The following is a 70,020-nucleotide window of genomic DNA, read 5'->3' as shown; positions in this document are numbered from 1 at the left end:
CAACCATGTGAAAATCTTGAGGTACCCAGTAGGCCTTTTTACTCCAGTATGCAAGATACTCCCTACAGTACGGAGATGAAGGCCCGTACGAGACACAGGCCTGTTTGAAACGACTGAGAGAATCTATCCTTAACCTGCGACAAGATGGCTGCTGCTTCTTCTCTGCCTGGACGGGGCGATTGGGAGCATGTCCCGAGCGGCCTGGAGGCCACTTGGCTGAGTCACTCTTGGACTCAGAATCTGAGTAAGTGGCAGCAGACTCATAACCCGCATCACTTCCATCTAATGCACTGGAAGTAGAGCTATATTCACCAGCCTCAGAAGTATTTTTACTATGAAAACCCTTTGAGACTTAGGTGTGGGAGGAGCTGAGGCCGTATTTTTCCTAATATTCTCCGCATCAATTGCACTTTTCAAAAACAGGAGAATAGAATTAACAATCTCCCATGTAGTGCAGAATTCCCCGGGGATCTTAGTCCCTTTCCTAGACGCCTTATAGACATTTTTCCTAACTTGTTTCCAAATCTTACTTTCTAGAGATCCTTCATCCGGGAACCATGGGTTAACTGTATAAACTGCCTTAAAGCAGGACCGGGTTGGTCTCTGGAAATGTAGAGTTCCGGGTCTCCTGTTCTGCATGAGAGACACTGAATCAAATCCATAAATGGCTTGCCCTGTTCAGTCTGGCTCGAGAAAATATGAAAGATCTTGGGAAGGCCCAGAATCTGCCCCATTTTAGTGGGTGATTGCTGTGAGGATTATAATCCCCAGCACACTAAAAAATCCTGTTCTCCCACTCACTTTCTAGAGTGAGGGTGCACCGAACGCTATTCTTACCTTTAGTTGGTAGTTCGTGCCCGCTCCAGGGACGCCAGCTGTAAAAAACTAAGGGTCGCCTAGGGGCGGGCGCACTCGCGGGCTCTCTGGGCGGCTCTGTCTCACAGTCCGCATTCGGTGCCCCGGAACCGCTGTGTGTGTTGTCGGTCAAGGGCAGGCGAGGGAAGGAAGAAGGCCAAACTGGTTGCTGATTAGTTACCGTTTATTCAATCTTCCGTCTTTCTCATTTCCCGCACTCCCAGCTCCATCCTCTCTCTGGATCAACTGCAGCCTCTTTCTCCCTTCTCTCATCTCTCCCCCTACTTGTCTCTCCCACCTTGCCCTCTAGGCTACACCCAGCCATGTAGCAAAATCAACATAAGAAAGCCCTTCCTGACTCTTAAGTTTTTTTTTTCTTTTCCTTAGTCCAAAATACTTATTCAAATATGAATGCTAGTTATTTTTGTATGGACATAGCAAGGGATACATTGAGGCTTGCAAGGCAGCTCTCCTGGCAACATCTAGCCACAGGCTCAGACCACAGCACTCAGGCCAGATTAATGATTCCTCACCCTAGCAGGGTCCAAATCTAGTTATCACTGTTTGGATCATGACAGCATTTGTCCATGATCAAGCTCTTAACTTATATAGTTAAGCATTAGGCACTTTGGCCAGGCCCATCTCCATGTCAGGGTAGCACACAACTCACAGCTTGCCCTGGGTCCTTCTTGTCCCATATCCTCGGGACCATGCTTTGGGGATGCTAGGAAGTAAGGGCAGCTGAGGCTTAGGTCAAAGAACAGATGCGCTGGAGGAAAATATCATGTAGAGTCAAATGACTCCCAGGTTACAAAAGCATAACATTTGTTAAGTCTTCCTGTGTCCATACAAAAAGGACTTGCTATAAATAAACTATGCAAAGGACTCAAGGAGAAGAGAAAAACATTACTTACAAGTCAACAGAACACTAAGAAAGAAGCTACAAATAAACAAAGAGGAATAGGAGCACTGTAATGGGAGTAACCCAATAAACCTAAACTACCTGAAGCTATGTTATCCTACAATATCTCACCTACCAAATTAATGTTTTATTTTTTACCAAATAGGGATATTAAACATGTGATTTCAGAATCCTAATACATCTATAACTTTAAGTCCCAATATTCATATATCCCCATTTCTTGAAACAATGAGTTTTACTTCATAATTACTGCTCATAATTAATTGACACAATTGTTAAAAATCTCAGCCCTACATATTTGGATAAAGCTTATTATTCCCATATATGTCACTTAAACAACAGATTAAAGGCAGGCAAAAATATTAAAACCCAGCTAGCTTCTGATGAGACAGAGAAGACACCTTGAATACATACAGTGTAAAGGATTCATTTTTCCAAAACACCATTTATTTTCTGAATTAGTTTTGTCCTTTTTCCTTCCTATTTGGGGGTAGGGACTTCCAAACAGTGCTCAGAAGGCCTTGGAGCGAGCTCTGGGTTCTCCAGTGCCACACCTGTGGTGCTCAGAACCCAGCTGCCTGGACCTCTAAACCCCTGAAGCACTTTTTTTGAGGGGAGACTTTCTGCAAGCACCATGATTTACAAAGTTGTTTGTTATGCAGTTGCTTCAGGAAGTCCATGTTCCAAAGCCAATTCCACCACCAGTGTGACCGTCCCTTCACCAAAGTCCCCAGTTTCCTACCCAGCCCCTCAGCCTGCCCTGTAAGCAGGCACAAAGAAATTTAGTTCAATATATGCTTGTTACAACACATGCTAGAACATACAACTTATTCCAGCATTAAATAATTCCATTATAGTGCCATTTCCTGCTGGGATGAACAAGGTGGCACTTGAGTTCTAGCTCTCTGAGATCGAATAGGTGGACCGGCTCTCTGAGGTTGCACAGGTGACCTGCTCTGATGTGATGTGGCCTGGCTCCCTGAGATAGCACAGGTGGACTGGCTCTCTGAGGTCGCACACACGCTCTGGCTCTGAGGTTGCACATGTCAGCTGTGGTGTCAGCACACTTGGCTGTGCTGCTCATTATTTTGATCGCACGCTGGCATTTCCTCCACAGCCACAGGCCTTACCCCCTAGAGGGCACAAAATAATTTACTATATAATGCTTTTTACGGGAAAAAAGTATCGGGAAATAGATCAATAGGAATCAATCTGTGATCATTGTTCTATCTCACAATGCTGCGTGTCTGAGTGTTTACTGGATGTTTTGTGCCTCTGAGCCTTCTGCGTTACTATTTTTGCTCACTGAGCTATTACAGAAGGTAAGGTGCTTGCCTTGCATGTGGCCAACACGGGTTTGATCTATGGCACCACATATGGTCCCATGAACCTGCCAAGAGTGATCCCTGAGCACACATTACTCCTGAGCGCTGCCTGGTGTGGCCAAAAGCCAAAACCAAACAAACAAACAAACAAACAAACATCACCACCCTCAATAGAGGGTCTTTAACTCAGATTCCTCTCACGGCAAACACTGACAGGCATAACCTGAACGCACAGAAGCATCTCTGGGGTCCTCATGAACTTGTAAGATTGTAGCAAGATACTGACACGAAAACCATGGAAAATAGATGTCCTGGACATGGGACACAGTGCGACAAAGATCAGGTGAGGGAGCAGGTGAGAGGGCGAATTCCCAGGTCCCACGTGTGGCTCCCAGTGTCCCCAGGGTGGTGTTGGGGGCGGGAGATCAGACCTGGGGATTCCTGGTCTCCCCAGAGTTTCACTTCTCCCTCTGCAACCTGTGCTAGCGCCATCTGCCCGGATACTCGTGACGCTTCCGCAATCCTCACTCCCATTGGGCATCGCTGTCTAGAGCAGCCAATGAGCAGCAGTCAACACGGTTCCCGGTTATAAACTGAGGCACTCGCGAAGGAGTCAGAACCCGTTTCCTTTCTTCAGTATGTGGGTGCCACGACCCCTCCTGCTGCTGCTTTCGGGGGCCCTGGCCCTGACCCAGACCCGGGAGGGTGAGTGCGGGGTCGGGAGGGGAGTTCGTTGCGGGGGGAAGGGTGGGGACTGCCAGGCACTGATGTGCGGGACCCCGAGAAGGAGTTTCTCCGATTCCCTGCCCGGACGCCCCCAAATGTTCCTCCTTGTCACCCCCAACCTCCAACTCCCCCCGCGCCCCTAAGTCTCGCCCTTCTCGGTCCCTCCCCCCTTCCCGTCTCCCGAGCCCCCTCCCATTCCCTCACCCTGGCCTCGGGGCGCGCGGGGCGGCGGGTCGGGCCGGGTGTCACCCCTTCCCCTCCCCCAGGCCCCCACTCCCTGCGGTATTTCTACACCGCCCTGTCCCGGCCCGGCGGGGAGCCCCGCTACATCGTCGTCGGCTACGTGGACGACACGCAGTTCGTGCGCTTCGACAGCGACTCGGCGAGTCAGAGGATGGAGCCGCGGGCGCCGTGGGTGGAGCAGGAGGGACCCGAGTACTGGGAGGGGGAGACGCGGAACGTCAACGGCCACGCACAGATGTTCCGAGAGAACCTGAACACCGCGCTCCGCTACTACAACCAGAGCGAGGCAGGTGAGCGCGGCCGGGCAGGGACGAGCCGACACGGGGACGGGCCGGGTCGCCCCGAGGCGGGTCCGAGCGTCCCCGAGGCTGAGGGACCCGCTCCGGACCCTTGGCAGGGAGGCGCCGCGGGGACTGGGACCCGGTTTCGTTTTCGGTTCTGAGTTCATCTGTGCGGGCGGGTCAGACTCTCACACCCTCCAGTGGATGTCCGGCTGCGACGTGGGGTCCGACGGGCGCCTCCTGCGCGGGTACTGGCAATACTCCTACGACGGCGCCGACTACATCGCCCTGAACGAGGACCTGCGCTCCTGGACGGCGGCGGCGGGCACGCAGGCTTGGAGAACCCAGCGCAAGTGGGAGCAGGCAGGTGGGGCTGAGCAGAACAGGAACTACCTGGAGGGCAGGTGCGTGCAGTATCTGAAGAGATACCTGGAGAACGGAAACGACACGCTGCTGCGCGCAGGTACTGAGTCCCTGGTGTTGATGACCCCTGACCTTTCCTGGGAGGCGGGGGGACTCCCCACAGGGGGCACATAGTGCGGTTCAGTGTCCGAACAGCGCCCCTTCTTCAGTCAGGAGAGGGACGGACACGCCTGGTTTCCATGTTCTGTACCACAGAGACCCGCCCTCCCCTCAGGCCACCCCGTGTCCTCAGAACCCTGACTTTACTCGGTTTGTGTGTTTGGGGGGGTAGGGGGGGAGAGGGAGGGGCGACCTTCTCTGAAATAATGAATTTGGCTTCCCTGGGGCCGGGCAGCCATCTGTGAACTCTCTCAGATCTCAGCTCTGACTCCTGCTTCTCTCAGTCACTCACCCTCCACCCAGGGCAGGACAGAGTCAGTGTCTCCTGAGAGACCCGAACCTCCTTCCCTAACCCTGTTCTAGAACTTTCCAAGGAATTAGGATTTTATCCAGTTTCTCCAGTCAAGCTTGTGTCTGGATTTTTACCTCCTTTGCAAACCAATTATCCTGTTCAACCTCATTTTGGAAGTGACACAAAATGTGAATTTTTTTCAATTTTCTCCTCAGAAGCCCCCAGAAGCCACATCACCCACCACCCGTTCTCTGACCAGGAGGTCACCCTGAGGTGCTGGGCCCTGGGCTTCTACCCTGCCGAGATCACCCTGACCTGGCAGCGTGATGGGGAGGACCTGACCCAGGACACAGAGCTGGTGGAGACCAGGCCTTCAGGGGATGGAACCTTCCAGAAGTGGGCGGCTGTGCTGGTGCCTTCTGGAGAGGAGCAGAGATACACGTGCCGTGTGCAGCACCAGGGGCTGCCGGAGCCTGTCACCCTGAGATGGGGTGAGGAGGGGGACGGGACACAGAGCCTGTTCTCAGGGAATCAAGGTTGGCCCCCTGGGGAACTGTTGAGTGTCAGGCTGGGTCTGGGGTCACACCCTCTCCTTCCTCCCTTCCCAGAGCCCCCTTCTCAGCCCACCATCCTCACTGAGGGCATCATTGTGGTCCTGGCTCTTGGAGCTGGAGCTGTGGTGGCTGTGGTGGCAGCTGTGATCTGCAGGAGGAAGCGCTCAGGTAAGATGGGGGTAGTTTGGGGGGGATTCTGTCCAACATGGCAGGTCTTGAGTCTTGTCCCACTTTGGGGGTCTCCCCCCTGTATTAGTTTCCTGCCCAATTAGCGGAAGCACCACCCGCCCCCGTGCTGTTGCTCACACTCCCCTGTGTGTGCCGCTCTCAGGTTTGCTCAGGAAAGACACGTTCACCTCCATAAGCTGGGCATGAACCTGGTCCCCACGGTCCCAGGTCACAGGGACTGTCCCTGTGAGCACAGACCGCCAGGAGAGGCTGGTCAGTCCAGGAGTGTCTCCTTCCTGTGTGTTTCCTAGTCCTGCCCTCAGTCTTCAGAGTTCTGACGCTTCCCGGGGGTCCGGGCCTAGAGAGCTGCTCTGTGGGCTCAGGACCCAGTGCTCTCCCTGACATTCCCTGGATGTTTCCTTCCCACAGGTGGGAGAGGAGGACAGTACACTCAGGCTGCAAGTAAGTGTGGGCAGGGCTGGGGCCCTGGAATCCTGGGGACAGAGACCAGAGCCCTTGGATCCTCCTCTAGTCCCACCCCCTGGGCTCTGACCTTGGCCTGTTTGTTCCTCTCCAGACAGCGACAGTTCCCAGGGCTCCGATAAGTCTCTCTCGAACCCTAGAGGTGAGACTCTGGAGGCTGGAGTGGGTGGGATTGGGCAGAGGGGACAGCATTGGTTTGGGGGTTCTTTGAGCGGGATGCTGGGAGCTTGCTCAGGATGTCACCACTTCTGTCACTCACCTGAGTCTCTTCATTCTTTTCTCTCACAGTGTAAGACAGCTGCCCCGCTGGGTTGAAGATAAAGGTATCTTCAAAGATGACACGCAACTGGCCAACCAAGTGGAAACAGAGATCAACAAATGGGACTACATTAAGCTAAAAAGCTTCTGCACCGCAAAAGATACAGTGACCGGAATACAAAGACTATCTACAGAATGGGAAAGGATATTTACACAATACCCATCAGATAAGGGGTTGATATCAATGGTATATAAAGCACTGGTTGAACTCTACAAGAAGAAAACATCCAACCCCATCAAAAAATGGGGCAAAGAAATGAACAGAAACTTTCCCAAGGAAGAGATATATGAATGGCCAAAAGGCACATGAAAAAGTGCTCTACATCACTAATCATCAGGGAGATGCAGATCAAAACAACCATGAGATACCACCTCACACCACAGAGACTAGCACACATCCAAAAGAACAAAAGCAACCACTGTTGGAGAGGATGTTGGGAGAAAGGGACCCTTCTACACTGCTGGTGGGAATGCCTACTAGTTCAGCCCTTTTGAAAACAATATGGACTATTTTCAAAAAACCAGAGGTTGAACTCCCATTTGACCCAGCAATACCACTGCTGGGAATATATCCCAGTAGAAGCAAAAAAGTATAGTCGAAATGACATCTGCAGCATCATTGCAGCACTGTTTACAATAGCCAGAATCTGGAAAAAACCCGAGTGTCCTAGAACAGATGACTGGTTGAAGAAACTTTGATACATCTATACAATGGAATACTATGCAGCTGTTAGAAAAAAACGAGGTAATGAAGTTTGCATATAAGTGGATCAGCATGCAAAGTATCATGCTAAGTGAAATGAGTCAGAAAGAGAGAGACAGACATAGAAAGATTGCACTCATCTGTGGAATATAGAATAATAGACTTGGAGACTAACACTCAAGAATAGTAGAAATAAGTACCAGGAGGTTGACCATGGCTTGGAGGCTGGTCTCTCATTCTGGGCAACTCAGAGAAGGGAACACCAAGTAAAATGTGGTCAGAGGTCATGCGGGGGAAGGGTGATGCATGTCGAATATAGACTAGAGACTGAACACAATGGCCACTCAACACCTTTATTGCAAACCACAACACCTAATTAGAGAGAGAGTGCAAAAGGGAATACCCTGCCATAGTGGCAGTGTGGGGTGGCGGGGGGAGATGGGACTGTGGAGGGTGGGAGAGATGCTGGGTTTACTGGTGGTAGAGAATGGGCACTGGTGAAGGGATGGGTTCTCGAACTTTGTATGGGGGAACATAAGCACAATAATGTATAATTCATTTCAATTCTTAATGTAATTTTATTAGATCAATAAAGTCCAGATGACAAAATAAAAAAAAAAAAGAAAAAGAAAAACTTAAAATGAAAAAAAAAGAGACAACGACAGAAGACGGGATCCTAGGTCTGGATTCTGGGCCATCAGACATTATAGAGATAATGACTATGTGGCTCTTACATCGACCCTAACTCCTCTTTCTCTGGAGGATGTTAGTTTTATAGGGGTTTTCCTGGACTATGAGGCTGGAATAATCTCCTTTTACAATTTGGATACTGCCTCCCACATCTTCATTTTCCCAAAGGTCTCTTTCTCTGAGTCTATCAGACCTTATTTCTGTACTGGTGAAGATTCTTATTTGTACATTTATCATTCATATTTGTAAGATGTGTAAATAAAATATTTCTAAGTTAAAAAAAAGAACCCCAGTATTCCTCCCATCCCACCCTTTCCCGCCCGTGTGGCTGATGATTTTCACTTTACTTTCTCATTTCTTTGATTACATTCAATATTTCAACAGAAAACTCACAATTTTTATTTGGAATTTTCCTAAAAAACCATACCTGACAAAAAGGCAGCATTTGATAATTTGTTTTCCATTGCTGAGAATGATGAGTATATGAAGTTTTGGATTTCTGGTATTTTAGTAACTAAGTCCAGAGAAATTTCTGCCAGCAATTACATCATTGCAAGCTCGTACCTCTCTTTAGTGGACCTATTAAGATGGCGGTCACCATGCCGCCACCGGGGAAAGAAAAGGCTGAGAGAGGAAAACCTTTCCTCTCCGGGGCGGCATGGGGCTGTAGCTTAGTTCACAGTCTAGAGGCATTTCTGCAAGAAGCTGATGGTGCCGAAAGTAGTTAGTGGGCCTCCGGGATTATGGGCGTTCAGCAACGGAGGGGCTGCATGCGTGTGGCCGCTCGGGTCACATTTGGGTGGAGAGCGGCCCCCATCCAAGGATATTCTTATGCTATACCAAAAGCATAAGAATTAGCATTATTGTAACAATGTTACCTTAACTAGAGTGAAAACAGACAACAAAACAAAAGTTCAGTCAACTTTATGGGCTCACTGAGCAGCATTTTTGCCCAAAATAGGGTGAACCTAATGCCAGGGCCTCTCACAGCAGATTCATGTTCCTTTTCCTCTTCACTGTGAACTCTCAGTCCAAAGTGCTGGATCCTCAGTTTCTTCTAGAGGTCAGAGCAGTTCAACCACTAGGGACACCTGGGAGCTCTTTAAGCACCAGGAGAAAGCACCAGGACAGTCCCTGGAGAGCTGGGACACCTGTAGAGAATAAGCCCCCACCTGACATTAGGAGGAGCAACGTTTCCTTCCTGCTCTCAGTAAAAGTGATGAAAATTTCCTCAGCTACTTCTCTGCCCACTTTGGGGGCTTCTTCGTGCTCAGACAGGAACTGCTACAGTCTCACTGTCACTCCTGGCAGTTTGCTTCCCTGTTCAGTCCTGAAAAATTAATACAAAATAAAGGAAGTGAAGGGACAGAGAGTCACCGCTGTCAGAAAATATTAGAATTTGAGCTAGCAAAGATTTTACAAGTCATTCTAATTATACAGATGAAGGATAATCAATTGTAAATTTTATTAAGGCCAGTAAGTGGCAAAGCAAAGATGCAAACCTAGGATTTCTGGTTTCTAGCCAAGTGAATTGTCCAGTTCCAGGAGTATAGACAGAGGCTGAAAGTGTGGGAAAGCAGCGGGAGTGTTGTCTCTCCCTGACACTTTCCATCACAGACGCACAGAGATCAAATGGAGATTCGGGCACTGGAGCAACAGGTCTGACACAGGTGGCTCCATCCTACAGTGTGTGTGAGTTGTTTGATCACAAGTTTAAGCTACAAATTGGCAACAACTCTAATAATCTTTCCTCAAAACCTCTTAGCTAGAAATAAAATTAGAACAACATGAGGAATTGGGAACTCCGGGACACCTTTTATTCAAGCCCACAAAGGTAGGAAAAAGGTATGAAAAAAATTCTTTCACTGGGGGGCTGGAGCAATAGCACAGCGGGTAGGGCGTTTGCCTTGCACGCGGCCGACCCGGGTTCGAATCCCAGCATTCTATATGGTCCCCTAGCACCACCAGGGGTAATTCCTGAGTGCAAAGCCAGGAGTAACCCCTGTGTATCGCCAGGCATGACCCGAAAAGCAAAAAAAAAAAAAAAAATTCTTTCACTGAATGAATGAATCAAGTGCACCGGTTCAGAGAACACTAATAAACTCCTTAGGGTCTGCATTCTGTTAAGTGTCCATGGAATAACGTTCCCCCAGAGGGAGAACAGGTAGAAGTCATTGCCAATGTCAACTAAGCAGGGATTTGCATGGGGTGATCAGTGCTCTGCCTCTGCCTCTGTGAGCAGCACAATGCTTTGGAGGGTCCCTGTTCAGCACTGGGAGCTGGTTGGCTGAACTCAGTGTCTTAAGACAACCCAGAGTGGGTGGGGGCTCCTTCACTCAGAGTCACTCAGTCTCCCCTGGTGTGCACATCCCCTTCGGGGTCCAGACAATGGCTGGTCGAGCATCTCTCCCTCCAAATCTCAGTCTCCAAGCTCTATCTCAGGGGGCAGAGGTCTGAACCCCCTCTCACAACAACTCTGTCTTCATCTGATATATTTTTTTTTTTTGCTTTTTGGGTCACACCCGGCGATGCTCTGCGGTTACTCCTGGTTTTGCACTCAGGAATTACTCCTGGCAGTGCTTGGGGGATCATATGGGTTGCCGGGGATCGAACCCGGGTCGGCCGCGTGCAAGGCAAACGCCCTACCTGCTGTGCTATCGCTCCGGCCCCATCTGATATTTTCTAACACTGGAAAAGAGGCTTCCGAATGCTTTACCAAAAACTGTTTTTATTCATTTCCCACCTCCTATCAATATGGTTTTGACAGTAAACAAGATATATATGATTGGTCATTTATGTTCATATACTGTTACAGATACTTGAATATTAGCATGAAATAGACTGTGTAACATCATTTGGGGGCCAGAGCAGCAGGGAAGGTGTTTGCTTTGCATGCAACTGATCCGAGTTCTATCCCTAGCACCCCGTATGGTCCCCCAAGCCCACCTTGAGTGGTCCCTGAGTGCAGAGTCAGGAGAAAAGCCTGAACACCATTTGCTGTGGCCAAAAAAAAACTTAAAAAAAAGAAAGAAAGAGGAGGAAGGAAGGAAGGAAGGAAGGAAGGAAGGAAGGAAGGAAGGAAGGAAGGAAGGAAGGAAGGAAGGAAGGAAGAAGAAAATCAATTTCATCTGAAATTTGCGAAAATAAGCCCCAAACTGCAATTGAGATCCTAGACTGGGCTTGCTGTTCCCGCGGAGATGATACAACTCTAGCTAAGAGGAACCAGTGCAGCGTCTATGATGCTTCTCCTTTTAATTATTTTCTATTTATAAAGAACCATGATTTATAGTTATTGTAGTTAATAACTACAACACCAGTATTTCCACCAATGTCAGCTATAATTCTCCTTCTTTGAAAACAAGACACTTCTTTCCTTTGGAACCAAACCCACTGAAGATATATTTATTTATAATCTTGAATTTTAAACTGAGGTTTTAAAATAGGCCCATAGTCATCTGGCCATCCCTCCCTCCTTAGGGTACCCCTCCTGTGCCCTTTAGAAAGGGTGCATGGAGAAAGGACCCATAGACCTCCCCTCCCCTTCCCTTCCCTCCTCTTCCCTTCCCTCCCCTCCTCTTTTCTTTCCTTCCCTCCACTTCCCTTCCCTTCCCTTCCCTTCCCTTCCCTTCCCTTCCCTTCCCTTCCCTTCCCTTCCCTTCCCTTCCCTTCCCTTCCCTTCCCTTCCCTTCCCTCCTCTTTCCTTTCCTTCCCTCTTCTTCCCTTACTTTCCCTTCCCTTCCCTTCCCTTCCCTTCCCTTCCCTTCCCTTCCCTTCCCTTCCCTTCCCTTCCCTTCCCTTCCCTTCCCTTTCCTTCCCTTCCCTTCCCCTTCCCTCCCCTCCTCTTTCCTTTCCTTCCCTCTTCTTCCCTTACTTTCCCTTTCCTTTCCTTTCCTTCCCTTCCCTTCCCTTCCCTTCCCTTCCCTTCCCTTCCCTTCCCTTCCCTTCCCTTCCCTTTCCTTCCCTTCCCTTCCCCTTCCCTCCCCTCCTCTTTCCTTTCCTTCCCTCTTCTTCCCTTACTTTCCCTTTCCTTTCCTTCCCTTCCCTTCCCTTCCCTTCCCTTCCCTTCCCCTTCCCTCCCCTCCCCTCCCTTCCCCTTCTTTCCCTTCCCTTCCCTTCCCTTCCCTTCCCTTCCCTTCCCTTCCCTTCCCTTCCCTTCCCTTCCCTTCCCTTCCCTTCACCTTTACCTTCCCTCCCCTCCCCTCCCCTCCCCTCCCTTCCCTTCCCTTCCTTTCCCTTCCCTTCCCTTCCCTTCCCTTCCCCTTCCCTCCCCTCCCCTCCCCTCCCTTCTCCTTCCTTCCCTTCCCCTTCCCTTCCCTTCCCTTCCCTTCCCTTCCCTTCCCTTCCCTTCCCTTACTTTCCCTTTCCTTCCCTTCCCTTCCCTTCCCTTCCCTTCCCTTCCCTTCCCTTCCCTTCCCTTCCCTTCCCTTCCCTTCCCTTCCCCTTCTCCTTCCCTTCCCCTTCTCCTTCCCTTCCCCTTCTCCTTCCCTTCCCTTCCCTTCCCTTCCCTTCCCTTCCCTTCCCTTCCCTTCCCTTCCCTTCCCTTCCCTTCCCTTCCTCTCCTTTCCTCTATCCTCTACTCTTCCCTGTGTGTGTGAGTTATCTGACATAACTCAAAGTATGGGGAATCGAAGTGTGGGGAAATGCCTGAAAGTTAACTGTAGTTTACCAGTCAATTACAGAGCTAACTCCTGCTCTAATAATTACCCTCCAGGCAACAAATTCACCCCTACCCATTGCTTCCTGTGTCTGATCCTCACAAACCCATCCCTCCCCACAGGTGTCCACTAGTAGGCTCTGCCCTGACCTTTCCCTCTGCTTCTTCCCTCTCCAGTTTATTTGGCCTCTATCCCCTAAAGACACTATTTCCTCCTACCTTCACTTTTTTAATGAGACATTCCCTGTATATTCCCAGTCCAGGGACTGGGGCTTTTAATCTCTTTTATCCTCCAGTTCTTCCTAGGGACGGAAACTGAGGATTTAAAATTGATTCCCGTGGAACCAGCAGCAGCAGGAGTAAGTGACAGAGACTGGAGGTCAATATCTCATCTCAGCACCCTGAAGGCTCCAGTATGCTTCTGGGGCTCACTCTGGCTCTGGGTAGCAGCAATTATGAACTGAAGTTGTTGTTGTTGTTGTTGTTGTTATTGTTGTATATTTTTAATTTTTTAAAAAATTTACTAATTAAGATTTAAGGTTTACAGTGTTATTAACAAAGATTTGTCATGTACATGTTGCTTAATCACACTTGAAGCCAGTGCTCACAGTTATAAATGAGGAAGAGCCTCTTTGTGAGTATATTTAGGGAAACTATTCAGACACAGCAGCTGATGCAGGATAGGGCGCCCCCTAGTGTGCACAGCCTGTCCTGTTGCTGGGAGCCCTGGAGAACTCCCTGCTAGGAAGCACAGTTCGGACTGAGTGTCTTTCAGCGCTATGGCCACACGGGGGCGCCTCTGCTCTGCTCGCTACTACTTTGCAGGGAAGACTCAGGCTGACTCAGGCTGAGATGCTGACCTGGAGGAGGACACCCATGGGATGAAGGTGACTTCAGAGCAGTCCTGGGGTCAGGCTGGGGAGCCGGGCAGAGAGTTGCGGAAGGGAAACCTGTGGGGCCTTGTGCTGTGCCTGAGGTTCCATCATGGCCCCAGGGCCTCTTGATGCCAAACCTAGAAACTACAAGGGAACTTTCCTTCCACTCCCGGTTCCTTTTCTTAGGAACATTCTTCATCTTTTATCGATACCACATTTCTACAGCTGATAAGTGCATGTCAGGACAGTATCACGAATTTCCACACACTATATTTGACTGTTACTGTTTTCATTTCTCTCCTCGGATCCCACCCCAGGATCATTCATGCGGAGTGAGGTCCCAGTCATGTCTCCTGAAGGCGCCTCCAGCTGAGTTGGGTTCGCTCTCCTTGTCTTGGATGATGTGGCATTGTAAAGAGGCTGCTCTGATATACATCGGAGAAAGCCCCTCAGTTTGGGTGTGGTGGTCAAGGCTAGTGGTGTGGGGAGCCCACAGATACAGTGTCATTCTCAACAGCACATCAGGGATTGAAGGAGCCACTTGGTCATCATTAACAATTGTCACCCTCACCCCGTAATTTGACATGTTCCTCAGTTTGTCCCTTTGAAGATTCATGTTTTATTTTATACATAGTAGCATATTTATATATAGGATATATATTTATATATAACATGTTTATAACAGACTTTTATATTTTTACATATTTATATGCATATAAATATATTATATAGATGACACACACATATATATGTATATATCTCGGAGAGCCTGGAAAGCTATCTAGAGTATCCTGCCCACACAAGCAGAGCCTGGCAAGCTACCTGTGGCATATTCGATATGCCAAAAACAGTAAAGGTAGGTCTCATTCCCCTCACCCTGAAAGAGCCTCCAATCCTCGGGAAAGATGAGTAAGGAGAGGTTGCTAAAATCTCAGGGCGGGAAGAATAGAGAAGTTACTGGTGCCCACTCAAGTAAATCAATGAACAACTGGATGACAGTGATACAGTGGTACAAACATATTTATTGCAGTAGTTAAAGTGACGTATGTAGTGTTAATGTACAGTTACTGCGTCTCACCACCGAAGTGACTTATAACATCCAGCAAGTCCTTATATCATTTTTTTTCATTTTCTTGCCATTTGAAACATTCAATTTTGTTTGTTTATTTTGGTGTCAAACCTGGCCATGCTCAGGGTTTACTCCTAGTGGGACTCAGGGGGACCATAGTTGGTGCTGAGGATTGAACCTTGGTCAGCTGCATGCCAGGTAAACACCCTACTCGCTGTACTAAAATTCCTGGTCATGCCCTTCAGAATATTTTGAATTTTCTTGGATGTGAATACTTTTTAAAGTTACTTTAAATACTTTAAATGTTCTGGTAATTAGAAAACAGTTGTCAGATCATACTCAACTTCTGTTACTCCACATTCTACTCTATCATCATTACCTTTCACTGAACTAAATTTTATTTGCTTTTGCACTGCCAGGATGGAACCCTGCCTGCATACATGGAAGGCACATGCTCCACCCCTGAGCCACATCCCCAACCTCATGGAACTAGCTTAGCTTTCCTGTCTAGAAGGGGAGGCTAGATTGAGTGTCCAGAATGTTGCTCAGTGTAGGCGGCCTGACCTGCAGATACGAGGGCATCCCACATGCCTCATGTGGTCCTGGTGTCACTGTCTGTGTGATCCCGGCCCCATAACAAAGAAGGGCTCTATCTTTCACACCACAACCAAGTGTACAGGAGCTCCACAACTAAATAATGTTCTCTTCTGACCACCACAACTAAAATGTGTGAGAGCATTGCAAGTGTGTGACCCCAGCAACCACCACAACCAAGTGTGTGAGCACCAGTGAAGGCACCAACAGCAGTGCCGACAAAGGGAAGGAAGGAAGAGAAATGAATCAGCAATAAAAGAATTGTTTATACTACCTTCTTAAGAGCATCAGGCCTTACAAGACGCCCAGGGGCCAGCGAGGTGCCTTAGCTCAGGGGGCTGGGGCGCAGGCTGTGTGTGCTGCCAGCCCTGGCTCACGCAGACTGGAAGGTCCCCTGGGGACCCCTGGGAACAGCCCCAAAACACAGAGCCTGGAGTGACCCTGAACACAGCAGGGTGTAGTACCCCCAGCACCAAATGACCAGACAGAGAAAGGGAGAGATATCCCACACCAGCTCCACAGGAAACAGCGACCTGAGACATGGGGGAAAGGTCTGTGTGTCCTAGTGACAGTAACTGTAGCCTCGTGTCTATGGCTACTTTGTTGCACTTTCCTCTAGTCTGTTCCATGTCCTCTCCTGCTGTCCCATGTGGGACTCTGAGCCCAGCAGAGTCCAGCCCTGCCCTCCCACAGGCCATTTCCCATCAGGTCACTCTCTCACCTGTAGGGACTGTCTTATACCCTCTTCCCTGGGCCAACTAGTCAGGTACCTCCCCATCCTCCACATTCATGAGATGAGTTTATTTCACTCTTTATTTACTTTCTTAGGTTTTTAGCTGCAACTGGCTGTGCTCAAGGATCACTCCTGGCAGAGCTCAGGTGACCATATGGAGTGTCTGGGATAGGACCCTGGTCAGTGGTGTGTCAGGCAAGTGCCTTACCCATTTTTCTCTCTGTCTGGTCCCTGTATTCACTTTCACCCAGAATAAACTGTGTCTCAGAGAGAACAGCTCCATCATCTCCCCACTCTCCACATCAGGACCTGGATGCTCTTTCCCCACAGTGATAGGGCAGGACCATAGTCCTGCCCGACTAAGGCACAGCTCAGCTTGGGACAGGACTGGGTCCTAATACATAAAATAAGTAAGTCAAAAGCTTCCAAGACACGCCACTGTCAATCCATGTCCTCTTCCACCTGCTGTCTCATGTGTCCCATACTGGTGCCCAGATGGACCCAAGGGCCTATCCGTGAGAGCCTGGATCCTGCTGTCCACTATGCTATTCTCCTGAGACAACCAGTTTTTAGTCCATATCTCACTTACTTGCCTTCTGATTTTTTACAAAGAACATAAAGAATGATTTTAAAAGCCTAATACATCTACAAAGCTTGAGGTTTCAAATATTCATACCATTTCTTGAAACAACTGGTTTTTTCCTTTTATTAAATCTCTCCTCATTATCCAGGTTGACTATTTACAATTATATGACACAATTATTAAAAAGTTAGTCCCAGTCATCATAGCTCCATCATCCTAGTCTCGTCATAGACCTCGAAGAACTCCTCTTCCAGTCCTCATCTTCGTCATAGTCCCCTCTTACCCCTTACCTCATATTTATATAGAAACCATGATACACATATGTGGGGTTGAACATTATCATAACAACAGAGTTGTAAAACCACTCCTTCAGGGGAAGTTTTAGGAGATTAACTCTAGGACAAAATCTCCTCTGAGGGTTCAGCACTCCAGATTACTAGGAGATCCACCCAAGGGCGGGATTCCATCCAGGGTGTATTGCTTTCTCCTTTCCTCAGCTAGAAATCCATTTAATCAATCATAGTGAATTTACTTCTTAAAATATTTCTAGTCACTTTGTATGAACACAGTAAGACACATATTAAGCTTTAAGTTTGGCTTTTCCTGGGGACATCTCACTATATATCCCAGACCACAGTATTCAGGCCAGGTTAGTTTTCCTAACCCCAGCAAGGTCCTTATTAAGAGAGAGAGAGAGAGAGAGAGAGAGAGAGAGAGAGAGAGAGAGGTGGGGCTGTATAGTACAGCAGGCATAGCACTTGCTCTGCACAGAACTGACTCTATTTTAATTCCTGACACCCTATATTGTCCCCCAAGCCTGTCAGGACTGTGGCCCCAAAACTAAACAGAACAATTAATTTGAGCTGAATTAACCATGTAGATTATAGCTGTGTAGATCAAATACTGCTACTCTGCCAATAACATCGCTGTGATTGGTGGATTTCCCTTGCTGTCATTGTGTCAGTGCCCGGGACCCAGGTGGCAGGAGTGTGGGGAATGGCCCTTACACCTCGTGACAGTGCCAGGACAGAAACCAAAGCCTCGTGCTTGCAAAACACAGGTGCCCTGCCATTGAGCCCACCAAAATTGCTATATTTGGGGGGCAACTGGACCAGTAATACAGTGGGAGTGGGTAATCCCCTTGCCTTTCATCCAGCACACTGGGTTCGATCGTTGGCATGCCAAAATGTTCCCAAGCACTGCCAGGAGTGACCCCTGAGCACCGATGAATATGGCCCCCAAATAAGAATTGGTGTGTTCCACTTAGCATGATACTTTCCATGTTGATCAACTTATATGCAAAGTTCATGACTTCATTTTTTCTAACAGCTGCATAGTATTCCATCTATAGATGTACCAAAGTTTCTTTAAAAAGTCATCTGTTCTTGGGCACTTGGATTTTTTCCAGATTCTGGCTATTTCAAACAGTGCTGTGATGAACATATAAGGCAGATGTCATTTCGATTGTACTTTTTTGAATCTGTAACTGTACCCTCACTGTAACTCACTAATTAAAAAATCAATAAATTATAAAAAAATAATAAAATAAAATATTCACAGTGAAAAAAAAAAGAATTGGTGTGTTCCAATCGTGCTCGAGATTGCCAGTGTCCAGTCCCCAGATCTGGGGGTGGGGGGCAAAAACAAGACTGGAAAATCATTGGTGTAAGTGTTGTATTCCTCAGAAATTACGGAAATGTGTTATCTCTCTGGCCTCTTGTTTTTACATATCTTTCTTCCTGTTTAACATTTACTCAGGCTCACCTCAAAACATATTTTGTTTGATGAATCCACCTGTTCATTTTGAGGCAGTTCATTTTGAGATTGATTGTCAAAGAAAACTGTCATCTCTGGATCTCTGGGTCTGGTAGGATCCGTGAGTTTCCCGCTTTCTTGTCTGGTCAGAAGTTACTCTTGCTGACGTGTTGGCCATTACTTAGTATAGTGTTGCCTTGTGAGCTTTAGACCACCAGAAAAGCTTGATCTCCAAGTGGCTTGCTTTTCTAAAAGAAGACCTTTTCTCTCTTTCTTATTTTAAGATCCTGTGTAAAATATTACAAACAAAACCCCCTTGATGAGCAACACGCTTTCCAGCTACCCGTCAGACCAACCGCTATAAAGGATTTGTACCAGAGGTAAATGGCCGGGGCCTCATTTCCAAAATGGGCTCGGTCTCTGCTCAGGCGACCATTGCCAATCTCCACCTAATGCCCTGAACAGAACCGGGATGTGACGTGTCACTCGCATCCCTTACCCTTACCGTCCTCATACCCGTTTCGTCCCTGTAGACTCCTCACGCGTCTCCTTGCATGACACCCTGCCTGCTATGATGCCTGGTCTATACATGCTCCATACGAAGGGTCTGGTGGTTCTGATTCACCTGCTCCCATGACCTTCCTGTGATCCGGGTCCCAGGAGGATTTCCTCCTATCGGAATGGCTTTCTGTCGCCTTGGTGCCCCCCGGCCCGTGGGCCCCCACTGCTGGCCTCCTCCCCTTTCAGTTGAGGACAGTGTCCATGCCCTCACTCCCATGGCCCCCTGGGCCTGTCCCCGCTCTGCAGTCCCCCGCTGAGCTCAGTCACCCTGGCCCTGGCCTCCTTCCACATCCGTCCCCCTGAGGCCAAGCAGGTTCCTCACAGAATCCTCATTCCTGTCCCGTTGCCCTCCCTCTCGTGACTGTGCTTTTCTGTAGTTGCTGCTGTTGTGGGGGTCGCTCCCAACAGTGTCCGGGTGGGAGTGGTCAGGGATCTCGGGCTGCCCCGGCTCCCACGCAGGACCTAGCATGCAGGGCCCGTGCTCCACGCTCCAGCTGCTCCCCCCACCCCGTGACTGCTGAGGGGGGCTTGGAGCTGTGTCATGCCTTGTCAGATAGAGGCAGAAGGGAAAGGTCGAGGTTGGACCCCCATTCCCAGCCCCAACCCAACTTTGATCTTTTTTTCTTAGTGAGAAGCCACAGAAGTGGAGAGTGGAAATAAACAGTGGTCACAGGAAGGTGAAAACTGTGTGGCAGCTGAGTGACAGCCCGCCTGGGGACCATCTGAACCCCCCCAGAGTCGGTGAGGCGGGTTTGTGGTACTGGAGGCTGGAGATGGTGCAGCAGGGAGGGTATTTGCCTCGCACGCAGCTGACCCAGGTTCCCTCCCGACACTCCTTGTGGTCTGAGCGCAGAGCCAGGAGTGAGGCCTGGACATGCCGCTGTGGCCCCAAACTAAAGAAACAGTTTCTCCACTGGGAAATAACCTGAATGTCCTGGCAGATCATTCTGTCACTCTCGTGCCTGGCTTTAATTAATTCTCCTGAGCTCTGGGTGCAGAGTATATTGATTCGGGGGTTGGGGGGAGCAGTAAAGAGCGCCCCCCTCACCCTGAGCAGAGGGACAAACACCAGGGCCGTGGGAGAGGCGTCAGCCAGGGGCATTACAGTAGGGCAGGGGCAGAGGTCACCCAGTGGAAGTGCCACTTACTCCGCACGTCCTGATGTGCACTCAGAGCAGTGTGAGACCCCCCTCAGCTGGTTTCTAAGGCTTTCCCACCTGGCCCATGTCAGTGACAGACAGGTTAGGTCTCTGTGTGACTAGCTCTCGCCAATAGGTCCTCCTTCAGTCAGTCCCCAGGAAGTGTCAGGCATTTGCTGCCTCTCCGTCAGGTGCTGCCCCCGGTGTTAGGGCCGGGTAAGGGCCTGCCAATGCTGCAAGGGTTGCGCAGAATCTCATTTTAGTGATTTAAGGCAAATAGAAGATTTTCATGGCCCATACCAATCTGCTGGGGAGTAACTGTAATGGATACTTGTAGAATTTCCAGAAAATATTTATTCTTTCCCCCCAAAATACATGTTATGATATAATGGGAACCTCCCTCAACTAGAATGTCTTTCTCTGCTCAGAGGGTTGAACTGTTAGGTCCTAAAGAAACTGGTGATGGTGCCATCTTTTCTGTATAATAAAAAAGTAGGAAGCTCTAGAAAATTTGAAGTCAGTGCTAGAGAGAGTTTAACAGGTGAAGTGCAAGTTTAGAAGGAGACCATGATCAGAAACTGGTGAAACACTGATTTTGACGAACTTGTTTTGTTTCGGGGCCACACCTGGCAATGCTCAGTGGGTCCTCCTGGCTCTCAGAGGTCCCTCTGATGACGCTGACTCAACTTGGCTTGGCTGCATGCAAGGCAAGTGCCCTCCCTGCTGTACTACACTCCGGACCTCGACTACTTTTGATTATTATAAAAATTTGTTAGTACTGTGGTAGAAAAGCCAGTAAGTTCTATGTTTCTCCTTACAGATTTTTCTGAGCTAACATTCAATGCTAGCCTGGGAGAAAAGACATGCTTCACCACCATGATCACCTGCAGCCAAGTGCATTTCAAATGAAGTTTGTGGGCGGGGCTTGTTTCAGGTAGTGTGTTCATTCTCGGGATACTGTGAGCTGGAGTCACCCCTCACGTTTGAGATCTTTCAGCAACAGAAAAGCTATAAATTAAATTCATAAAATTTCTTTGAGGTATTTTATTGAAAAAAGGAAATTGAATTTAGCATAAACAGGTTGGTTTTGTTTTTTGTTCTTGTTTTGGTTGTTTTTGTCTTGTACCAGAGATAACAGGGGCTCAGGTGTTTGCCTTGCATGTGGCTGACCCATGTCCCCTGAACACCAGCAGGAGTCAGCCCTGAGCACTGCTGGGTGGGATCCCCAAAACTAACAGTGAACAAAAGTTTGTCTTACATACAGAAATAATAAAGATAAAGGTGTATTTTTGAAAATAAGAATTGGTGATTTTATTTCTTTCCAGCTCATCTCAGAAAAGGGTCCAAGTGGATGCTCATTTACTTGGTATCCACCTAATGCTTTGCCCCAATTGCTGAATTTTATCTATAGATAATTGATTGTTAAGTATAGAACAGTACTGAAATAGTGATTTCTAACTAAAGTACTCTTTCTGGGCAGATTTGGAGTGGAAAATAGTTCATTAGTTTAGTTTGTGATGATCCCTTTTTGCAAATTGAAAATAAATGCATAGGGGCTGGAGTGATAGCACAGCAGGTAGGGCATTTGCCTTGCACACGGCCGACCCAGGTTTGATTCCCAGCATCCCATATGGTCCCCTGAGCACCGCCAGGGGTAATTCCTGAGTGCAGAACCAGGAGTAACCCCTGTGCACGCCAGGTGTGACCCAAAAAGAAAAAAGAAAAAGAAATGCATAGTGGTAAAGGTGTCTGAGCAATAGTAGAGCAGGTAGGTCACGTGCCTTGCACAGAATCAACCTAGCATCAATCTCGAGAATCCCATATGTTCCCCGATCTCTGATCACAGAGCCAGGACTAAGCTATGAGAATCACCAGGTGTGGCCTAACAGCTCCAACATAACCCCACTAAACAAAAACCCCAGTAGAATTTGGCATTGACTTTGAGAGGGGTAATATTACAGATGGCTTTAAGGTTTGGTTGCTTTTATTTTCTAATTCTTAAATCCTAGTATCTGATCTCTCCTCCTCCTCCCCAGAAAAAAACAGAAAGAAAATAATGAAGCAACTAAAAGCAACTGTACATAAACATTCAGAGCAGAGAAGGAAAATTGATGATTGCTCTCTAACACCGCCTCGAAAGCTGCCAAATGACCGGCCTCAGCCGTGTCTCCGCAGGAGGAGCACCAGGAGAACTGCAGCGAGCAGGACACAGAGGGCACAGACGGTCGGGACCACGACCTCAGTCACCATCTGCATGGGGCCCCGCACAGCTTCTGAAAGGGAAGAAGGCCAGAGCAGAGTGTCACTGCATTGCTTCATCTGGCAAGCCCGACTGCCCAGGAAACTCAGAAGGCCACCCCTGAACTCTCCGCTTGGTCTTGTCTGCCATGAAAGAGAACCTGGTGGATTTAATCTTACAAAACGTTGTGTGAGGACTTTGTAAAACATTTCTAGAGATAATGGGATAAAGGATGTTTGAACAATTCTTCCTTTGAATCATTACTATAAAGTCTAATGCATGCAGATTAGCATTTGTGTTGACTGTACATTAAACCAAGAGTATTTGCCTCCATGTTCCATTCTCTGCAGTTTTGGTTTCCAAATTAAATTTTTTATGGTGGTGCTAGAGAGTTAGTACAGCAGGTAGGACATTTGTCTTGCACACAGAGGACCCGAGTTCAGTCCCCAGCACCGTATATGGTCCTCTGAACTTCTGCTAGGAGTAAGTCCTAAGCACAGCTGGGGATGGCCTCCCATTTTTTTTAATGGAAAATATCTTTTTTTCATGGAAACTCTTAAGTAAGAAGAGTCACATGTGAACCTATTTCGTGCATCGAAAGAGAGTTTGGGGGCTGATGCAATAGCACAGAGGGTAGGGCGTTTGCCTTGCATGCAGCCAACCCAGATTCAATTCCCAGCATCCCATATGGTCCCCCAAACACCACCAGGAGTAATTCCTGCATGCAGAGCCAGGAATAACCTCTGTGCATTGCTGGGTCACTGTCACTGTCACTGTCATCTCGTTGCTCATCGATTTGGGCTCGAGTGGGCACCAGTAACGTCTTCAGCGTGAGACTTGTTACTGTTTTTGGCATATAGAATATGCCACAGGGAACTTGCCAGTCTCTGCTGTGTGGGCAAGATACTCTCAGTAGCTTGCTGGGCTCTGAGAGGGGTAGAGGAATCGAACCCAGGTTGGCCAGCATGCAAGGCAAACGCCCTACCTGCTGTGCTATCGCTCCAGCCTATCACTGGGTATGACCCAAAAAAAGAAAAAAAAAGTGTGGACACTTAGGTACCAGGCCTGTTTTTCCCTCTGACAGATACCTTGTTCCCAGAATGAACAGCACTGGACCTATCCTGAGGGGTGCCTTGGCTGCATGGTCATTCCTGCATTGTGTCTGCACTAATTTCATCTTAGTTCGAGTGTAGCTGGGTTGTTGGGTTGTTTGGGTAGGGAAGAGGTGACAGTGGCCCACTAGCCTGTGACAATATCCAAGTTGGTTGGATTTGGTCTATTACTATGACATATTGAGTTAGTTGGCTTTTTTGGGGGGGCTTTTTATTTTAAAGAGGAAATATATTTCTGATTATCCTTAAAAGGAGGAAAAGAAACAAAAATGTAGGGGCCAGGGGGATAGCGTAAGAGACAAGCCAGTGTCTGCACAGCGTGGCCTGATTCTGTCCCTGGCACCACAGGAGCCCTCTAGGCATCACCCAGAGACAGCCTGGCAGCTCCGAGCACCACAGGCACCCGCACCCCGGCTCAGAGATGGGGCATGTGCGGGCACCCAGGCACAGCTGCACCTGCTGGGGGAGGAGGGAGGCAAGCTTGGGCCAACCCTGACAGTGCGCAAGATTCCTCTGGACTCTGCTCAGGAACACTCGTGGCAGTGCTCACCAACTTCTCCATCTCTCCAGCCCACAGTGTGTGATCATGCAACATCTCTGACACTCTGTTGCCTCGGAAATGCTCTTGGGGCACTGAAGAGTACTCAGAATGCTGGAGTGTGTGTGTCAGCAGGAGGCTGGGTGGATCCCCAGCACCTGGTTGACACAGTACCACGCCAGGAGCAGCTTCTAAATACCACTGGATGTGACCCAAGTGCTGTTGGCAACCCAGGGCCCTGCCCTACTCCCTCCTGTATCACTCTAGAGCTAATAGTACTTACTAGGTACTTGCTAAATGGGTGGCTATCTGGAGGAGTCTCTGACTGGAATCCTTTCCATTTGGTTACAATGGTTAAGTTTCCCTTCCTTTCACAAACCCCACTGTGACAGGTCAAGTCATAAATTCACAGAAGTCAAAAGTCAAAGCATTTCACTGGCAGTACATATGTATTTGATGCTCCGTGTTTTTGAGGCTCAGGATTGATTCCTGGTACCCCAAAAGAAAAATCCCACAAACAATTAAGTCTTTTTTTTTCACTCATGCTCTGCCACTGAATGGTAACTGGGGGGGAATGGAAATCTTTTTTAATCTTGTCGTTTGGAAGACTGATTTCAGGTCGGTGCATGTCTCAAGAGTCTGGCGATCTGTTATAATCAAAGACCGCCGAATCCACTCACCTGCAGCAAGCATCTGGGTGCTGACAAAGCAAGTTTCCAAGGCTTTGGCGTGCCAACTTTCCACCTAATTCAAATGAAGTAACAGTGTCCTGGTCAGTTTCCTCTTATTTTTCTTTTCTGTCTCAAATCACTTTTGAACCATGTAAGAAATTAGATTTTGAGGTTTTATTTTTTTGTTTTGGGGGCCATACCTGGCAATGATCAGGGTTTACTCCTGGTACTGTGCTCAGGAATCACTCCTGGTGGTGTTCAGGGGAACATATTAGATGCCAGGGATCGAACCCAAGTCAGCTCTATGTAAGGCAAAGGTATGCAGGGCACTGTACTATCTCTCTGGCCTCCAAATTAGGTGGGATTTTTTTGTTTGTTTGCTTTTTAACCTGCTTGCAGGACCAGAGAAGTTGTACAAGAGGGTAAAGCGCTTGCCTTGCATGTGGCTGGCCCTAGTTGCATCCCCAGCACTGTATGTGGTCCCTGAGCACAGCCAGGGGTCACTCCTGAGCACAGACACAAGAGAGGCCCTTGAGCACTACCGGTTATGGCCCACCCCCACCCAAATCTGCTTCAAATTTTACTAATGCCAGTGTGTGGATCCCTTGTGGGCCATCAGTGATCACTCTGGAGAGTTCATGACGTAGGGCTTCTCTAGTTTCTAGCCCCACTGCGTTCATGCTTAAAGAATGTTACTGAGACCTCTTTAAAAGGATCTCTATTAAAACATTCAAAATTGTAATTTATATTTCTTGCTACAGCAACAGAATAGAAAGTTGATAGAAAAGGCTGGGGGCTGGGGGCTGCGGGCTGGGAGCTGGTGCAGTAGTACAACAGGTAGAGCTTTGCATGTGACTGACCTGTGTTCAATCCCTGGTACCCCATATGGTCCCCCAAGCACTGTCAGGAGCAATTCCTGAGTGCAGAGTCAGGACTCAGCCCTGAGTACGGGTGGGGGTGGAGAAATAGCACAGTGGGTAAGGCACTTTCCTGGCACGCAGCCAATTTTGATTCAAGCCCAGGCACCCGATATGTTTCTCTGAGCCCCACTAGGAATGATCCCTGAGCACAGAGTAACTGAGCAACCAAGTGTGGTTCCCTGCCTCTCCCCCCCCACCACAAAATAAAAATTTAAAAAAGGAAAATGTGTGTAGGTATTGAAAATGGTAGGTTTAAAATGATTGTTTTAAATTATTTTTTGTTTGAGAGCCATAGTCTGCAGTGCTCAGGGCTTACTCCTGGCTCTGCACTCAAGGGTCCCTCCTGGCAGAGTCTCTGGGGATCATTGGATGCTTGGGATTGAACCCGGGTTGAATGCATGCGAGGCAAACTCCCTATTTTAAATAACTTTAAAATCTCACTTGGAACCAGTGGCATTTGTTTAGTTGTGCCTTTGGTAAGAAAAAGAGGAAAATTATATAGTCTGATTTGCTTAACGGTTTTCATATATGTTTAAAACATAGTCTTTGTTTGCAATGACGCACATTTAGAATAACATTTCATTCCAAGTCTTTGCTGCCAGCCTAACCAAAATCTCACATTCTGGCATGATGTGACCCAGTCATGCCCTAACTGTGTTGGGACTCAATTTCAAGGCCTGCCGACCCCTTCTGAACAGAAGAGAGAGGGGGGCTGTGCGTTAGGGCCTGAGACCTCCAGCCAGGCTCTCCCGACCCCGCCTTTCTCGGGCAGGCAGAGAAGCTGGTTGTCCAAATCTGCTCCCAGCCACCCTGCTCTCCAGCCCAGAGCTAGCACCAGGCACCGTCAGCCCGACCTCTCTGGGGCTGGGGAAGCCACTGGCCGCCATGATCCTCCTGTAGAATTCGACAGAAGCCCGGGGGTAGCGCGGTGTATTTCTGTCGTTCAAGTCGACGTAGAAGAATCCGTATCTCTCAGAGAGTCCTTCCCCCCACTCCCAGGTGTCCAGCAGAGGCCACGCGGTGTACCCTTCCACAGAGACGCCGTCTTTTCTGGCTGCAAAGACATGGGCTTTCAGTTTTATGTATTTTATTTCAAAATATTATGAAGCAGAAAGGACCTGGGATGTGGATGGTGACTCGTGCAAGAACCTTGCATCTTCTCGATATGGGTTCAGTCCCCAGCATTGGGGTAAGTGTGTGTGTGTGTGTATAAATACATCTATATATGTATATATATACATATATATATACACATTCACACACATAAGTAGCCCCCATTACTGCCGAGTTGTCCAAATACAAAAAGATGATCTCATATGGTTTTATTTGAAATGGAATGTTTTTACCTCGTTTATTTTGGTGGGGGGCAGGTAAGCACACCCAACCACACTCAGGGCTTACTTCTGGCAACACTCAAGGGCCCCTATGGTGTACCAGGGATCAAACCCAGGCTGGCCACTTGCAAACTTGGTCAATATGTGAATATTATACAGACAACATGTGAAGTCTTGGTTTGTATCTCACCTTTTAGCATTTCATTTATGTGGCCTTTGAGGTAGTGAATCCTCTGCTCATCACACAACTGTGTCCCATAAAATTTCTGAGGTGCTCCGTTCTCTGTTACATATATGGGAGGGTCTCCGTACTGAGTCTGCTGGGGTCACACAGTGCATGCATTACTTATTTTTTCTCTTACTGGTGTTTGGGCCACATCTGCTGATGCTCAGGGCATACTCCTGGTTCTGCACTCAGGAATTACTCGTAACAGTGCTTGGGCATCCTATGGGATGCCGGGGATCAAACTCAGGATGGTACAAAGCAAGTGCCCTCCCTGCTGTACTATCACTCTGACCTGACATGCATTACTTTCTCACCTGCAGGCAGGTCTCTGAGGAAGGAACCTGTAAGAACTGTGTCCTAGTTTCACAGGTGACCCTTTACATTATTCAGAAATGAATATAGGCAATGGGCAAGTACAAGCAAAAGATGGTAATAAATCAGCACCATTTCCATTTTCTCTAGTCTTGGGACCACACCCAGCAATGCTCAGGGATCTACACTCAGGGTTCCCTCCTGGTGGTCCTTGGGGGACCACATGGAAAGCTGGGGATAGAACCCAAGTCAACCGCATGCAAGGTAAATGCCCTATCTGCTGTGCTATCGCTCCAGGGCCATAAATCAGGACCATTTTAGAGAAATACTTCAGGTCTTGTTCCTTTCCACATTACATTTTAGATGAGAATGCAGTAGAGTAAATAGAGAATCATAATTTTTGCTAAAGAAAAATTACATCTGTATTAGTCAAACTGGACTTTAGGTAAGGCCTGTGTCAGCCTTTGAGGTTTAGTAACTGGAAATGTAGGCACCGGGCCGGAATGATAGAACAGAGGGTAAGGCCCACCATGTCGTTCCCTGAGCACTGCAAGGAGTGATCCCTGGGCACCACTGGGAAAGACTCCAAAAACCTAAATAAATGAAATGTAGGCAGCTGAACATGAATTCGGGTTGAAAATTGTCCTTTCAATAATGCGTCACCCACCTGAGCAAAGTTGAGGAGCCTCCTGAGCCCCCAGGGCGCAGAGTGGAGCCGTGTGGACCCCAGCTCGGGCCCCACGGGGTCAGCCAGCTCCACCAGGTCACGATCGTTCCGGTAGCTGGGCCCGAGGCGCGAGGGGAGGCTGCGGGCTGTGATGTAGCGGGTAGCCAGGTGGCCTAAGCTCAGGAAGTCAGAGGAGCCCCTGATGAAGCTCTTCTCCTGGCGCGAGAAGCGCGGGAGCCTGGACGTGTCCAGCCCTTGTTCTGCGCTCTTTCTCCCTGGGGCAGGGAAACGGGGGAGGGACAGAGGGTTTCTCGGTCATTTTCTGTGCCGCAACCACACCAGCATGTTGGCTGCAGCTGCTATCTCAATGCGGGGCTTTGGGATTCATTGACATGGAGAATCTTCCTGATAGGTGAGTTCAGGTAGAAGGACCTGCACTGTGAAACCACCCAGGGATTTCTCAATTCCTGGAACCTTCCAGAAGCCCTGGAGCCTCCTCTAATCATGCAGTCCTCCCCACACTTCCTGTATAAATCCACCCCAGGACACTTGAGAGTGCTACCCACTGGCCTCCTCAGGAAGTGTTTTCAATAAACCCATCTCAGCCTAATTCCTTTCTTGGTCCCTGCCTTTTCTTTTCTTTTCTTTTCTTTTCTTTTTTTTTTTTTTAAATGAATCACCGTGTCTGCCTTTTCTTTTAGTGAGCCCGTCCCAGATCTTTTCGTTATCTTTTCTGTTCAAGTCAGTTTCACATTTGAATCCTTGGGTGGAGGGGGACACACCCAGCAGTGCTCAGGGCTTATCCTATGGTTCTATGCGCAGGGATCACTCCTGGTAGCACTGTAAAACCATAATTGGCACTGGGGATTGAACCCGGGCCAGCTGAGTCCAAGACAAGCACCTTATCCACTGCAGTATCTCTCCGGCCCTTGTATCAAACCTCGTGCATTCAAGGCATGCATGCAACCAGTTAAGTGAAATCCCAAACTACACCTGATTGTATCACTATATCACTGTCATCCCGCTGCTCATCGATTTGCTCGAGTGGACACCAGTAACATCTCCATTGTGAGATTTGTTGTTCCTGTTTTTGGCATATCAAATATGCCACGGGTTCGATTTCTCTACCCCTTTTGGAGAGCCCGGCAAGCTACCAAGAGTATCTCGCTCACACCGCAGAGCCTGACAAACTACACATGACTATTCAGGAAAAAAAATTGTCAGGGGGCGGGGGTGATTGTGGACAGATAGTACAATAGGTAGGACGTTGCTTGCACATAGCTAACTTGGATTTGATCGCCGGCACCACATACTACCCTCTGAGCCTCGCAGGGAGTGATCCCTAAGTGCAGAGGCAGTAGTCAGCTTTGAACATGACTGGGTGAGGTCCAAAATAACAAAACAGAAAGTTCCATAAAAGATGTGACTTGGCTCACCAATTTGGTCCTTCATGACTTGGGGGTAATCCCCAGCATAAATGGGGTTGGCAAACCAGCCCAGGCAGAACTGGAGGTATCTCTCGGCAGCTTCCACATCCTTAGGGTCACTGATGTCCAGGGGCTCCCCCCAGGCGCAGTTCAACGAAATCCCCACCAGCCCTTCAAATAGAGAATGCAGGAGAGGGACTAGGTGTGGCGGCACCCCCACCCCACCCCCATGGGCACCAGTCTGAGCCGGGCACACAGGACAGCTCACCTCGTTGTTTGCTGCGCCAGGTGCTGTTGTAAGAATGCCAGGCTCGGGCGTGGGCCTGCGACAGGAAAAAGAGCAGAGGTGTCTTCTGTATGGTTTCAGTCTTTTCTTTTACTTTTTTCCCCTCCACCGCCCTTGTTTGGGTCACACCTGGCGATGCTCAGGGGTTACTCCTCCCTCTGCACTCAGGAATCACTCCTAGTGGTGCTCGGGGACCATATGGGATGCCCAGGATCGAACCTGGGTCTGCTGCTAGCCAGGCAAATGCCCTCGCCACTGTACTATCGCTCTGGACCCTTTTCTTTCTTCCCTTCCAAGCTGCCGCACTTTCTAAAGATCCCATTTCAGTCCTGTCATTCTCACACATCCCACTTGGCTCATCCCAGTTCTGTCTGACCGCTGGAGATGGGCACTCCAGGTCTACATGGCTCGGTCGGCACAAAGGACCCTCTAACTCCGCTCAGGGCTGGCTTCCTGCTTGCCCCTGAGTGTTTCCCACAGGCACTCAGTCGCTGGGGGAGATGTCAAGGGTCTGAAACAGTCTTGGTGATGGAATCTAATCCTTTCTGCACAGTGTTGCCTGCTGCCCCAAGGCCCTGCAGAGCCCTGCATAACCCAGCATCTGAGTGATCAGTGAAAGAGGCAGCCTCAGTTTCCCCTTGCCAGGGAGAGAGGAAGCCACAGTTTTCTGTCTCCAAATGTTCCATCTCTCCCCAACAACCAGACCCACATTCCACCTCCAAGGTTCTCTGTCAGCATCCCCTGGGCTTCCCAGGAACATAAAACTCTGCCCTGGAGCCTGAGACAAATGGCATAAAACTCTGCCCTGGAAACTGAGATAATTGGCAATTAGGCTGGAGGATTTGTTTCCCCTTGCCAGTGAAGAAGGAAGCCTCAGTTTCCCCTCGCCACCTTTACCCCACTGACCTGACATATTTCATTGCCAAAGTCCTGCCCCAGTGGTTCCGGAAATTTCCAGGACCATAAAAATCTATCCTGGAGGGGCTGGAGCGATAGCACAGTGGGTAGGGGGTTTGCCTTGCACATGGCCAACCTGGGTTCAATTCCCAGCATCCCATATGGTCTCCTGAGCACCGACAGGAGTAATTCCTGAGAGCAGAGCCAGAGTGACCCCTGTGCATTGAGGGGTGTGACCCAAAAAGTCCCCCCCAAAAAAATCTATCCTGGAGCCTAGGCTGACAGGGAAACTAAGATGAGGCAAAAATACCCAGAAAGATACAGAGCAGCTAGACTTCATTATAATTTTCTGGCAACTTTTGTAAACACTTGTCAAACCGTAAGGAATGCAAGGAGCCCTTGAAAGGACACACACAAAACTCCCTTTTAACTCAGCCTGCACTAAGTTCCTCCCCACTTGGGAGCTTTTTCTTCTCTCTTCTACTTTCCATAAACTTTTCTACTTTCCAACTCTGAGTCCGAGCATGTTTTTTACTCAGTATTTTCACTCTTGAAAATATTAAAGAACCCGGGAATCATGAAGAAACACAGAGAGCCACACAGAGAGCCGCTACCGCGCTCCAGCCCCACCTGGTCATCACCAGGTGCTATAGGCACTAAGGGGCAGCGGCTCTGGCCCAAGAGCATCGCAAACCTCTGGGAGCTGGACTGAGATGCGAATTCCTGGGCCCTAGTCTAGAGTTGAGTCAGAAACTCTGACGGTGAGGCCCAGCCACCCTTTTCTCAAAGGGCTGTATTATTCCTGGGGCTGGAGCTATAGTCCAGTGGGGGAGACACTTGCATTGCACCTGCCAACGCTGCTTCAATCCCAGCTCCCGAAGTTCCCCCAAGCCCCGCCTGGAATGATGCCTGAGTGCAGAGCTAGGGGTAAGCCCTGAGTACTATTGGGTGTGGCTCCCAAACAACAAAGCTGTAATATTTTTCCAGTTACAGTGTCAGGGATAGAACATGTGCTCTGCAGAGCTACATCTTCGGCCTCCAAAGCATGGTTTTAGCAAGGATCCTCCAGAGCCCGCTGCTCCCTACGTTTTGAGAAGCACCTAAGTGAGAGCCCAGTACTCAGGCCACACCCCCCACAGGACACCCTTGTTCGCTTTAGCAGCCTTTCCTTCCTGGACTTTTCAGTCAGCAAAAACTACCTAGACAAGCGCGTCGTGCTGGAGTGGGACATCAGGGAAAGCGCTCAGGGTGCTGGGTGGGCAGTCGGCGAAGGGAGTCACATGGTTGGTGTAAACTCGCAGTTGCAAAGTTAGTCCTGAGATGTGCCAGGCTGCTCAAGACCACAGTTAATCATACAGTATTGTGGGCAGCAGGATGGTCCAAGGGCTGGAGCACATGAGGGACCCCAGGCTTGATTCCTGCCCAGGGTGGCCTCCAAACACCAAAACAGAAGCAGCACCGGTTCTGACCAGAGCCAGACAGAGATGGCCGTCCCCCACCCTCACTGACGCCTCTAGACCCCACACGCCACCCTACTGCACCCTTGCAGACAGACCCCATTACTTTCTTTTTAAAAAAATTTTATCCCCCCCAAAAAAGTGTTTTGAACTTGAAACAGCGGGACACTTGGGCAGTCTCATTCCAGGGCTGGTACCGGCTCGAGCTCCGCCGAGATTCGACCCTGGTGGCCATGCCTTCACACAGCCGCTTTGCTGCTGAACAACCAGGATCCAGAGCCAGCTATATTACTTCTGGTCCCAGCAAGTGGTTGTAGCCATGTCTCCAGACTGTGAACTAAGCTTTTGCTCCATGCTGCCCCAGGAAGGGAAATGATGCAATTTCCAACTTAAATCTCCCTGGACTTAATTACTAAAATACAGAAATCCTAAACCTTTATATCTCTTCATTCTCATCAGTGGAAAACTAATTATCAAAGGTTTCCTTGTCAATAGGGCCGTATTTTTTGGGGATAAACTCCAACAAGAATAGTGAGTTCTGTGTTGAAAGTCTAACAACAATAGTGAGTTTTGTGTTGAAATATGGAATATAATCAAGGTAAAGAGAAAATAAAGTGAAATTTACCAGTTAGGCAGGTGGGGCTGGGGGGTTGGGGGTGGGGGGGTGGGAGGTATACTGTTTTTTTTTTTTTTTGGTGGTGGAATATGGGCACTGGTGAAAGGACAGGTGTTTGAGCATTGTATAACTGAGACATAAGCCTGAGAACTTTGAAACTTTCCACATGGTGATTCAATCACATAAATTAAAAAAAGTAAATAAAATACATCAGGTGCAAAAAAAAAAATTATCCCGACCCCGCCCTCCCCAGACCTCATTACTTTCACTACTTTCGTACCCCATACACCTTCCACTTGAGTTGCCACATTCTTTGGCTACTTCTCATGTTCTCTTGCTCCTTCCAAACCCCAGCTCGGCCCAAGTGCCAGCTGCCAGTATCTGAGTGCATACTGTGGGAGTCTCCTTTCTGGCTCCCTCCTGGACAGAGGGACTCACAGGTGGGATCCAGCCCCTTAGCTAGGCTGTAAGCTCTAGACCACGAGACCACACTAGCAGAGAGCGTGTGGGAGCTGACAGTCCATGACCAGCAGGGAAGCCAAGGCGCGGGAAGGCTGTTGGACGTGCCCGGACATGGCAGCCAGTGAGTGATAAAGCTCAATCCCTGGGGCCCAATGAGCTGGAACTAAGGGTGCTCCCCCTCTACTCCATCCCAGCTTCCTGGTCCCGGCACCTCACCTTTATGATGTGGTGTGCAGCCTGGTACAGGCCTGTCCCCGGCAGCTTCAGACCTGGCGCGTGGACCCCAGTCTCGTAGCCCTTTTCCACCATTGTCTGCAGGGAGGGTAAATGGGCCTGTGAGGTGTGTGTGTATGTCTGTGTGTACATATGTGTGCATATGTGTGTATATGTGTGCATGCATGCATGTGTGTGCATGTGCACATATGTGTGCGTATGTGTATGCATGTATGCATGTGTGTGCATGTGTACACGTGTGTGTGAGTGCATGTGTGTGCATGTGTATGTGTGCGTGTGCATGTGCATGTGTGTGCATGTGTGTATGTGTATTTATGTTCAGGGGGCTGGGGACACTCCAGTCCAGCTTACCACAGGGTCACTGAATGTGATCCAGTACTTCACCCGGTCCCCAAAGGCCTCGAAGCACAGATCAGCGAAGTCACGGAAGTAGGCAGCCATGCTCACATTTTGCCAGCCGCTGAACCTAGCCTGCAGTGCCTGAGAGAGTGGACAGAAGCTGGTCATTCTATGTCCAGAAGGAACTCTGGAGCCTACCGGCCCTGCTTGTGTGAGAAACACGGGTGATGACGGTGACAGAGTGCAGCCAGAGGCACAGGCAGTGCGGGGCAGGGGTGTGGGCTTGAGATGTGAAGAGCCATGAAAGAGTTTAAATGTGGAGCTGGGGGCTGAAGCGATAGGACAGGGGTGGTGGGTGTTTGCCTTGCATGCGGCCAACACAGGTTAGAAATCCCAGCATCCCATATGTCCCCTGAGCACCACCAGGAATAATTCCTGAGTGCAATGCCAGGAGGACCCCTGAGCATCACTGGGTGTGACCCCCCCAAAAAAGTGGAGCTTGAGGAGCTTGAGGAGCCATGAGGAGTGATATCACAGTGGGTAGGGCATTTGCCTTGCACACAGCCGACCTGGCAGAACCTGGCAAGCATATTCGATATGCCAAAAACAGTAACAAGTCTCACAATGGAGACGTTACTGGTGCCCACTCGAGCAATTCGATGAACAACAGGACCAGACGACAATGCTATAGTGCAGTGCCACAGAGCGTTGAGAGAAGCGAGCGTTGGTGTGCTGCGCATGGCTGATGCAGGTTCAATCCTTGAACTTCACATGCCCCGCCCCCCCAACCCACCTTAGTTATTCCTGAACTCAAAGCCAGGAGTAACCCTCAAGTGCTGCCAAAAGAGACCCCAAAACAAAAATATTGAGAAAGAAACAGACGAGGAGCTGAGCTGTGGGAGGAGTTATGTAAATCAGGGGCGGGGTGGGGGAGCTGAGCAAGACTGAGGCTAATACTTAAAAGGAACTTGGGAGGGGCCAGTGCCTTAGCGCGACAGGGAGGGCATCTGCCTTGATCCTGGTTAGATCCCTGGCATCCCACAAGGGCCCCAAAGTACTACCAGAAGTGATCTCTGTGCAGAGCCAGGAGTATGCTCTGAGCATCTCCTGGGCTCACAGCCCCCATCTGGGGGTGCAGACAGACCCCCAGCTCCAGGAACAGGCATGTTGCAGATGCCTGAAGGGGAAACTGAGGCACATGGCAGAAGTTCAATGAGTGAGGAGCTGGACCCAGGCTCTGCCGCGTCTGGGCCATCCCAGGACCCCAGTCCTGTCTGGCCTGTGGAGCTGAGCGCCCAGCTGCACCTGCCCTCACCTGCGGCAGGTCCCAGTGGTTCAGGGTCACAATTGGGGTGATATTGTCCCTCAGCAGGGTGTCGATGAGGTCACTGTAGAGCCGGACCCCCTTTTCATTCACCTGCTCGGCTGAAAGCAGACAAGCAGGGCTTTGAGGGGCGCAGGGCCCTGGCTCTTCTCTGGCCACAGCTCCCCCACCCTCCGCCCTGCTCCCCCGCCCCCAGTCCCTGTGGCTGTTCCTCCTCCCCAAGTGACCTTGCAAAGCCAGCAGGACACAGGGCAACCCACGGGCTGCAGGGACACCGCCCTCCTCACCGCGGACCCCCGTGGGCAGGAGTCGGGGCCAGGACACGGAGAATCGGTAATGGCTCACGCCCAGGCTCCGGAGCAGGCCCACATCCTCCTGCACAGATGGAGGGAGGAGGCAGATGGATGGAGAAGACCAGGGTGGGTTGTGTCCCTGTGGGGGGTTCCGGAACTATCCACCCCGCCACTGCGCACTCCAGTTGGCCTGTCCTCTTCAGGTGGGGGTGGGCTGGGCCCTATGGGAAAGGCCCCCCGCCCCCTTTCCCCAAGTGCCCACAGTCACATCACTGAAGTTCTGGGGGGCGAACAAACCTGGCGGGATCTGCTGAGACGTGAGGCCGGAGGGGAGCAGGACGCAGAGCGAGCGCGGTCTGGGCACTCCGGGCCTGGGAGGCACCAGCAGGCAGCGGCCCAAGTCCCTTCAGGTGACCCTGACCCTCCGAGGCCACAGTCTGAAACCTCAGGGTGCACCCCAGAACCACAGGAGTGGGGGTGCTGAGCAGGGCACTGTGAGGGGAGTATTAGCCTGTCTGTCCCCAGGAGTGTGCCTCAGTCATTCTCGCTCCTTCTCTCCTCCTCCCTCCCCCTCTCACACACACACTCACCTGGGCCTTGTAGCCGTCACCAGGCCCCTGGGCCTGCCCGTGTCCAGGAGGGCTCCCTGCCTTGCGCCGGGTGAAGTCGTCCCAGATGCTGGGCCCCTTCCCATCCTGGTCCCACGCGCCCTCCGTCGGGAAGGCAGAACTGCCCACGCCCCAGGAGAAGCCTATAAGCAGAGACCCCACATCGGGCCCACGGGCCCTCTTGGGTGTGTGTTGGCCCTCGGGGGTGTGGTTCTGTGAGTGTGTGTGGTGTGGCTGTAGGGGGGTCTGCCTATCTCCCAAAGGGGCAGGAGAGCGAGAAAATCGACTTCACAGGTGTGGCGTGTGGCAGTGCAGGGGGCCACACCAGTGAGGGTCAGACACGGCATCACACACCAGCCTGTGCCCCCCACTGAGCCTCATCCCCTCTTCCTGCTGACCTGTAGCTCCGACCAGCATCTCCAGAGAACTGCGCTGAGAGACAGGCAGAGAGACAGACAGCGGGGAGGGCTCCGGGTCCCATCCCCAGACCCCCATTTGGTCTGGCGCCCCCTGCCAGGCTCGTCCCTGGGGACCTCCCCCACCCTCCCCAAATAAATGCATGAAAAACAAAATTGCAAAGGGCTTTTGTTTCTCAGCCCCCACCTGGGTTTCTTTTCCCCACCCTCTCTGTCAAGAAGTTAAAACAACCAAACTCTCCAGCAAGCCACAGATGGGACAAACAGGTGGACAGACGGCTGGACAGACCACCCAGGACGAGGACGTACCCCGAGGGAAGGTCCCATAGAAGAAGGTGTCTTCTGGGGGTCCCACCCTGGAGGCCCCCTGCCTGCACACCAGCAGCAGCAGCAGCAGCCCCCAGAGGGGGGTCCCCAACTCTGGTTTCATGCCACCGGGCCCTCGGCCACGCCTGGGGAAAGCACAGCCGACAGTTGGGCCACATGGCAGAGAGGACAGGTGGGGACAGGGACGCGGTGGGGGGGGGCAAGGGGGAGCCCGGCTGGGGCCGTTACTTCCCGGTTTGGGACCCACATGCAGAGCCGAGGCTGGTGTCCGAGGGGGCTCTGGGGGTCCACACTAGGGGCAAAGCTGGGGGAACCCCAGTGCTGATGGGAGTCGGCCCAGAGCTGTGAAAGCCCCACCTCAGGGGCACTCCAGTCTGATGGCAGAGACAGAGGGGCTACACAAACATCACCTGTCCCCCCTCCCCCCCACCCCCCTCCACGTGGTGCAGCTGAGGGCAGGATAGAGCTGATGGAATTCAGCCCCGCCCCACCCTCAGGCTACAGTCTGACAACTTACCCCCAACTGTGCTGGGTCCCAGAGGAGTCCAGACAGAGTCCCCACCTGCGCTGGTCCCAACAACAGGACCCACAGTGCCCTGGAGTCTGTCACTGAGGCTGTGGTCAGTGGCAGAGCCCCACAAAGAGGCCCGGGGCGACAGGGATGCTGAGCTGGCCGGCAGGGCCTGAGTCAGCAGCCCCAGACCTGGCCCAGCCCAGCTGGTCACGAGTGACAGGGACAGGGGCAGCTGCCTGGCTGCAGGGCCCTGACGGGGGCTGCGGGGTGGGACCTGCTCCTGAGCCCTCCCTTCGGTTCCGGACACTCCCTGCCCAGTCAGGACGCCTGCTGCAGCATCTCCCCTGGGTGGCTCAGCAGCTCCTGCTCCGCCACAGCTGCCCGTAGGGCCACACGCCTCCCTCCCGCCTGTGGCCCCCTGCACCTCCACTCCACTCCATCTCCACTCCACTCCATTTTTTTCGGGGGTGTCACAACTGGCAATGCACAAAGGTTACTCCTGGCTCTGCACTCAGGAATCACTCCTGGCAGTGCTCTGGGGACTAAATGGGATGCTGGGAATCGAACGTGGGTCGGCCCCATGCAAGGCAAACGCCCTACCCGCTGAGCTATCGCTCCAGCCCCTCCACTCAACTCCATTTAACCAATATCACCACATGGTTCTCCCACTGGGCAAGTCTTACCTCTTGGTGCTCAGTTCATTTCTTTCTACTCCTTTTTCAGGTCTTAGACAGCACCTCCACCAGGAAGCCTTTCGAGGCTCACCTTCCATCCCCTCTCCCCAGCAAGTTAGGTACTGCTGGCTTAGACTGGCACCTCCAGATCAGCCAGGTAGCCCCTGGGAGGCACAGACATGCTTGCCTTACTCATACAGAGTTCCCAGCGCCAGCATGTAGGAGCCACAGGGATGTGAGGGGAACGTAAATAATAAATCGTTGCCCTGAGCAGGCCCTTAAGGTCCAGGAGTTTGTATATGTGGATTGACCGGAAGCTCCAACATCCCCTGAGCTGGAGGGGATTTCCAGCCTGAGCCTGGGCAGAGCTGCTCTGCTGTGACAGACCCCTGCGGGGTGGCGGGAGGTCGCCCCCCACCTCGGGGGCCACAGGTGAGCTCCCCCTCTGCTCCCACTGAACTCCTCCTGACTGACACGGGGCCAGTGCTCAGAAGCTGGCTTAGGGGCACCTAGACACTCACAGGACCAGCTTTCTCCCTACGGGCACTGGGTCTTTCCCCTGACCTGGGGGGGAGGAAGCATCTGCCAGCCAAATCCTGAGGTGCCCCAGCACACTCACGGTGTCGGGGTGGAGAGATGGGAATCCCGCACTGGGGGTGTGTAGGGTGGAGTGGGGGCTCCCTGCCAGGTCTCCTGCACCTTCTAAGGGTGTTTCCTGTGGTCTCTGCTGACACTCTGGGATGGGGGTGGGGGAGAGGGACATGAGGTTCTCCTGTGTCCTCCAGGGACCGACTGCGAGTGCAGTGGAGAAGGGATGGGGTGGCAGGAGAAAGAGAAGGATCTGTTCCAGTGTCAGTTCCAGAGCAGAGTGTCCCAAAGTCGGCAATACCCGCCCCCCCCCAGGGACTCTGGAACATTCCGGGGGCAGAGGTGGTGGCAGTGTAATCTAGGCACATTCCGGTTTTATTTGTTTTTGAGCCACACCCAGTGGTGCCAGGGGCTCCTGGCGGGACTCCTGGACCATACATGGTGCTGGGGCTCAAACCATGCTAGGCAAGTGCCGTAACCCCCTGGACTATCTCTCTGACCCCCTATAATCACTGTCACTGTCACTGTCATCCGTTGCTCATCGATTTGCTCTAGCGGGCACCAGTAATGTCTCGGTTGTGAGACTTGTTGTTACTGTTTTTGGCATATCGAATATACCACGGATAGCCTGCTAGGCTCTGCCGTGCAGGCGAGATACTCTTAGTAGCTTGCCATGCTCTCCAAGAAGGGCGTTGGAATCGAACCCGGGTCGGCTCCATACAAGGCGAAAGACCTATCCGCTGAGCTATCGCTCCAGCCCAACCCCCATAATTACTAATTAATTCAATAGATATTTGGGCCACATCCAGCTGGGCTCAGTGATCATTCCTGGCAGGGTTCGGGTCACACTTGGGGTGCCAGGGATCAAACCAGGGTCCTCCATGTGCAAGGCAAACACCTTCCCCTGTACTCTCTCTCCCAGGCTCCCACTGACCTCTGCTCGGGGTCTTCACGCTCGGGGGCCCTGGCAATCCAACAGGTGGAGGAGGAACCGCCCTTAGGTTCAGGTGCCGCACGAACCTCCAGAGTAAGCACCAACCTGGCTCGGAAAGGGCGCAGCGGCCCTGCCTAGAGTCAGGTGACCTCAGTGCACAAGGGCCCTGAAGCTGCGAGAAGCTTCAGCCTGCAGCCCGGGCTCTGCAGTCATCGGAAACTCAACGCTGATGTTGGCAGCTCTGCTGACTACCCCCCTCCCACCCCTCACTCCCCCACCCCCTCCCCATACACACACATTGGGCCGCCAGCTCGCACGCAGCAGATCCAGGCCACTGCCAAGGGCCGCGACCTCTGCGGGCAGCTCGGTCAGATTCTTTCCTCTGTTCCAGGTCACCGCCTGGCGCACTCCGGGGAGCACGGTCCCGGCCGCAATACGTGTCCACAAGGCGCTCACCCTGTGTGCATGCGAGCCCCGACCACGTGCTCCTGTGTGCTTTGTGTGCTTGTACCCTGCTCACGTGCTCGTGTGTGCTATGTGCACATGCGCAGGGCCCCGCCACGTGCTCGTGTGTGCTGTTTGCGATTGCACGTACCGCCCACTGTGAGGCTGAAGTCGAGCCATGACAGGCTCCACTTTAAGTTCGAAACTCAGCAGGCCTAAGTCTCGGTTTCCCCCACCAGAAAGTCCCCACTTCTCGGAAACAGTAGGAAACAGTATCACCCTGACCCGTGGCAACAGCCTGTCAGAGTAGGGGGCAGCGGCAGTGGCGCCCAGCCAACCAGAGAGGGCTGAGGGAGTGGAGTCTCGGGGCAGGACTGGGACCAAGAATTGGAAGCATAATATTGGTCCGTGAAGTCACAGGACAGGACTGGGACCAGAATTGGAAACATATTGCCGGTTCCTAGAAAATACTATTATGTAACCAAACCCTATATAAACTGCTCAGAATTCGGAGTTGGGGTCCTTGCAAAGACTCCACTGTGTTGGATGGGACTCGGACCCTAGCTCAAACTAGCAATAAAGGGGCCTTGCATTTGCATCCTGCGTCTGGTCTGGTCAATGTGCAAGTGAAACTCCCTTCCTGGGACAGAGCAGCAGAAATTCCGTCTTTCTTGTCGCACAGCCCCGTGGCCAAGAGCTACTTCAGCTGCGTTTGTCAGTGTCACCAACGGGCAGATTCACTTCCTAGGGATGGGGAGATGGTGAACTGGGGGTGGGAGTGTGTGGCTGCATGCACGGCAAGAACTACCTCTCCAGCACTACCGAGTTCTTTCTTTTCTAATGCACCAATTTTAAGACATTCTGCCACACTCTCTCCCTACACAAACAAATACGGGGGTGTTGCTTTAACAAGAGGATTTTTGTGTCACTGACAGAAAAGTGTTTAAGAATCAACTGTCAAGTCTGTGCATTACACTCAGAGATTGTTAATCTGTGCTGCAATATTTTCTTCTTTCTTTTTATTTAGTGTCTGTGAATTTACAAAGTTATTCATGATTTGGTTTCAGGCATACAATGTGTGAACACTGATTCTTTCACCAGTTTCCACGTATCTCCTCCAATCCCCCCAGCCCCCATCACCCCACCCCCAGCCCCTTTGCTCCCACCCACCAGTCTGCTTCTAGGAGAGGCACTTTTTTTGGCCACACCTGACCCTGCTCAGGAATTACTCCTGGTGGTGCTCAGGGGACCGTCTGGAGTGCCTGAGATCAAACTGAGGTTGGCTATGAGCAAAGCAAATTCCACACCACTGGTAGTATCACTCCAGCACCAACTATTTTGTTTTGCACTGTGGTTTACAGTGCTGCTGCTTGCAGGATTTCATAAATAACATATTACCACCTTTCAGATGATGAAATTTTTTAAATCCCCTCTTCCACAAAAGTTTCCGGTAGCACATGTCATGGCCCACAGCTGTCACTCTCACATTCTGTGGAATTCTGGAAACTCGAGGACCAGTGTCCAGGGCTGACCCATCAAGGCTTCACGGGCGTTGCTCCCTCCCACTCTCTGGGTCCCTTTATTTTCCCATCAGTGTAAATGGGTCTTACTCTAGAGGGGAAAAGTCCTTAATATCATCTGTCCTCTCCCCTCTCCTCAACTCCAATTTCCTTCCCTTCCTTTCCCTTCCCTTCCTCTCCTCTCCTTTCCACTATTCTTTGTTCTTCCCTGTGTTTGAGTTATGTCATACTTTAAAGCATGGGGAAATGCCTGAGAGTCAGCTGTAGTTTCCCAGTCAATTACAGAGCTAACTCCTGATCCACAATTAAGCTCAGATGACAAACAGACTCTGTTACTTCGCCTTCCTGTGCCTGATCCAGACTCCATCCCTCCCCACAGGTGTCCACTAGCTGGCCCTGCCCTGCCCCTTTCCTCTGCTTCTTTCCTCTCCACTTTATTTTGCTTCCTTCCCCTAGCATTACTATTTCTTCCTATCTCACTCCTCTGTGAGCCATTCCCCTATATTCCTAGTCCAGGGCCCTAGGACTCTTTTTTCTCCTTCTTCCTCCACCTCATCCTAGGGATGAAATGTTAGGGCTTTGGCTTACTTCACAGTCTACAGAAATAGCTGCTACTTTGATTACCTTCAATATTTCAACACAAAACACAGTACTATTATTTGGAGTTTCCCCCCACAGTAAGATCTGCTAAAAAGGAACCTTTTCACGTTGCTGATAATCAGGAGATATTAGGTCGCGCGATTACGACAGCAGCTGCGCGGTTTGGGATTTCCATATGAAGTCCAGGGAAAATTCTTTTGGTAATTGCATCACTGCAATCTTTTACTTCCCTTTCGTGGTGCTCATATGATGGAGAAGCCTGGAGAGAAGTACCGTGCCCCGCTGGAGGCCCATGGGCCAGTAGCTCTGATCACACAGTTTGGAGGCATTTTTGGGGCTCTGCTCGTGTCCAAAGGAGTTCAGTTGCCTCCAGGGTCGAGCTCGCGCGGCGGCAGAAAAGAACGTACCCACATGGCGCTGTGCTTAAATATTGGCTCAGGGCGGATCCGGAAATCCCGCCCCCCTCGGCTTTCCCGGACTTCCGCGGGTATCTGCATACTCTAAAACCCGGCAATCACCTCGCTGCATTCAATAAGAGAGAGTTGAGAGAGAAAAGACCGTGCCCCGCTGGAGGCCCAGGGGCCAGTAGCTCTGATCACACAGTTTGGAGGCAAGGGATGAAATGTTAGAGTTGGTTCCAATGGAGTCACCAGTAGTGGAAGTGACAGAGACTGGGAATCAATATCTCATCTCAGCATGGGGGTGGGGGGCACCAGTATGTTTGTGGGGCTCACTCTGGGCCTTGGTAGAGCTCTTAAGGCCTGGAGTCCTTGCTGTTTATTTTTATTTAAATGTTTTTTATTGATTAAGATCTTGTGGTTTACAATGCTATTTACAAGGATTTCTCACGCACTAGTTGTTTAATCACTCTTTTAAAAAAATATTTTTATTGAATCACCGTGAGATACAGTTACAAAGCTTTCATGGTTGAGTTTCACTCATACAATGTCAAACACCCATCCCTCCACCAGTGCGTGATCTCCACCACCAAAGTCCCCAGTATCCCTCCCGCCACCCCCACCCCAACCCACCCAGCCTCTGTGGCAGGCACCTTCCTTTTCTTTTCTCTCTCTCTCTCTCTCTCTCTCTCTCTCTCTCTCGCTCTCTCGCTCTCTCTCTCTCTCTCTCTCTCTCTCTCTCTCTCTCTCTCTCTCTCTCTCTCTCTCTCTCTCTCTCTCCTTTTGGCCTGTTTAATCACTCTTGAAGCCAGTGCTCACAATGAGCCCTCCATGTGAATATGTGTGTAGCATACGCCGATAGGGCTCCCCCTAGTGAGCACAGCCTGTCCTGTTGCTGAGAGCCCAGAGATTCCCCTGCCGAGGAAGCACCATTAAAACTGAGTTTTCTTTCTCCAAATGGCCACATGAGGGTGCTGCTGCTCTCCTTGTTCCTACTTTGCAGGGGTGGGGCTGTGGTCTGACTCAGACTGAGATGCTGACCTGGAGGAGGACATCCATGGGATGAAGGTGCCTTCAGAGCAGTCCTGGGGTCAGGCTCGGGAGCTGGGTGGGGAGTAGAGGAAAGGAAACTTCTGGGGCCTTATGCTGTGTCTGATATTCCATCATGTTCCCGGAACCCCTCTCTCCGGTCCATGATGCCAAACTAGAGACTACAAGGGAACTTTCCTTCCACTCCCTGTTGCTTTTCTTAGGAACAGTCTTCATCTTTTATCGGTATCACATTTTTCTAGCTAATAAGTCCATATGAGAAGAGTTTCATGAATCTCCACAGTATATCAGGATGTTACTGTATTCTCTTTTCTTCTCGGATCCCACCCCAGGATCATGCACCAGGAGTGAGGTCCCAGTCATGTCCCAAAAGCTGCAAGTCGGGTCTCAGACTCTTTTTATTTTGGAACATGGAATTATAAGGAGACTGCTCTGCTATACATCGGAGTATGCCCCTCAGTTTGAGTGTGTTGGCCAAAGCTAGGGGTGTCAGAAGCCCACAGACACAGTGTTATTCTCAACAGCACTTCAGGGAGTGCAGAAGCCATTTGGTCATCAGTGATAATAGTCATCCTCACCCCCTGATGATATATAATCCTCAGTTTCTTCCTTTGAAGATACATGTTTTATTTTATATACAAATATATTCATTGTTGCAGTAAAGTAACATGTGTACAAATGGTGTTAATGTACCCTTACCACATCTCACCACCAAGAGGAGCCTAACACCATTCACCCTGTCCTTATGTTATTTTTAAAAAATTTTATTGAATCACTGTGAGATAATTACAAGCATTCCTGTTTGGGTTACAATCACACAATGATCAAACGCCCATCCCTCCACCAGTGCACATTCCCCACCACCGATATCCCCGGTATATCCCCCCTTTCCCACCTTCCCCCTCCATCCATGGCAGACAATATTCCCCATACTCTCTCTCTACTTTTGGGCATTATGGATTGCACCACAGATACTGAGAGGTCATCATGTTTGGTCCATTATCTACTTTCGGCACACATCTCCCATCCCAACCGATTCTGCCAGCCATCATTTTCTTAGTGATCCCTTCTCTATTCCATCTGCCTTCTCCCCTCCACTCATGAAGCAGTCTTCCAGCTATGGGGCAATCCTCCTGGCCCTTGTATCTGCTGTCGTTGGGTGTCAGCCTGATGTGATGTTATTCTATACTCCACAAATGAGTGCAGTCCTTCTATGTCTATCCCTCTCTTTCTGACTCTTTTCACTTATCATGATATTCTCCATGTCTATGCATTTACAAGCAAATTTTATGACTTCATCTCTCCTAACAGCTGCATAATATTCCACTGTGGAGATCTACCAAAGTTTCTTTACCCAGTCATCAGTTTTAGGGCACCCGGGTTGTTTTCATATTTTGGTTATTGTGAACAATGCTGCAATGGATATATAGGTACAGATGTCATTTCTACTGTGCTTTTTTTGCCTCCTCAGTATATATTCCCAGAAGCAATATTGTGGGGTCATATGGAAGCTCAATTTCTAGTTTTTGAAGGACTGTCCATATTGACTTTTAAGTCAATTATTTATGTCAATTATTTAAGTCAATTCTCCCATTCCCTAATATACTCCCAAAAGAGTACATATTTTCCTTGCCCTCTTTCTCACACTTTAAAGGGATTCTGTAGATGGAATCCCTATGCACAGCCCACGCTAAGGACTATTCCACAGGTTTTTGTCAAACCTTAATTTTTTTTTTTTTTTTTGTTACGACCTCCACTACCTAGCCACCATCACGCTCCAGGCCACTTTCCAGACACTCGGGCCGAACCTCATGCATGAGTGAAGCCCCACAGAACCAGGTCAAGCAGAACTTTGTGAACTTGGACTCCAGCCTCAACGAGACCCAGAAACAAGGTCCTCTGCCTGCCTCCTCCAATCTTCGTGCCTTGCCCCAGGGATCAAACCCAGATGACCCACCCTACCAGAGCCAGATAAATACCTCATCAGCTGACCTCCACTATGACACACCATAAGACACTTAATACCCATATTCCATAATTTCTGCATCATATTTTATGGGGTGCAAATATGGTGTGAACCATGGAAACACCTGTAAGGGAGATTAGAGGCCATCCAAAAAGTCTCCATCTCTCTCAGAGAGCCCAGCAAGCTACCAAGAGTACCCTGCTCACATGGCAGAGCCTGGCAAGCTACCCGTGGTGTATTTGATATGCCCAAAACAGTAACAACAATGGGCCTCATTCACCTCACACTGAAAGAGCCCCCAATATGGCAGAGTTAGGAAGGATAAACTAGGAGAGGCTGATAAAATCTCAGGGACAAACTAGATTGCCAAAACGAAGAAGAACTAAAATAGACTGTCTGTACTTTCAATGGACGTATCCTGCTCTGGAAGCATCCATCGAGGACCTGATGGTGCAAGTGCAAAAGATCAAGTACGACATCATTGGTCTGACCTAAATGAGAAGGCATTGATCACATCATGCCATTTTCAACACTGGAGAAGAACTGTTCCTCAGTGTCAGGATCCTGGCCAGTCAACCCTGACAAACTGGGGTAAGATCCCCCAGCCACCGGACTTACTCCCTATAGGAGAGGGAGTGGGAGAGGGAGAAGCCTCTGCCCTGCCTCCCTGCATACCGCGGTCACCCGCACCGCCAACACCAAGAAAGAACCACGCAGATAGGGGAGAGTTGGAGGTCAATACAACTCTCATTTTATTGAGCTCACATACCAATATTTAAAGAAGAAATTTTAGGGAGGAGTGGGTGGGATGGACACCTGGTTATATTATCTGAAGAAAACATTTTGCTAGGCCCTTTACAGATGTTAATTGATGATCTATGTTCCCTCCTTCCAAGGCCGGGTATGCTAAGCTCAGACAAGTGGTGACTTTCAAGTTTCATCCCACTATCTCCTCGACCAGGGAGCCCTTCGGGGTGGAGTGCTGGCACAGGGCCTTGGGGCCCTGTTTGAAGAGAGCCTGTTTCTGTCTCTAAGGGCAGGGGATTTGGCCAGGGTCTCAGGCTAGCTGCTAAGACCCCAACACCTCAGAACATGCAAAAACAGAGGCGTCGGTGGCATTGGTGTCCTTGTCAACACGAACTTGGTCATGAGCATTGATTCATTCAAATGCCTAACAACTCGAATTGGACAATTGTGCTTGCTTTTTGGGTCACAACCAGTGATGCACAGGGATCACTACTGGCTCATGCACTCAGGAATTACTCCTGGTGGTGCTCAGGGGACCATATGGGATGCTGGGATTCAAACCTGGGTTGGCTACATCAAGGCAAATGCCCTACCCACTGTGTTAGCACTCCAGCCCCACGACTGAAGGTCGAATCTAAACGTTAGACATGGGAGTCTCCCGGTGGACAGTTCCACAATGAAATTGACCACATCATATTCAATCGAAGGTTTTGCCTGACCAATGTAGCTGTTGTCCTGAAATTCCAAACGGGATCGGACCACCATCTCCTTCGTGCAAAATTCTACTTCGCAGAGCAGGGAGAAAGGACTGCAAAGTTTAATTTTAAAAAGAGAACTCGCAGAATGACCACCAACTGGGAGCTCTTTGGCACTATTGCAGCAACATAGGAAGATGCTGTCATTGACAATATCAACGAGGAATATGTTCGACTGGTTCAGCACCTCCATGACTGCATGAAGAATGCCGAGAGTGGAAAAGCCACAAACAGATGCCAGTCTTCGGAAACTCTCAAGCTCATTCCCAATGTGGTTTGGCATGAGCTTCAGGCAATCACAAGCTAATGTCTGAGTTCACAAGGCTAAGCAGAGAAGTGATAAAAGAAGACCTCAAAGAGAGAAGAGCAACAGTGTTGGCCAATGTGGTAGAAGCCAGGAAAAGTATTCACAATGCTCGCCTGTCCTTCGCCAATTACAAGACCAAGATGACTGCCCTCCCACATCCTGATGGATTTATCACATCTTCCAGAAGGGCAATGGAGAGGGTTATTCACGACTTCTACTTGGATCTCTTTAACAGCCACGTCCACCTCCCCACATACCAAATTCCGCAGGATAGATATGTCGTTCCCAAAGTCCTCCCTTCCAAAATCTGGAATGCCATTTCGTCGGTAAAGGCGTACATCACCCGGTCCAGACAAGGTCAGACCCGAAGAATCTGCCGCCAATACTCTTCAATGCACTGGCTCGGCTCTTTACACACTACCTGTCTGAATACAAGGTTCCGTCCCAATGGAAAACCTGCAGGACTGTTCTGTTGTACAAGAAGGGAGACATCCACGACATCAGCAACCATCGCCCAATCTGTTGTCCATTGTCTACAAGTTGTTCACTCGGGTCATCCTGAATAGAATAGGCAGAATACTAGACGAAGGACAACCATGCAAGCAAGCTGGGTTCGTTCTGAAAAGGATTCAACTCTATCGACCATATCCATACGATGACCAAGGTCATTGAAGTTTCACGATAGTCCAAGATGCTGCTCTGTCTAACATTCATCAATTTAAAGAAGGCCTTTGATTCTGTTGAGACTGAAGTGGTCATTGAAGCCCTAGACAAACAGGGCATTCAATCTCAGTAGATCAAGATCCTCTGAGAGCTATATTACAGATTCACCACCAGGATCTCACCATTCTACAAGGAAGTGATCATCGACATAAAGAGAGGGGTTTGGCACGGTGATACCATATGAAAATCCACTTATCCACTTAGCTTCTGATGAGACAAAGAAGACACTTTGAATATATACAATGTAAAGGATTCACTCTTCCACAACACCATTTTTGTTCTGAATTAGTTTTGTTCTTTTTTCTTCCTATTTTGGGGTGGGGACTTCCAAACAGTGCTCAGAAGGCCTCTGAGTGAGCTCCAGGTTCTCCAGTGAGACACATGTGGTGCTCTGAGGCCCGTGTGTGCCACACAGAACCCAGCTGCATGTACCTCTTAACCTCTAAAGCACTTTTTTTGAGAGGAGACTTTCTGCAAGCACCATGATTTACAAAGTTATTTGTTATACAGTTGTTTCAGGAAGTCCATGTTCCAAAGCCAATTCCACCACCAGTGTGACCTTCCCTTCACCAAAGTCCCCAGTTTCCCACCCAGCCCCTCAGCCTGCCCCATAAGCAGGCACGAAGAAATTTAGTTCAACACATGCTTGTTACAACATATGCTAGAACATGGAATTAAATAATTCCCTTATAGTGGCCGTTATTGCTGGGATGAATGAGGTGGCACTTGAGTTCTAGCTCTCTGAGGTCGCACAGGTGGCCTGGCTCCCTGAGGTCACACGTTCTGTCTCTGAGGTTGCACATGTCAGCTGTGGTGTCAGCACACTTGGCTGCGCTGCTCATTATTTTGGTTGCACACCCTGGCATTTCCTCCCACCCACAAGCCTGACCCCCTAATGGGCACAAAATAATTTACTTCATATTGCTAGTTATGAGAAGAAACTATTGGGAAACAGATCAATAGAAATCAATCTGTGATCATTGTTTTATCTCACAATGGTGTCACTAAAGCTGAGTGTTTCAGTGTTTACTGGATGTTTTGTGCCTCTGAGCCTTCTGTGTTATCATCCCTGCACCAGTGTACATTTCCAGCACCAGTGTTCCCAGGTTCCCTCCCATCACCCCCACCCCCCACCCCCTTCCTGCCTCTATAGCAGGTGCTTTGCTTCTCTCTCTTTCTCTCTCTCTCTCTCTCTCTCTCTCTCTCTCTCTCTCTCTCTCTCACACACACACACACACACACACACTCACTCTCTCTCCTTTTGGACATTGTGGTTTGCAATATCCTACATAAATTTTTATAAAATCTGTTTTCTTACTGGCCTGGGGTCAGATGGCTCAAACTACTATGAAATGGGGTGTCGCTCCAGAAGCTGGAAGCATTTGGTGGCTAGGCAGCTTGATGAGGTTCAGTTGTGGAGCTGGTGTCATTTCTATGCCTGAAACTTTGGGTGTGGGTGGGAGCTGTTGGCCCTGGCAGGGGAGGGTGCCTGGGGTGTTCGGGGAATCTGCCCAATCCCATTCTGAGGAGGGCCCAGAGCCCAGCCCTGAATGGTCTACATGGAAGATTTAGCAGCTTGGTGATCTTCTCAAGTTAACTTGAAGAACTGGGCCATTTCTAAGCTGAAAAATAAAACTGTTAGGGACTAGATAAATAAAGGAGATGGATAAGAAGTTCTCGTAGGACCCCTTGATTCTTTATGGGAACTTTATGGGACCTTTATGGAACCTTTCAGCCCAGAATACTTGCACTGGAGGTGAAATATTGCCCTGGTAAGGGGAGGGTGTAGGGGAAGGTTCTTTATCTGCTCTATCTCTATTTCCACTCCTGAAAAAATCTTCGCTTGAGAAAGCCCATTACAAAGATGTTTTTCTTCCATGAACTAAGACCCTTGGATATGTAAAAGTCTATCTTGTATATTATCTATAAATATTATTTTATATACATGGGCATAGCGGGTAGGGCATTTGCCTTGCATGCAGCCAACCAGGGTTCGATTCCTTTGCCCCTCTCGGATAGCCCAGAAAGCTACTGAGAGTATCTTGCCCTCACAGCAGAGCCTGGAAAGCCACCAATGGCGTATTCAATATGCCAAAAACAGGAACAACAAGTCTGACAATGGAGATGTTACTGGCGCCTGCTCAAGTAAATCGATGAGAAATGGGATGACAGTGATACAGTGATACAGTGATTATATGCAATTAATTTGCACAAAGAATGTTGTTCTAAAGATTATGGATTCTAAGTAATAAATATGATGCATGGAGAACAGTCAGGGATCAATCCAAAGGCTGTGAGCCACTCACTTCATGCTTTTTGCTCCCATTTCTGCCTCTTTCTTAGTCCTCATGGCGTCCATGAATCAGGTTTGCTCAGCTGGGGCTGGTCCCTGGCAAACATTTAATATGGTTTTTCTTCAAAGGACTTTCTAGGGCTGGTGAGATAGTATAACAGGTAAGGTGCTTGCCTTGCATCTTGCCAGAAATAGGTTCTATTGTCTGCATTCCATATGTTCCCCTGAGCGCTGCCAGGAGTAATTCCTGAGTACAGAGACAGTGAGCATCACTGGGTGTGACCCTTTGCCCCCCCCAAAAAAAAGACTTCCTGTTAGCATTAATCTGTTGCTGATATTATCCCAGTCGAAGTCATTTTCAGGCTTCAGCTCTGCAGGAGAGATATTACAGAAGGTATGGTGCTTGCCTTGCATGTGGCCAACATGGGTTTGATTCAGGGCACCACATATGGTCCCATGAACCTGCCAAGAGTGATCCCTGAGCACAGAGCCAGGAGTTACTCCTGAGCGCTACCTGGTATGGCCAAAAGGAAAAAAAAATAATCGTCACCACCAACAATAAAGGGTCTTTAACTCAGGTTCCTCGCACGGCAAACACTGACAGGCATAACCTGAACGCACAGAAGCATCTCTGGTTTCCTCACGAACTTGTAAGGTTGTAGAGAGATACTGAAATGAAATCCATGGAAAATTGATGAGTCAGTCTCAGCCCTGGACAAGGGGAGACAGTGTCACAAAGATCAGGGGAGAGAGCAGGTGAGAGAGCAAAGTCCCAGGTCCTAGGTGTGGCTCCAGTGTCCCCTAGGTGGTGTTGGGGGCTGGAGAGTTCCTCTTCTCCCGCCCGGATACTCGTGACGCATCCCCAATCCTCACTTCCATTGGGCATCGCTGTCTAGATCAGCCAATCAGCGTCCGCGACACTCCCTGTAATAAACTGACGGCAATAGCTTCCTTCAGTATGTGGGAACCGCGACCCCTCCTGCTGCTGCTCTCGGGGGCCCTGGCCCTGACCCAGATCCAGGCGGGTGAGTGCGGGGTCGGGAGGGGAGTTCATTGCGGGGGGAAAGGTAGGAATTGCCAGGCATTGATGTGCAGGGCCCCCGAGAAGGAGTTTCTTCGGTTCCCGCACGGATGCCCCCAAATATTCCTCCTTGTCCCCCCAACCTTCATTCCCCCCGCGCCCCTAAGTCTCGCCCTTCTCGGTCCCTCCCCACTTCCTGTCTCCCGAGCCCCCTCCCTTTCCCTCACTCTGGACTGGGAGCGCGCGGGGAGGCGGGTACGGCCGGGTCTCACCCCTTCCCCTCCCCCAGGCCCCCACTCCCTGCGGTATGTCTCCACCGCTGTGTCCCGGCCCGGCGGGGAGCCCCGTTTCATCGCTGTCGGGTACGTGGACGACACGCAGTTCGTGCGCTTCGACAGCGACTCGGCGAGTCCGAGGGCCGAGCCGCGGGCGCCTTGGGTGGAGCAGGAGGGACCCGAGTACTGGGAGGAGAACACGCGGAACGCCAAGGACGCCGCACAGACTTTCCGAGTGAACCTGAACACCCTGCGCGGCTACTACAACCAGAGCGAGGCGGGTGAGCGCGGCCGGGCAGGGACGAGCCAACACAGGGACGGGCCGGGTCGCCCCGAGGCGGGTCCGAGCGTCCCCGAGGCTGAGGGACCCGCCCCGGACCCTTGACCGGGAGGCGCTGCGGGGACCCGGCCCCGGTTTCGTTTTCGGTTCTGAGTTCATCTGTGCGGGGCGGGTCAGACTCTCACACCTTCCAGTGGATGTCCGGCTGCGACGTGGGGTCCGACGGGCGCCTCCTGCGCGGGTACAGTCAATACTCCTACGACGGCGCCGACTACCTCGCCCTGAACGAGGACCTGCGCTCCTGGACGGCAGCGGCGGGCACGCAGGCTTGGAGAACCCAGCGCAAGTGGGAGCAGGCGGGACAGGCTGAGCACGAGAGGAACTACCTGGAGGGGGAGTGCGTGGAGTGGCTCCGCAGATACCTGGAGCTCGGGAAGGACACGCTGCTGCGCGCAGGTACCGGTCCAGGATGGTGACGACCCCTGACCTCCCTGGGTGGGGGGCGGTGCGAGACTCCGCACAAGGGGGGACATAGTGAGGTTCAGTGTCAGAACAGCGCCCCTTCTTCAGTCAGGAGAGGGACAGACTTGCCTGGTTTCCATGTTCTGAAGGACAGAGACCGGCCCTCCCCTCAGGCCCACCCTGTGTCCACAGGACCATGAAGTTACTCAATGTGGGAGGATGGGTGGGTGGGTGGGGGGCGGGCGACCTTCTCTGAAATATCTAATGTAGCTTCCCTCAGACCCGGCAGCCATCTGTGAACTCTCTCAGGTCTCAGCTCTGACTCCTGCTTCTCTCAGTCACTCACCCTCCACCCAGGGCAGGACAGAGTCAGTGTCACTTAGAGACCTAAACCTCCTTCCCAAACCCTGTTCTAGGACTTTCCAAGGAATTAGGATTTTATCCAGTTTCTCCAGCCAAGTTTGTATCTGGATTTTTACCTCCGATTCCAAACCAATTATCCTGTTCACCCTCATTGTGGACGTGACCCAAAGTGTGAATTTTCTCATTGTTCCTCCTCAGAAGCCCCCAGAAGACACATCACCCACCACCCCTTCTCTGACCAGGAGGTCACCCTGAGGTGCTGGGCCCTGGGCTTCTACCCTGCCGACATCACCCTGACCTGGCAGCGTGATGGGGAGGACCTGACCCAGGACACAGAGCTGGTGGAGACCAGGCCTTCAGGGGATGGAACCTTCCAGAAGTGGGCAGCTGTGCTGGTGCCTTCTGGAGAGGAGCAGAGATACACGTGCCGTGTGCAGCACCAGGGGCTGCCGGAGCCTGTCACCCTGAGATGGGGTGAGGAGGGGGACGGGGCACAGAGCCTGTTCTCAGGGAGTCAAGGTTGACCCCTCTGGGGAACTGTTGAAGGTCAGGCTGTGTCGGGCTGTGTTTCCCTGCGGCAGAGAGACAGAGAACTGACCAGCAGCTTCTCTCTCTCTGCAGCCGGGGCAGTCCGACGGTGTGGGTGAAAGTCTCTCCTGAGGGACCTGTAAAGGTGAAAGGGTTAAGGAATGACTCAAGACTCGTGAGGGTCTAGAGCGTTTATTCAAGGCAGAGTTGATGCTTATATACTTTGCAGGGGGATTGAGAAACTCGTAGGTCACGTACACAACGTACACAGCAAATGGGCAGTGAAGATAGGGGGCTTGTGCGTATAACCATTAACTTACACATCCTTGACAATTTGATCAGAGTGAGAGCAGGAACAGAGCTGTCAGCCCTAACTGTTTTCATTGTGGCTCAATATCCTGTTAGCGGGGGCTCGTGAACGTCTGTTTTCAGTCCCTCTGTTGAGGCAGGCGGAGGTCATGCAGAGATCACAAGCTGTGGGGGAGAGGGGCCTAAGACTTCTCGTCCACGGCTCCCCACAGCTCCCCCTTTTTTCTTTACTTTAGCAGACAGGCGGCAACTCAGGGGTCGGCTGCGGACGGTTGCAGCAGGAGCGCAGCCTTCGCCACGCTCTGGCTACTCTGGATCGCACCGACGGAGGCTTCTTGCTGAGCATCTCGAAAGCCGCAAGGTTGAGATATTCAGGTGGTGACATCTCAACAGTCTCCAGGCGCTGGTACATTACGTTGGGATGACTTTTTGTAGCTTCGTCGATTTGAGTCTTCACGAAGGTGGTCAGGCGTCGAAAAGCCCATGGGCCAAAGGATATGAGCAACATAAAGCCAATAAAGGGTCCCAGTAAAGCTGGGAGCAATGTAGATAACCACGGTGTGGTTGAAAACCAGTTCTTGTACCAGCTCTCACTCTGATCAATTTCTCTGCGTCTATCTTCTAAATTTTTCTCTACACGTCTGATACTATCTCTGACTAGGCCTGTTTCATCTTTAAAAACACAACACTCTTCTTTTAAAGCAACACACACTCCCCCTTCCCTTAAAAACGCTAAATTTAAGCCACGGCGGTTCTGGAGGACCATTTCTGCCAAGGAGTTAACAGTATTAGTGAGATGGTCAAGGCCCTGTTTTAGATCAGCAATGTCCGCATCAACCAGTCTCTGGAGAGTGGCAAGATGACCACGCGTCTCAACTAGGGAGGCGATGCCAGTTCCAGCTCCAGCAGCACCAACCGCCAGGAGGAGTCCGACTGTGATGGCCGTAATGGGCTCGCGGCGGTAGCGTTGGGAGCCGCGCAGGGCGAGGTCGGAGAGCAGATCTGTAGGGGAAGAAGAAGGGGGATCCTCAGGGGCCGAGGCCCTGGGTTGGGTGAACGGCTTGATAAGGCGCTCCGGGAGCCAGCGGGTTTCTTCCGTATCAGGGTTATGGACGCAGGCGTGGCCTTTTCCGTAGATGCATCCTGGCAGAAAGGAGTCCATCCCCTCCCTTTTTCAGGGCTGGGAGAGATCCTGGTTTCCAGGGTTTTTCTTGATGCTGAGTAGGCCCAGACTGTGTCAGTCACACAGATTGCCGGATTTCTCATTTTCCATAGCAGTGATGATTTCCATTCTTTCCTTAAGCCAACTGGCCTCTAGGGTCTCCCTGAGGTTTGTAGGGTACTTGAAACAGTACCTGTTGAATACCTGCTCCTGTCATTTAGACCAATCCCTTGACTCTTTCCCTGAAAGAGGGCTTTGGGGTCTCATAACTGATTTTCCTGTCTGCATGAGGGGTAGACCCTATTACAGAGAGGAAAGACTTTTATCTGGATTTATGCAAACCAACATAGTGCCATGAAGCATCAAAAACATACTGAAGGTACAAAAGAAGAGAAAAGCAAACATTTCACTTTACTCACAGTGAGATGCAACACACCCATTTGTTGTGGGTCCTAGTCAAAGAAGCTAAAATCTGTAGAGGAAAAGTGTACAATTTACATCATGTTTAACCCATTCAATTCCATGTTGAAAACCTTGACTTCCCATTAATAAGAGCACTGTACTGGGAGTCCAGTGTACAGTTAAACATGTCTAATTCATTTAATCCCATTTAAAAAAAAAAACACTTGATTTTCCACAACTTTTGAAGAATTCAATAATCTAAGAGCACTGTAACAGGAGTTCCAGACAATCCATCCAATATCTTTTCCATAGATCCTACCAAAAACATACTAGAACAATTCTGCATGTGATTTAAAGAGTTTCTTAAAACAGTGATCAGTTTCTTTCCTTTTTCCAACTGATGATATCTGCATCCATTATCTTTCTGACTTAAGACATACATCTATATTCTTTATAGTCCCACAAGTTTAAACTCTTATTTTTACTGAACTTAGTACAACATGATCTTCCAAGTTTGGGCACAAATTACCAATCATTTCATTTAACATGACAAAACTACTTTCAGTGTTATTTCAAAAGCATTAGGTCAGTTCTATAGATATTCAACAACTTTAAAGATGCTCACAACTAAAGTTCTTACAACATATTCATTGGGCAAAGGTTCACTCCACATTAGAAATTAACCAGGAGACATCTTAGAATTCTGATTTCTAGGAAAACACAAATATAAAGATTAAAACACTCATAGATTACCGTAAAACATTAAGGATCTCACACTTGCATACAAACTTCTATGTGATGGTCAGAGCTAGATATGATATCTGGTAACAAAGCTTTGCAATGAATAAAGTTATCAGAATAATAACATGCATCTACATGTACTAGACAGACTGATTTAACAATAGTCAGTAAAATTTCCCACATTTTCCATGAAATACTCCATTCTTATCTCAAACTTTAACCAAGGCACAATGCTATGGCTTCAGACTATCAGGCTGACACCTGAGATTAATCTATTATAATTCTTTGCTAAGTATCTCTAGAAATTTTAGTTACCAAAAGTCTCAGAGATCAAATAAAATACCAGTAGGATAAGATTTGCAACCAAATTCATAACTCTAGAAACTCATGTTTTAACTAAACTATTACTCTTTGAACCTGCTTTTCCACAATTATTTCAGCTCACATTCTAATAATCCAATGCAGATGCATATGTACACTGACACAACAGCATAAGACCTTTAAACCATCAATTTTTATAAAACATGAGTAAACCTTCTTTGGCTTAAATCCAATAGTTTTTGTATCTTAGTTATTTCAAATCATGAGCTCTCTAACAATTCCACAATACAAACATGCTTTCAGACACAAAAAGAGTTCCCTTTTTTTTTTTTTTTTTTTGACTAACCTTTGATAATAACATAGAAAAGACACTTGGACTGTCAATGTTTATGGAAACATAAGAAAACTATTTTGATGGCTTCTGTACCTCTGTTTGTAAACTGGCTAAATTCCTCATTAAGATTGGCTGAATCTTGTAAAATAAAGCCTTGCATCCTCTGAACGCTTTATTTCACTTTAGTTTTAGGCGCTACTTCTGCAGCTCTTCCTAGATAGTAGAGACTCTGAACTTCAGAAGAATTACAACTGTTAATAGCCATTAATGTTCTTACAATAAGAAATCTAGATTGAGAATTTTGCATTTTCCATAGGTTCAACATAGGCTCAACATTCGGATAAGAAATCTCTGTTTAACAGAGGTTAATCTCTGTTTAACTTGGTCTAACAAGTTCCAAAAAACACCTCAACCCTTTAAATTGCTTGACTACATACCACTTTGATCTCTTGTAGTGATCCTGCTTTCCCTGGTCTAATTTTTACTGCTGATTTTCACTCTGACTCCAACACTCAAGTTCAAGTGTTCCACATAGAGACAGACAGACAGACAGACAGACAATGAATTTACTAACAAAAAAAAAAAACACCACTACATGTGCACATGTATGCATTTGATCGATCGATCTGACCCTTCAAAAAATGGCAGGAAGAGAACTGACAGACTGAGAAAGGAAGGAGAAGTCCCCAGGGCAAAGTTAAGCCCTGTCGGCCGATTGGGAACATTACTCCCCGTTTCTCTGCCTGACCAGCCGGTTTCCTGCTTGTTAAAAACGGGTCAAGAAAGCGCTTTTGTTGATATAAGCCGGCAAAACTATGACCAAGTTGTTGAAGCTTAAGGTTGCCAGATGTTACTATTTTAAGATCAAGACTACTTCTGAGGTGGATAGACCACCTTAGCGACACTCTTTTTCATTCCTGATATTATTAAACACTCAACCACATGATCTTGCATTTTCCTGACTTCTCTGCTGATAATAATAAGCATAACTAAGAGAAATATAATGAGACAAATATACACACACACTAAAGGCACTTGCACAAATCACACTCCTGCACTCATTCGGACCGGTCCTCTTTCATTCCGGTGCGCACCCAACGCAGCACATTCACACAGAAATTGAGTCCACATTACCTTTTTCAAATGGGCAGTGCGGAGCTGCAACTTTTGAGTGCGAACGGAGGAGGGTAAAAGTTCAAAACCCAGAAATAAGTGAGGAGGGTGCAGTTGAATCTTATCTTGGGAAATGGAAAATCCGTGAGATTGAAGGGAGGAGACAAGGTGATTGGCGGCACGGATCAAGAGATCCTGGTCAGAGGAGAGCAAAAGAATATCGTCCATATAGTGATAAAAGGAGACGGAAGTGTAAAGGGAGCGAAAAAGGGTCCACATAGGAGGCTACATAAATCTGACAAAGAGTAGGGCTATTCGCCATGCCCTGTGGAAGAACTTTCCAATGATAGCGAGCTGCCGGGCCGGCAGCGTTAGTGGGAGGTAAGGAAAAGGCAAAATGAGGACAGTCTGTAGGATCAAGGGGAATGGAAAAGAAACAATCCTTAAGATCCAAAACTATCTTATGGGAATCCTTAGGGAAGGCGGTGGGGACAGGGAGACCAGGCTGAGTCGCTCCCATGGGGTGCATTGAGGCGTTAATTTTTCGGAGGTCATGAAGAAGGCGCCAAGCGCGCAAGTTGTTCCTGAATTAGGGAAGCGGCGGCGGCCAGCTTTTCAGCCGAAAGAGGCCATTGCGGGACCCAAATGGGGTCATCAGAGGACCATGAAATGCGCAGGGAAGGCCGAGGGTTGGGGGAAACGGGGGGAAGCAAGGAGGAGGCCGGGGGCAGGGCAAACTGTGCATAAACGGAGGTTGGGGAGGGGAGAGGCTGTGTCCCGGAGGTGTAGCCGAGGCCCTGACGGCCAGGGTTGGGGGAGAGGGAGATGGGTTTAGTTATCCCTTGCAAAAAACGGCCGAGGCCTTTAGAGGGAACATAGCCAGAGGCTAGCATTTGGTCAAGGATCTTTCTGTCTTTGCACTTAAGGATAACAAGGCCCATTTGATCCATGAGGTCACGGCCCCAAAGGTTAATAGGGAGGCCAGGAATAATATAGGGGCGAACCAGGCCGGAGTCACCGTCCTCATCTTGCCAGATGAGAGGACGGGCACTGAGAAGGACTCGCTTGGCCGTACCAGCAACACCGCTAACAGGGTTGGGGGAAGGAGAGGTAGGCCAGTCGGCGGGCCAGTCCTCGGGGGGAAAAACAGGTGGTATCAGCTCCAGTATCAAGGAGGCCGTGGAAACGGCGACCCTGAATAGATAGGGAAAGAATAGAGGAGGGGCGCTCCTGGCAGATGGTTTTTATCCAGTAAACATCGGAGGAACCAGGGTGGGTGGCGCCGCGGGGGTGGGGAAGCGCCGGCAATTCCACAGCTAGGGGGAGGGGAAGGGCCTGTGCAATACGGCGGCCGGGTACGAGCTGTACTGGTTTAAAAGGTGCAACGGCATGGAGAAAGATTTCTCCCGTGTAGTCATTATCAACAATAGAAGGCTGAATAATAAGGCCATCAAAGGTGGAGGAAGCTCGGCCAATGATCATAAAAAAATATCCAGGCGGAGGGGGGCCAAAAATGCCAGTGGGGATGGAATAAACACCGCCCTGGGGTGTTAATAAGTGTGGGGCGGAGGCACAGAGGTCAAGTCCTGCTGAGCCGGGGGAGGCCCGGAAGAGGGTGGAGGTAGAGGGGCGTAATCCAGCAACGGGTACTGGGGTGCTGGCGGAGGGGCATGAGTTCCCGCATACAGGGCCTGGGCCGGGGCTGGGGAGGTGCCCGCCTGAACCCCCGAGGCTGGGACAAAGGGAGTAAAACGAGGCTTGGGGCGCGGGGCCTGGGGGCGGCCCCTGAAGGAGTTTCCCTGAGCCGCGGGTGGCTGGCGGCGGGTAAGGAGGGGGTTAGGGCCCAAAAAATTCCCATCCAGGTCCGTGGTCGCGCGGCAGGAGGATTTCCAATGGCGGCCGCGGCGGCATCGGGGGCAGAGGGAGGGGCGCTCGGAGGTGGAGCCAGCCTGCACAATAGGGCCACGTCGCTCCGGGCATTTCCCAGCAAAGTGGCCAGGGCGACCGCAAGAGTAGCACACGTGGCCAGCATTTTGGCCTTGAAAAGCCACTAGGGCTCCAGCCACCTGTGTTGCAAAGGAATGAGCATTTTTGCAAAGAGAAATCATTTCTTCCAAGGACCGAGAGGGTTTCGGGGAGCGAAGGATTTGACGGCAGGCGGGATTGGCATTTTCAAAAGCAAGCTGCTTAACAAAGGGGTTAGAAGTATCTGAAATGCCCGTGGTTCTATCAATGGCCTCTAAGAGGCGGGAGATAAAGGCATGATAGGGTTCATCATCAGCCTGTTGAATTTTGGCAAGGGGAAGAGAGGGGGCAGAGGAAGAGGGAAGGGATTTCCAGGCTTTAAGAGCAGCCTGCGATGTAAGGTTAAGTAAGTGATAAGGGAGGTCCCGCTGTGCATGAATGGAGTCATAGGGCTTTGAGCCCGATATCTGGAGGAATTCCAATTCATTTGTTCGGGCGAGATCTTTGCAGTTATTGACAAACTCCGCTTCCCAAAGGATAATTTGCTCAGGGCGGAGACAGCGACGAGCAGTTATGCGCCACTCCTCAGGGAAAAGGTTGCCGCCGTAAGCAAGGCTTTCCAAACAGGAGAGGGTGTAGGGAGCCCGAGCACCATAATCCTGAACGGCTTTGCGGAGTTCTCTAAGAGAGGCCTGATCGAGGTCCCTAAACTCGAGTTCCTGGCGATAGATGTCGCCAGGGCCGCGGCGAGGGGGCGGAGGAGAGGGCTTCGGGAGAGCACCCGCCGCCTCCGCAAGGGTCGGAACAGGACGGGGGCAATCAGAGGGCTGGACCGCAGGGACAAGGCGGTGAGCCGCACCCTGAGCCTGTGAGCGGGTGGTCATGGGGTGGATTGAGGAGGCGGAAGATGCAGGGGAGCCCTCCGCCGGAGGGGCAGCAGGGGCGACAGGGGTGGAGGGAGGGTCCTGGGGGACGGGGCGCAAAATAACAGGAAAAGCCTGTGGAACATCGGAAGGTGAAAGAAGAGAAAGGAGGCGATCTATAGAGGAGGACAGGCGATCTATCGCCGTAGCCGAAGAGGCCGGCAAAGGGGGATCCGGAGGGGTCGCAGCAAGCGAAATGAGGGGAGGATCCTCGTGATAGGCCGCGGCCGCGGCGTCCAAGTCAGCCTGATCCTCTGGGGACAGAGGCGTGGGGGAGGGCGAATGTTCAAGGGCCACAAAGGAGGAAGAGGAAGAAGTGGGTGGCGGAGGGGCGGTAGCTGAAGAAGAAACATAGGGTGGGGGGCAGGGATCCGAAGGGAGAACGGGGGTTTGAGCTCGGGATGCTGAGGCCAACAGGGCTTGGCCGTCCTTAATAATAGCGGCACAAGACTGGGAAATGGGAGCAGCAGTAATTATGCCATCAAGGAGTTGCCAGTATTTCAAAATGCATTCCTTGAAGGCAGGATCATGCTGCTCGTCGCAGTAGGTGGACAACTCGTCGCCTAGGGAGAGCCAGGTGGAGCGAGCAATTTTTGGAGCAGTAATGACGAATGAGGGAGAAGCCTTATGTAGGATAGCAAAGAATTGGGAAAGGTCAGCTTTGGAAACATGGATCTTGCGGGAGACTAGTTCGTCCTGTAAGGATTGGAGGAACTTGGTCTCAGTACTAACAAGGGAGCCCATAACGCAGGGCGAGAAGAGGGAGGCAAAGGCCTGAATACTGTGGTCACGAGGACGTAGCCAAACGGCGAGGGGGTCGACTAACAAAGAAAATGGGGCGACAGGGTCGCGAGGTGCATGCACGGAGGAAACTCACACGTATTCCGACTCAGGAAGGACGAACACGAGGAGACCCGGGATAAACCGTCGACCGGGGAGGAGAGACGAGGGAGTCCACCGACGTTGGGCGCCAGTTGTCGGGCTGTGTTTCCCTGCGGCAGAGAGACAGAGAACTGACCAGCAGCTTCTCTCTCTCTGCAGCCGGGGCAGTCCGACGGTGTGGGTGAAAGTCTCTCCTGAGGGACCTGTAAAGGTGAAAGGGTTAAGGAATGACTCAAGACTCGTGAGGGTCTAGAGCGTTTATTCAAGGCAGAGTTGATGCTTATATACTTTGCAGGGGGATTGAGAAACTCGTAGGTCACGTACACAACGTACACAGCAAATGGGCAGTGAAGATAGGGGGCTTGTGCGTATAACCATTAACTTACACATCCTTGACAATTTGATCAGAGTGAGAGCAGGAACAGAGCTGTCAGCCCTAACTGTTTTCATTGTGGCTCAATATCCTGTTAGCGGGGGCTCGTGAACGTCTGTTTTCAGTCCCTCTGTTGAGGCAGGCGGAGGTCATGCAGAGATCACAAGCTGTGGGGGAGAGGGGCCTAAGACTTCTCGTCCACGGCTCCCCACAAGGCTGGGGCTGGAGGTCAAACCCTCTCCTTCCTCCCTTCCCAGAGCCCCCTTCTCAGCCCACCATCCTCACTGTGGGCATCATTGTTGGCCTGGCTCTCCTCGGGGCTGTGCTCACTGGAGCTGTGGTGGCAGCTGTGATCAGCAGGAGGAAGCGCTCAGGTAAGATGGGGGTGGGTTGGGGGGAATCTGTCCAACATGGCAAGTCTTGAGTCTTGTCCCACTTTGGGGATCTCCCCCCATATTAGCTCTCCTGCCTCATTAGCGGGAGCACCACCCGCCCCTGTGCTGTTGCTCACACTCCCTGTGTGTGCCGCTCTCAGGTTTGCTGAGAAAAGACACTTTCACCTCCATAAACTGGGCATGAACCTGGTTCCCAGGGTCTCGGATCACAGGGACTGTTCCTGTGAGCACAGACCACCAGGAGAGGCTGCTCAGTCCAGGAGCATCTCCTTCCTGAGTGTTTCCTGGTCCTGCCCTCAGTCTTCAGAGTTCTGATGCTTCTTGGGGGTCCAGGCCTAGAGAGCTGCTCTGTGGGCTCAGGACCCAGTGCTCTCCCCGACCTTCCCTGGATGTTTCCTTCCCGCAGGTGAGGAAGAAGGACAGTACACTCAGGCTGCAAGTAAGTGTGGGCAGGGCTGGGGCCCTGGAATCCTGGGGACAGAGATGGAGCCCATGGGGAGCTCCTGCACCCCTAGTTCCTCCTCTAGTCCCACCCCTGGGGCTCTGACCTTGGCCTGTTTGTTCCTCCCCATACAGCGACAGTTTCCAGGGCTCTGATGAGTCTCTCTCGAACCCTAGAGGTGAGACTCTGGAGGCTGGAGTGGGTGGGGTTGGGCAGAGGGGACAGGACTGGGTTTGTGGGTTCTTTGAGCAGGATGCTGGGAGCTTGCTCAGGATGTCACCACTTCTGTCACTCACCTGAGTCTCTTCATTCTTTTCTCTCACAGTGTATGACAGCTGCCCGTCTGAGTGTCCTCACACCCCACTGTAGTGACTCATGAACTGCTGATTCTCCTTCTGCCCTGGGACCTGAGTGTGTCTGTGTCCTGTCACATACTGTGAGGGGGTGACTGGCCCACCCCTGCCCACCTGGCCCTCCACACTGACCTGCCAGAATTTTCTTCCCTGATGCTCTGGGCTGTGCCAGCAGAGACAGGACTCAGCCGTCTCCATCTGTGTTAGCTTCTTGTTTTCCTGAATAATGTTTCTCCCTAACTGAAATCTGCATCTGATTTGCATTTTTCTAATTCCCGTTTTGTGGGATTGAGGGGTTAATAAAGGAAATCGCTGAAACTTGAGAAGGAACAAATGGAAATCCTGAGACCATCCATGTGTTTTCTGTTTGATTTGAGTCTGTCCCACATGTGACAGGAGAGGCTGTGAGGGGATAGAGGGGACAGACCTGTGCCCAGTCTGTCTTTGTCTCAGTCATTGTGGGCTCTGATGTGGTCACTCATCTGTCTGGGTCATTGCTCCTGCTCCTTGTTCTGGTCCCTCATTAGCTCCTCATCCTCATCCTCATCTTCTTGTCTTCTCTTAGCTGCTGTGCTTCTTCCTATCTTCTTCCTTTGTGCTCTGCTGCTCTGTGGGCCATTGTGTTCTTTTCTTAAATCCTCTGTCTTCTGTTTGTGCTGCTGTGCTGTCTCGTAAGTCTTCTGTCTCCCCAGTGCCATTGTCTTCTGCTTCAGTCTCTGTCTCTCTCTGTCACCTAGTTTCTAGTCTGCTACCATTGCCTTCTTTTTTCTTCCAACCTCATAACCTTGTTACTTTGTAACTTTTCTCCTCTTAGCTTTGTCACCTTTTTACCACTGACAACCTTATAACTTCATCTCCTTAGTTCGCCCTCTGACCCCCCAGCCCTTTACTGCATAGTTTATATAAGAATCATGTCGGGTGGGTGCCGCAGACCACCCAGTGGAGACCACCGACCACTGGGGACCAGGGTCGAAGGAATCAGGAAAAGTCAGGAATCGGCGAGGGAATGACAGACAGCCACACTATAAGCTGGTGAACTGCTGCAACTTTATTCTGCAAAGCTGTGCTTATATATTGTTTCTCCAAGGAAATAGCAATAAGCAGGGGGTTACAACATCAGGTTACACCATTAGACCACTGCTTTGATGATTACAATACATCATTAGAACACTACTTTGATGATTATAATTCAGCAGAAAAATTATTAACGAAGTACAATACAGCATGAGTTAATTCCGCATATCGCTTCTGTGACCTCTTGTTTTCCTGTAAGGCTAGGGTAAAGCTAAGGTTCTTTGAAATGTCTGTTTCGCACCAATGATCACATCCCTGTTAGTTTAGCATTAAGTGTTTAAGGCCCTTTCTCCCGTCAGGAGTTTGTTATAATATATTGCAAAAGGTTTAAATAATAAACACCAGGGTTTTCTTCATCTAGCTAATCTAGCCATAAATGGGAGTTCTGAAAACAACCGTCGTTTCCCTTCATAGTTTACCCATCTATTCCCAATGTTGTCGTTAGTTCCTGTAAAAAAGGGGGGTGGATCTAAGTAATCTTTTACTGCAGGGGGAAGCAACGTGGCGGCAAAGTCCGCCATCGCTCTCCCACAAAATATTGTGTCCCTGCAGGGAATCTTAGCCAACTCTTCTTTCTGGAAATGTTTTTGTCTCACTATGCTGTGATTTCTGCAACACCTTTGTTTTTACTTTCATTTCGTCTATTGCTTTGGTTTCCAAGAACAGCTCTTTTTATCCTCAACCTTGTTTAGAAAAAACCCAATGAGGCGTCTCCAGCATTCTACTATGCTTCTGAGACAGGCGCTTAAACAAAAGGCAAGGGGGGCTTCAGATATTAATTCATCTAATTCTGGCCGGCCTGTGGTGTTGGCAACATCCTGATCAGGAAACGCTCGTACTGTTCCAATACGAATGCACAGATAAGAAATGCACAGAAGAAAGGCACAGATAGTTAAGCTAAGGCAAAACCAAGGTTGTCTTGTGCTCCAGCAGTTTCTGGTGTCATCAGGTCACGTGATGACCACAGATTGTAGGGGAACTGCCTGAGGCCCCGCTCCGGGGAGCTCCCACCTCAACCTCTCATCTGCAGACCTCCAGCGTAGCAGCATTTTGCTACAGCTACACAGGTGTCACAGCTGTGGGCATAGCAGGTGGGGATACAAAGGTGGGGTTGAACATCAATAAATCAAGAAAGAGAGGTAAGGCCACTCCCTAGGAGATCGACTCAAGGACAAAATCTCATCTAAGAAGATTACTCCAGATTACTAGTAGATCTACTCAAGGGCAGGATTCCATTCAGGGTGTGTTGCTTTCTTCTTTCCTCAGCTAGTAATCCACCTAAATGGTCCTAGTACCTTTACTTCTTATTTTTTATTTTATTTTATTTTGCTTTTTGGGTCACACCCAGCGATGCTCAGGGGTTACTCCTGGCTCTACACTCAGGAATTACTCCTGGCGGTGCTTGGGGGACCATATGGGATGCCGGGGATAGAACCCGGGTTGGCCGCATGCAAGGCAAATGCCCTAACCGCTGTGCTATCGCTTATTTCTAGCAATGTCATTTTGTATGAGCACAATAAGAGATATCAAGCTTAAAGGGTGGATCTTCCTGGGGGCATCTCATTATTCCAGACCATAGTCCTCAGGCCAAGTTAGTCTTCCTAACCCCAGCAGGGTCCTTATTCAGTTACCTCTTTTGGGTCATGACAGAGTTTGTCCATGACTGTGCTCTGAATTTATAGTTAAGTATTATGGGGCTTGGCCTGGCCCACTTGGATGCCAGGGTAGCTCACAGCTTGCCCCGAGTCTATCAGTTCCGCATCAGGACCCTGCTCTTGGAGTGCCAGGAACTAAGGGCAACTGAAGCTTAAATCAAGTAAATATGGATGCCCACATTGTTATCATTGGTGATACCACCTCTACAACAAAAAATAAGAAAATATCCCAAATACGAGATAAAAAAAAATAGAAATACAAGGCCTTGCACACTGCAGCCTAGCTGGGTTTGATCCTGGTGCCCCATATGGTCCCCTGAATGATGCCAGGACTGATTCCTGAATGCAGACTCAAGAGTAAGTCCTAACCATCACCCCAAAACAGAAATATATTAAGGGAGTAATAACTGTCAAATTTTCAGAACTGAAGACTTTGTCTATAGAACAGAGATTACTTGAGGGCGTGGGGGCCTTTAGGACATGGCAGAGGGAAGTGGGCTTTCTGGTGGTGGGCATGGGGTTAGAGTGATATTTTGCATGGAAAATATGAGTAACAATATTGTAAATCCATCTACCTAGGTTAAAATGCCAAAAAAATGGAGTAGGGTAAAAATGTTTAAAATATTCTTTAAAAACATAATATAGGGGTCAGAGAGATAGTATAGGGGGTATGGCATTTTTCTTGCACACAATCGACCCAGGTTTGATTCCTGGTATCCCACATGGTTCCCTGAGCCCACCAAGGAGCGATTCCTGAGTGCAGAGCCAGAGTAACCCCTGAGCACTGCCAGGTGTGTCCCCCAAACAGCAAAAGAAACCACCCCACAATATATGAGGAACTGCTGGGCAACTGCTGTTATATATTAAGGGGCAGGGGCCAGGGACTCTCCTAACTGTGCTCTGGGGCTCAGGGGCCCCTCCCAGAGATAACAGGTCACTCTAGCAGATGGCTCAATTCTGGGTCCAACAACTCAGTGTTTCTGGGGCCCTGAGGTGCCTCAGGCCACCAGGATCACCTTGGGGGCTTCCAAGGCTGCACCCCAGGCTCAGGGGGCCAAGAGGTGCTGGAATCTAACCAGGTCCCAGACAGCCGAACATGCACCTCTAACTCCTTCATTGCTTTGAGGGGGGGCGTAGTCCTGGTTCTGCACTCACGGATCACTCCTGGCAGGCCCAAGAACCATATGGGGATCAGATCCAGGTTGGCCACATGCAAGGTAAGCGCCTCCCCCTGTACTGTTGCTCAGGCTCCCTCTAACTCCTGTTATCTCCTGAAATCCCAGTGTGTCGTTCTACTTTTAAAATTTCTACTTCCTATATCCCAGAGATTGAATGACCCATAATGTACCTCAACACATGAGAACATAATATCTTATTGTATATTTTAACTTGAGTTTACAGACAAGCATCAATTGCCTCAAACTGCAAGTGTTTCGCTGGGGTGGAGACTCACCCATGAGTAAACTTTCTCCTGGACCTGGAGGCTGCATTTGTAGCCACCCAACATGTTTTGCCTCACACCACTAATCTTCCAAGAGTAGCACATTTAGTGGGGTTTAAAGTAGAAGGCAGCTGGGGCTGGAGCGATAGCACAGCGGGTAGGGCGTTTGCCTTGCACACGGCCGACCCGGGTTCGAATCCCAGCATCCCATATGGTCCCCTGAGCACCGCCAGGGGTAATTCCTGAGTGCATGAGCCAGGAATGACCCCTGTGCACTGCCAGGTGTGACCCAAAAAGCCAAAAAAATTAAAAAATAAAGTAGAAGGCAGCCAATCTTAGAGGGAAATATATTTTTACAGACATATATATACATATATATTAGATAAGAGCTTACTTAATGGCCTCTGGTGAAATACAATAATCTTCACACGCTTTCCTCTAAGGAAATATTTTTGGATCATTTTCAGCAGTTTATTCATAACAAATAATACAAAATGAATTATTTTGGTTCTGCTTTGGGGCAGGGGTTGGGGTTTGTATGGAAACATCTGAAATATGGTGGTAGGAAGGTGTTATGGTGGTGGGATTGGTGTTCCAATATTAAATGTAATAAAATATTTTTATTTGGACTACCTTATAAAAATTAAATAAAATAAAAAAATTTAAATTTTAAAAAGTTGTGTTTGATGCAGTCAAAATACCTTTCCCACTGCTCATGCATGGCCTGTGATTATAAACTGCATGTTTTAGTTATTTTTATCTTATTAAGTTTATTTCCTCTCCTTCTCTTCATTGTCACTGCCAGTGATGCTGTGATGACCAGAGGCTGCGCACATGCCTGACTGGTGTGTGCACGTTTCTAGCTGTGATACTCAGCCCGAAGTTTGTAGGACGTCCCCACGTGCTTGCTGGGGATAAGGCGCACTCCCAGTAGAGGCACAAATTATGCTTGTGGTATCACTGGAGTCACTGTAGTGCCCACCACATGCTCACAGGCAACCACAGCTCCTGGCCCTGTCAACCCTGACACCATCTGCTAGAGATAAAAGACTCCATCTATGAGACTCTGCCACTCTGCCTTAGATGCCAATCTCATGTCCAGATTGTTATCTGAACTTACAACCAATCAGGAATAAATCTGAGGCTGCTACAGTTACCTCCTCAGGCTCAGTTTTCTAGAGTGACTTACAGAACTCAGGGAAACATCTATGCCCACCAGTTTAGTGACATGATAGAGTACAGATGAGGATCCTGATAAAGAGATAGAAGTGGTAAACCACAGAAGAAAAGGAGCTTCTGTTACCATAGAATAGGGGTTTATCACCATCCAGTGTGTGGATCACTAACTGGCAGCACTCTGAACTTGATGTTAATGGAATGGAGTCTTCATCGCATAGGCATTTGCTCTATTTTCATCTCTTCTCCATTTTCAGAGGTGGAGTGGGGGGCAGTGCACAGTATTCTGTGGCTTTGATTTCCAGTGACCATCTCTATTCAGGAGTCCGTCCAGTGTTGCTTCAGATTCTTCTTTTCTACTTCTTCCTTTACTTTTTTAAATGTATTTTTCACTTTTCTCTTCATTGACATTATAATGACAGGGGTGAGAAGTGTGTGCTTGTAAGTGTGTGTGTTTGTGTGTGTGTGTGTGTGTGTGTGTGTGTGTATCTTGGGGTACAATTGTCACAAACAGTATGCTTCTGGGGCTCACTCTGGCTCTGGGTAGCAGCAATTATGAACTGAATTTGTTGTTGTTATTGTTGTTGTATATTTTTAATTTTTTAAAAAAATTTACTGATTAAAATGATCCCAGAGCCCACTAACTACTTTCAGCACTCAGTGGCTTCTTGCAGAAATGCCTCTAGATTGTGAACTAAGCTATGGCCCCATGCCATCCTGGGAGGGAAAAGGTTTTTCACTCTTGGCCTTTCCTTTCGCTGGTGGCGTGGCGACCACCATCTCTTAGACCCCACTAAACAGAGATACAAGCTTGCAGTGATGCAACTTCAGGCAGAAATTTCTCTGGACTTAAATTACTAAATACCAGAAATACAAAACCAGCAGCTGCGTGACCTCATATGCTCTTCATTCTCAGCAATGGAAAGCATATTATCAAATGGTGCCTTTTCAGCAAGTCTGATTGTTGGGGGGAAATCCAAATAATCATAGCGAGTTTTCTGTTGAAATATTGAATGTAATCAAAGTAAAGAGAGATTAAAGTGAAAATCATTAGCTACACGGGCAGAGGATGGGGTGGAATGGGAGGTATTTTGGGGTTCTTGGTGGTGGAACATGTGCACTGGTGAAGGGATGAGTGTTTGATCATTGTATGACTGAGACTTAAACCTGAAAGCTTTGTAACATTTCTCATGGTGATTCAATTAAATTTTTTTTTAAAAATTACTGATTAATATTTGTGGTATACAATCACTGTCACTGTCATCCCGTTGCTCGTTGATTTGTTTGAGCGGGCACCAGCAATGTCTCTCATTGTAAGACTAATTGTTACTGTTGTTGGCATATTCGATACGCCATGGATGTTTTACAATATTATTAACAAAGATTTGTCAAGTACATGTTGCTTAATCACACTTGAAGCCAGTGCTCACAGTTATAAATGAGGAGGAGCCTCTATAGTGAGTATGTTTAGGGAACCGATTCAGACACAGCAATTGACGCGGGATAGGGCGTCCCCTAGTGAGTACAACCTGTACTGTTGCTGGAAGCCCCTGGAGGAAGCACAATTCAGTCTGAGTTGTCTTTCAGCGCTATGGCCACACGGGGGCGCCACTGCTCTGCTCCCTCCTACTTTGCAGGGCCTGGGTTTGTGGTCTGACTCAGGCTGAGATGCTGACCTGGAGGAGGACATCCATGGGATGAAGATGCCTTCAGAGCAGTCCTGGAGTCAGGATTGGAGTTTGGAGGAGAGTTGTGGAAGGGAAACAT

General features: G+C 49.7%; 3 protein-coding genes across 3 annotated transcripts; 2 read left to right on the top strand and 1 right to left on the bottom strand.

Moving 5' to 3' along the window:
- The first annotated feature begins 3,696 nt into the window (after nt 1-3,696).
- On the top strand, nt 3,697-7,792 carry LOC101550829 (patr class I histocompatibility antigen, B-1 alpha chain-like). Its single transcript, XM_055129623.1, has 8 exons — nt 3,697-3,807; nt 4,095-4,361; nt 4,537-4,815; nt 5,382-5,657; nt 5,775-5,888; nt 6,318-6,350; nt 6,466-6,513; nt 6,660-7,792. Exons 1-8 carry the CDS (start codon nt 3,741-3,743, stop codon nt 6,662-6,664), a joined length of 1,089 nt encoding a protein of 362 aa, XP_054985598.1. The 5' UTR covers nt 3,697-3,740; the 3' UTR covers nt 6,665-7,792.
- Nucleotides 7,793-22,202: 14,410 nt separating this feature from the next.
- Nucleotides 22,203-36,853, bottom strand: LCTL (lactase like). Its single transcript, XM_055129622.1, has 13 exons — nt 36,733-36,853; nt 35,990-36,150; nt 35,394-35,481; nt 35,098-35,207; nt 33,795-33,923; nt 33,426-33,521; nt 29,760-29,814; nt 29,501-29,662; nt 28,065-28,339; nt 27,050-27,176; nt 26,380-26,579; nt 24,615-24,678; nt 22,203-22,318 (listed from the first exon to the last, which is right to left on the bottom strand). The coding sequence occupies exons 1-13, from the start codon at nt 36,851-36,853 to the stop codon at nt 22,203-22,205; spliced, it is 1,704 nt and encodes a 567-aa protein (XP_054985597.1).
- A 14,354-nt stretch (nt 36,854-51,207) lies between these two features.
- On the top strand, nt 51,208-53,311 carry LOC129401634 (BOLA class I histocompatibility antigen, alpha chain BL3-6-like). The gene is made up of 5 exons (XM_055124360.1): nt 51,208-51,288; nt 51,574-51,840; nt 52,017-52,295; nt 52,863-53,132; nt 53,286-53,311. Exons 1-5 carry the CDS (start codon nt 51,222-51,224, stop codon nt 53,309-53,311), a joined length of 909 nt encoding a protein of 302 aa, XP_054980335.1. The 5' UTR covers nt 51,208-51,221.
- The last annotated feature ends 16,709 nt before the right edge of the window (nt 53,312-70,020 follow it).

Source organism: Sorex araneus, chromosome 2, assembly GCF_027595985.1.
Source record: "Sorex araneus isolate mSorAra2 chromosome 2, mSorAra2.pri, whole genome shotgun sequence".
NCBI lineage: Eukaryota > Metazoa > Chordata > Mammalia > Eulipotyphla > Soricidae > Sorex > Sorex araneus.
This window is presented reverse-complemented; position numbering and strand designations above follow the sequence as displayed.

What these genes read in the sequence shown, in the direction of transcription:
- LOC101550829 (XM_055129623.1), top strand. Translation starts at nt 3,741, where the DNA reads ATGTGGGTGCCACGACCCCTCCTGCTGCTGCTTTCGGGGGCCCTGGCC. An exon ending in GCCTGTCACCCTGAGATGGG is followed by an intron (nt 5,658 to 5,774) that starts GTGAGGAGGGGG and finishes CTCCCTTCCCAG; the next exon opens with AGCCCCCTTCTCAGCCCACC. An exon ending in ACAGTACACTCAGGCTGCAA is followed by an intron (nt 6,351 to 6,465) that starts GTAAGTGTGGGC and finishes GTTCCTCTCCAG; the next exon opens with ACAGCGACAGTTCCCAGGGC.
- LCTL (XM_055129622.1), bottom strand. Translation starts at nt 36,853, where the DNA reads ATGAAACCAGAGTTGGGGACCCCCCTCTGGGGGCTGCTGCTGCTGCTG. An exon ending in ACCACTGGGACCTGCCGCAG is followed by an intron (nt 33,924 to 35,097) that starts GTGAGGGCAGGT and finishes CCACTCTCTCAG; the next exon opens with GCACTGCAGGCTAGGTTCAG. An exon ending in GCTTCCCCAGCCCCAGAGAG is followed by an intron (nt 24,679 to 26,379) that starts GTCGGGCTGACG and finishes CATTTGAATTAG; the next exon opens with GTGGAAAGTTGGCACGCCAA.
- LOC129401634 (XM_055124360.1), top strand. Translation starts at nt 51,222, where the DNA reads ATGTGGGAACCGCGACCCCTCCTGCTGCTGCTCTCGGGGGCCCTGGCC. An exon ending in CCTGACCCAGATCCAGGCGG is followed by an intron (nt 51,289 to 51,573) that starts GTGAGTGCGGGG and finishes CCCCTCCCCCAG; the next exon opens with GCCCCCACTCCCTGCGGTAT. An exon ending in GCCGGAGCCTGTCACCCTGA is followed by an intron (nt 53,133 to 53,285) that starts GATGGGGTGAGG and finishes CTCTCTCTGCAG; the next exon opens with CCGGGGCAGTCCGACGGTGT.